This window comes from Miniopterus natalensis, chromosome 2, assembly GCF_054644295.1.
Source record: "Miniopterus natalensis isolate mMinNat1 chromosome 2, mMinNat1.hap1, whole genome shotgun sequence".
Classification (NCBI taxonomy): Eukaryota; Metazoa; Chordata; class Mammalia; order Chiroptera; family Miniopteridae; genus Miniopterus; species Miniopterus natalensis.
This window is the reverse complement of record NC_142082.1, coordinates 165,952,747-166,024,363: the sequence shown is the minus strand read 5'-3', so window position 1 is coordinate 166,024,363 and position 71,617 is coordinate 165,952,747. Positions and strand designations below refer to the sequence as shown.

At 38.2% G+C, this 71,617-nt stretch overlaps 5 protein-coding genes across 12 annotated transcripts in view; 2 read left to right on the top strand and 3 right to left on the bottom strand.

Annotated features, from left to right (window-relative positions):
* The window catches only part of CLEC12B (C-type lectin domain family 12 member B), a 6,306-nt gene extending 3,499 nt beyond the window's left edge, over positions 1-2,807 (bottom strand). For both annotated transcript variants that reach the window (XM_016221768.2, XM_087813956.1), the window contains exons 1-2: positions 2,717-2,807; positions 548-646 (exon numbers count right to left, since the gene is read on the bottom strand). In XM_016221768.2, coding sequence (XP_016077254.2) covers positions 548-646; positions 2,717-2,807 — 190 coding nt within the window. The remainder of the gene's footprint in view (positions 1-547; positions 647-2,716) is intronic.
* Positions 2,808-10,520: 7,713 nt separating this feature from the next.
* CLEC1B (C-type lectin domain family 1 member B) lies at positions 10,521-15,423 on the top strand. Its single transcript, XM_016221765.2, has 6 exons — positions 10,521-10,617; positions 11,234-11,332; positions 12,831-12,953; positions 13,129-13,280; positions 13,642-13,748; positions 15,279-15,423. The coding sequence occupies exons 1-6, from the start codon at positions 10,554-10,556 to the stop codon at positions 15,421-15,423; spliced, it is 690 nt and encodes a 229-aa protein (XP_016077251.1). The 5' UTR covers positions 10,521-10,553.
* A 4,057-nt stretch (positions 15,424-19,480) lies between these two features.
* CLEC9A (C-type lectin domain containing 9A) lies at positions 19,481-31,001 on the top strand. Its single transcript, XM_087814797.1, has 6 exons — positions 19,481-19,568; positions 20,989-21,069; positions 26,820-26,966; positions 28,709-28,860; positions 30,078-30,199; positions 30,869-31,001. Exons 1-6 carry the CDS (start codon positions 19,481-19,483, stop codon positions 30,999-31,001), a joined length of 723 nt encoding a protein of 240 aa, XP_087670923.1.
* A 588-nt stretch (positions 31,002-31,589) lies between these two features.
* CLEC1A (C-type lectin domain family 1 member A) lies at positions 31,590-52,956 on the bottom strand. Of its 3 annotated transcripts, none has more exons than XM_016221865.2 (7): positions 52,836-52,956; positions 41,758-41,856; positions 40,201-40,377; positions 38,287-38,438; positions 37,231-37,346; positions 36,573-36,690; positions 31,590-32,122 (listed from the first exon to the last, which is right to left on the bottom strand). In XM_016221865.2, the coding sequence occupies exons 1-7, from the start codon at positions 52,948-52,950 to the stop codon at positions 32,078-32,080; spliced, it is 822 nt and encodes a 273-aa protein (XP_016077351.2). In that variant the 5' UTR covers positions 52,951-52,956; the 3' UTR covers positions 31,590-32,077. The 3 variants fall into 3 exon arrangements, with proteins under 3 accessions (XP_016077351.2, XP_016077350.2, XP_087670922.1); XM_016221864.2 differs by having other exon boundaries at positions 31,597-32,122; positions 37,231-37,349; XM_087814796.1 differs by lacking the exon at positions 31,590-32,122 and having other exon boundaries at positions 35,572-36,690; positions 37,231-37,349.
* Positions 52,957-65,161: 12,205 nt separating this feature from the next.
* CLEC7A (C-type lectin domain containing 7A) overlaps positions 65,162-71,617 on the bottom strand; it is an 8,471-nt gene continuing 2,015 nt past the window's right edge. For 2 of the 5 annotated variants that reach the window (XM_016221756.2, XM_087813955.1), the window contains 3 exons: positions 69,530-69,681; positions 67,817-67,935; positions 65,162-65,294 (listed from right to left, as the gene is read on the bottom strand). In XM_016221756.2, coding sequence (XP_016077242.2) covers positions 65,162-65,294; positions 67,817-67,935; positions 69,530-69,681 — 404 coding nt within the window. Of the gene's footprint in view, positions 65,295-67,816; positions 67,936-69,529; positions 69,682-70,946; positions 71,085-71,617 lie in introns of all 5 variants that reach the window. The other 3 variants (XM_016221755.2, XM_016221757.2, XM_016221758.2) reach the window with 3 other exon arrangements.

Here is a 71,617-nt window from a genome sequence, read left to right as displayed (position 1 = left end):
TTCCCTATCCTCTCCAGCCCTGACTGCCCAATGATGGGTCAGAATAGAGAGAATAGTCTTTTTTCACTATTGTGCTTGGAAATGGAGCTTCCATTGTTGGTGGTTCAACTTTTATCTACTGACTAAGGTATACCAGGCCACTCTTCCTCCTTGTTTGTATCTTTTCCATTTATACCAGTCAAGCTGTTGCTGCTGCTTAGAGTTTCTCTACTCTAGAAATGTCTTGGATGAGCAGATTAAGCCAGTCTTGTACAAAGTCTTAGAGGTAAATAAAATGGCATGCCCTTCCTTGAATCCACCTTCCTTGGCTTTCTGTTTTTCAACATTGGGATGTGTTTCTATGCGGAAAAGAGGCTCCTTATTCCAACCAACAACTGGAAAAGTATAAGCTGTCCTCATAGTCCAGTCTAGCTTATCATGAGAAAGACAGGAAGCAGCAGAAAGTATTCAGGATGTAGCACTTTCATACAATCCAACCTGAATTTACATAGTTTATATAAATGCATTCCCTAATCACCTTTCTTGAGTTTGATGCAAATATACTTACACATAATCCCCAAGGTCGCCAGCCCAATCAGCAGCAACAGACAAAGAGTTAGCAGAGTCAGGGCCGCCCAACGCCATGTGTGGGATGGAGCTGGATACCGTGAAGAAAGCCAACAGAGGAATGAGCAAACTGAGCTGCCTGATGGTTTACACATGGTTGTTCATTTTTCCCATGTAGGAAGAAGCTTTCCTAAGCTTCTTTAATGCCCCTACCTAGAAAGATACCTAAAACAATGTGCTCTAAGAGCCCCAGCATCAGTGCTCCTCCCTTCCTTCATTCCTTCCTTCCCTCCTTCCCTTTTCCTTCCTTCCTTCCTTCCTTCCTTCCTTCCTTCCTTCCTTCCTTCCTTCCTTCCTTCCTTCCTTCCTTCTTCCTTCCTTCCTCCCTCCCTCCCTCCCTCCCTCCCTCCCTCTCTCTCTCTCTCTCTCTCTCTCTCTTTCTTTCTTTCTTTCTTTCTTTCTTTCTTTCTTCCTTCCTTCCTTCCTTCCTTCCTTCCTTCCTTCCTTCCTTCCTTCCTTCCTTCCTTCCTTCCTTCCTTCCTTTTTTTTTCTTTTCCCTTCTAAGTGTCTCCTAAGCTTTAGGTTTCTGTTTTACACCATCACACACCTTTCTTCAAGTTTACCGAATTCATGAACAAGATGTGGAAAGTGGTTCTCTGGATGATCCTAACGATAGAAGAGGTCCTAAGGTTTTGAAATTACAAACTTCCACAAGACGAGTGTTATGATGGATTTTATTTTTACCTTTTACCCATTTTATTTATCACCTAGTAGATAATGAATGACTACTGAGAGAAAGAAGGAATGAATGTGCAATCTAACCTACAAACCACAGAAAAGCCCAGGAAGCCAGTGGCTAACTCTTCAAAATTAACATTCCTTATGCAGGGTGGGGCAAAAATATGTTTAGAGCTGTTCGTGCAGAAAATAATACAATAATAAATAATAATACAAGAATAAACTTTGTGTTTTGCATCCTCATAACTGTAAACCTCCTTTTGCCCGACCCCGTACATACCACAAGTGGTTCTCTTACTCACTTCACTTTCCCGTTCCTTAGTTCAGGACCTAACGGCATCGAGCCCCATATTTCGGAATGATTAATGTAACCTCCGGGGGCACTGTCACATACAGCACATCCACTGCTTCCTCTTTCCCAAGGATTAGAGTTAAACTTTTTCTAAAAAATAATCTATAACCATCTTTATTAGGCACATGCAAAGTCTGTTGTCGTCCTCTTTGTGTATCACCCCCTCTCAAACCACACACACACACACACACACTTAACCCAAACTAGAATTAAAGAGGAGAACATAGTCCATGTATTTTAGATGATTCAGGACAACACCCTGAACTGCCAATGGATTTTTGAAGGTGAGGGATGTAGTCTGATATATCAAATTGGATTCCTGACCACAAAAACCACTATTTCTTCAAGTTGGATATAAAGGAATGAGTGAAAGGCTAGATCTAACTAGACTCCACCACATAACAGTTGTATGAACTTGCTTAAATCATTTAAAGTTTTTCAGCCTTAGTTTTCTCAATACATTGGAAGAAGTACTAATATTATTTCACTTGCTTCGCAACTATATTTTAACAAAGACATGATACACTGCATATAAAATACTGAAAAAGATAGTGTTATTTTTGATTCAACACTACTAATTATACTGGAAATTTCAACTCTTTAATTTTGAAAAATACTGTAAAACAGAAACTATCTCTTGTCTATTTCTGACTCACCCATCCTCCAAATCTCCTCTTCACTTATTTATACCTTTGAAAAGAAAAATTTCTTCTACCTTCCCTACTTTAGAAGCCTCCAATCTGCCTTCTAAAAGAACTTTCCTCTGGTATCTCTCACAAGGTATAAATATCAAGAACTGCATTTATAAAAAGAAATCTTAGCCCCCAAGCCTAATCTCTGGCATGTCTAATGAACATTTTCCACTATAACACAGGGCTTCATGAAGCATAGTGATATCAAACAATTTTTCTTCAGTATTGGGAACACCCATTCTACTAATACATTGCACAACTTTGTCTCCACTTCAGAGCTTCCCCAGCACCCCTCTCTTTAGCATAGGTAGAAAGCCAGTACCTCAAAGCACTGACCACCTGTCCGTCCCCTACGGTCAATCAAGCCTTGCTGTCTCTGAATCCTTACCTTTTTTCCTTAGGTTATTTTTATCCCGGTTATTTCTCACTCCAACAGAATCCTGAAATGAGAGTGTCGCGTAGGTCACTTCTTCAGACATTGTAGAAGAAAGCACTGCTATCAATTGTGTAATTAATGTTTCAATATCTTCAGGCCTAAAACAAGATGTTCTTTTCAAGGCTTGGAGCTTTTATATAGACACTCAACTGACCCAAGACACATCCCACTGCAACGTATGTAAGGACAGAATGACAGTTTTTCTGCTAAGGGAGGGAAGTCAAACATTCTCCTTACAAATCAACATATTGTAGATTTCAAGCTGTTTCTTGCTATGAAGCAAAGAAGCGGTGCTTGGAGTCAGTGCAGGGATGATGGTTCCATACATGAAATCCCATGATTCTCAATGCTTCAATAATGGGTCAATAAGTCACATTGGATGTGACTTATACACACCTATATTAGATATCAAGCAGATACACATGGTAAGACAGGAAGAGGTGTGTAGTCACATGTACTGTAGTCACATGTACCACCCACACCTGGCTGCTGTTTTAAGAAATCCAAGTGTGTGGTGTGTGTATGTGAGGAGAGAGAGAGAGAGAGAGAGAGAGAGAGAGAGAGGGAGATGGGATGTGCAGTGTTGGCAATGGGGCACGGGGAAGAAATTGATAGCTATTAAAACAGTGTATGAATGGAGTTCCCTTCTAGCTTAGCTAAGTTCCTAATAGGATAATCTTCTGCAAATAACAACTAATATTCAGAACAAAATTTAAAAAACACACAACTACCTGAACTTTCAGGAGAATGAAAACAAGCAGGCAGATTCTGGAGAGAAAGACTGGCACACGGTAAGGTGCTTTTGTTTTGTTTTTAATTTGTTTGGTTGGTTGGTTTTGGCCTGAGAGCAGCCCACAGTCACTATTGCAAGGTGGCAAAAACTCCTGTAGGAAACACGTAGTCTTTCAGGTCTGAAAAACCAGGAGAGGGAGTTTGGGCCAACCACAGGCAGGAATAGGGCCGGATATTCATTCGGAACAGTGGATACAGGAGAATCTCTACAGTGTCTTTGTGCTTTGTTGTCTCTTTAAGCTACAATTTAGTTATATTTTATTAATAAATAGCTTGGTAAAATAACCAACCTCTATTCTCTATCTTAGGCCTAATAAGGCCCTGAAGAGATGTTTCCAATAAAACTGAAGTAAATTCACTGCACAAGGATTTACACTGTGATACTCAATGAGTTGACAATTTATAAAGAAAGTGTTCTGGCTCTTATTTGGAAGATTATAGGAAAAACATCACATTGCACGTGTGGTTGGTCATATAGTCACAATAGGCATCAGACTCCCGGAGTTCTTAAAGGACTGTGTTTATGTCTCACCACATGTTTCATAAAGTTTACTAATTTATATAAGAAAGTAAACTGTGGTTAAGAACCTATGGTAGGCAGAATAATAGCCCCCCAAAGATGTCCTAATCGTCAGAACCTCTGGATATGGTAGTTTATATGGCAGAAGGGACATTGCAGATGTGACTAAGATTATAGACCTGCATTATCTAGGTGGACCCAACTTAATCACATGAGTCCTTGGAAGAGAACCTTTCTCTGATATGCTGAGAGAGAGATGTAATGACACAGGATGGTCAGAGAGATACAGGGTTGCCAGCTGAAGATGGAGGAAGGGGTCCAGGAGCCAAGAAATGCAGCTAGAAGATGGAAAGTTAAGAAAATCCATTGTCCCATTGTGCCTCCAGAAGGTAACACAGCCCAGCCCACAGCTTTGAGTTAACCCCAATGAGACCCATGTCAGACTTGTAGCTACAGAGCTGTGAGACAATTAATGTGTGTTGTTTAAGCCTCTATATTTGTGCAATTTGCTACAGCAGCTATAGGAAGCTAACACAGAGCTTAAAAAAAAATATTGGGGGGCTATCCATGAACAAGGAAACTAAGGAATCTTTTCTAAAGGTTTCCTTTGGGGGAGGGGAGGAAGATTAGATAACTAGACTCAGGGGGACTACTTGGTGCGGATTTCTGCTTCCAGATGGTTGGGGAGTGAAAGCCTGCCCACAGCCCTGGCTGGTTTGGCTCAGTGGCTAGCGCATTGACCTGCGGACTGAAGGGTCTCGGGTTCGATTTCGGCGAAGGTTGCAGGCTCGATCCCTGGCCCTGGTCGGGAGGCAACCAATCCATGTGTCTCTCTCATATCAGTGTTTCTCTCCCCCTCTCTCTCTCTCTCCCTTCTACTCTCTCTGTAAAGCAATGGGGAAAATATCCTCAGGTAAGGATTCAAAAAAAAAAAAAAGAAAACCTGTCCACATCCACCTCCATGTGAAGATTATCTTACTCAAAGATCTTCAGAATGAGCCACATCCACCTCAGGGGTGGAAACAAATAGTGAGTTTCACAAAGGCAGTGTAATAATAATAACAACTCAGTAACATTTGGGCATGATCTCTAAATACATAATGTAATATATTTCTTGTTCATGCTCTCCCCCCCCTCCCACAATAATGACATGACCAATAAAAAAGAAAGATTTGGAGGCTCTGGGTCATGTGGAAATGAATGATAAATCTATGTATATGTTTACTACTCTAGGTAAATTAGGTAAAGGCAGAGACCGTTGGAATAAGGAAAAGTTAAATCAAATGGGTGATTATAGAAATGAGCGCTCAGGATATTTTTCAGTCTCTGTTCTGGTCTTTCACTTTCACCAAAGTTTGCAAAGACGGAGTTTTCATTTCCATTTCCCTGATTCTTTCATATACCTTAAAGTTCCCTAAGAAAGTATTTAACCTCTTACTATGTTATATGAAATACCACTTGGGTAAAACAATAATGAAGAATTTCACCTGGTTCCTAATCATCTCTCTGTGGAAGAAGATTGATCACACTTTCCACACACTGTCTACTATTGACTCTACACTTGCATACAAACAGCGGAATCTGATTGCATTAACTGGTCTTTTTAAAATATTTCAGTTAACTTCCCAGCACTCTTACTAATCAGGCTATCCTAGTAGCCTCCTAGAAGATGATTCCCAGTTTCTCTTCTTTTCTCAACTCTCAAATTTCTTTCCCTCCTCAAACTCAATGAGTTACCTGGTTCTCTATTATCTAGAAAAAAATAAAAACAATCAGAAGAGCATTTTCTTTGTTTCACTGGCCAAATATACCAAAACATTTACATCTGTACTCGTGGCGATATCATTTTCAACTATTTTCCATGGTTAAATCATATAAACTCTTTGAAATTCATCCCATCTACCTACTCAAAGATTTCTAACTTGTAATTTTCTCTCTCTTTCTGTCTCTGGAATCATTAATTTTTTTTCCTGCTGGTTCAGTCACCTTAACTTAAAAATAAGTGGTATAATATCTTTTATTTTAAAAAATAGGCAAAAAATATTTATATCTTCTTCATCCCCCTCACACACATACACTCTATCACCTCATCTCTCTAATTCTTTTAACAACAAAAGGGTTCAAAAAGCTGTCTGTGCCTGCTGTTTCTTCCTACTTTTCCTGAACCCACTATAGTCAGGCTTTCCCCCTCACTATTTCTATAAAAATGCTCCTGTCCAAGTCACCATTAACCTCCACAGTAACACATCCAAAGGCTATTTCTCAGGATTCATCTGAACCTACAAGCAGAATTTGACATAACTGATTCTTAAAACTTTTCTCCAAAAAAATTATTTACAAGAAAAGATGAAAAAAAGTGAAAATTAAATTTGGAGGTGAGACTAAAGAAAATAAAAAGAGAAAAGAAAAAAGTGGCCACAAGGAGGAGCCAGAGGATGAGTATAGAATGGAATTAAAAAAAAAAAAAGTATATTCATTTAATCAGGATAACAAAATATCATGATTAAAATAAAAGGCTATGAAGATAGACTGTTTAATTCAACTCCTAAATCAGCAGGATTTCATAACATGAAATCCTAGCTTTTTCAAAAAAATAAACAGTATTTAATTTGTGTAAGAGGTTAGTAAGTAAAAGGTGAACAACAATTTTAATGTAGAAGACAGGAAAGAGAATATCACCAATAAATACACCAAAGGACTAGCTTAAAGGTGATATACATTAAAAAGTCTATAAAAAGATATCAACAATTGCAAAATGCTCAATTCCTTTATATTTTTCAGTTGAGAGACACTATGATAGCATTCATAATAGTCAACATTATTTTCTTTTTGTCTTCTCTTATATACACCTACTAACCGTCTTCACATAGTGACCAGTCTTACCTGCAATGTTATGCATTCCACTAATTTCCTTTCTTATTGCATCTACAACTTGTCATTGCGGCGGCAGTGTCTTTTACTCGTTCAACTGTCAACATAGATAATGGAGTCTGGACAATGACTATATTTAAAAGACATCATACTGTAGTGGAAAGAACTTGGAGGTAGATGGTACTACTTTTAACAAGAAGTGTGATAATAGAAAAGTCCCAAGAGTCCTTAAACTTCTCTTTTTACCTGTAGAATGGATATTTCCACGGTACATGTATTCACTCATTCATTCACCAATATCTACTGGATGGTACCTGTATGTCAGTCACTATTTTAGAGCCATGGAATACACTCTTGGGGAGATAAATGACAAAAATTTAAATATCTAGGAAGACTCTGTGTGGGCCAGATAGTTATAAGTGCTACACAAAAGAGTGAAGCAAGGAAGAGGGGTGAGAATGGGGACTGGTGTGTGGTGAGAAAGGGGAAGTTGTTCTAAAGACTGAAAAACAACGGTTAAACAGCAAAAATCTTTTTACACTCCCTAAGAACTAGTGCCGTGACTTTCCCCATGAATATTCACCATCAATTTCAGTGTCTGAAACAAAATAAATATTACTTAAATACTTGCTTTAAAATAAAAGAGGCTACTTTTTCAGGTTTTTTGTTTGTTTGTTTTTTTCAGTTTCCTGAACTATGAAAAGAGGGAGCAATAAAATACTCAAGCAAAAATAAAATATGTCCCTAACATGCCTTGTAGTGTGATTAAAATATATCTAGCAATGCCCCTGGATTTTGGAAAAGGGGGGAAAAACGTTTGTTATATCTATTTGTTTGTCCTGCAGTTCTCTGATTAATTGCTGCTGGGTAACTCAGCTTGTGTTTATAGGATATGCAGAGGGATAAAGCAAAATTAAGACTAAATGTTATCAGGAGCTCCTTTGACCCCGAGAGTCTCTGTACTCAACTAGCGTATATTTAACAGTACAAAGCCATGCTTGGGGAATACAAATACAGGCAAATATATTTTTATGAAACATAAATCTAGATATAAGACCCTCAGTCTGTGGCTAGAATTATCAAAGACCCCAAAACCAATATGAATTACAATCCAGAGCTGAGATATAGCAAATGAGTATCATCTGAGGCTTAGTGTTATCTACTTCAGCTTCACCTACTTCTGGTTTTAAATGTACAGGTTTAATAACTCATGGATCAAGACACAATAGCAGCTCATTCCTGGTAGTTTACAAAAGGAATAAATAGAATATTTTTATAATTAAGCCAATTACCCAAGACCTAGCAAATATGGAAACCCCAACAAAGCAAGCTAATTGTTGTGTTTCATACCTTCTTAAAGTTTCTGTTCATTGAACAAGAAAATGTTTTCAATAATTATGTGTTTCCAAATGTCTGTGTATCTTTCATTTACATATTTGATTTAATTTAACCTTAAATTTTCTTTTTCTTTTTTTAAATATATCTTTATTGATTTCAGAGAGAGGGATGGAGAGGGAGAGAGAGAGATAGAAACATCAATGAGGAGAGAGTCGCTGACCGAGCCCCCAACCCGGGCATGTGTCCTGACTGGGAATCGAACCCCAATCGCCTGGATCCCAGGTTGAAGCTCAATCGCTGAGCCACGCCTGGCCGGGCTTAACCTTAAATTTTCAAAAGTTACCTACGTGGCTACTAAGAGTACAGAGGCAGGCTTTATTGAAAAGGTGTCATTTGAACCATAAGCCCCATACTCTTCTCTCTGTCACTTAAGCACAATTATTTTTCAATGTTTCTGTATATTTTAGAAAAAACAAACACTAAAGTAAGACAGTGTCAGAAAAAGAACAAAAAGAGGAGTTAGGTGAGAGGCAAACCTCAGGGGTGGGTACATGAGTAGATGTGGGCAGTGGAAGAGAGGGAGAGTCAAACTAATTCTGAGCTGGCAGGGTGAGGTGGCCAAGCACTTGGGAAGGGTGAAGAGTCCACTTTGGCGAAAGAGAAGTTACTCGAACAGAAGCAGTGATCTGGATTTACCCTGCTTATGATCAGGAGTCACTAAATATTGTAACTGAGAGAAGCAGCTCCGTGACAAAGTGGGTTTGGGAATTTTAAAATTTTGATTACTTAATTTTTAGCACATTATCAGATTTGACTATTATTTAAAGTAAGTGGGGGTTTTTATTAAGAATCGGTTTTTGGTGAAAATACTCAAATCATGCTAAGTTTGGGTTCTTTAACTTGGCAATGCCTTCCATGCTTGTTCTGTTTGCTCTTTACCCCCTTCTCAAAATGATTTGAGGTGAGTATGAGAAGAAATTTTAAAATAAAAGATTGTTGTAAGTGAATCAACAAAGAATTCAGAGTGAAGGAGCTAACAGGCAGAAAAAAAATATGTGTACAAGATGTGCTAATGGGAAAATGAGCGGACAAAATATCTGCCATGAGATCCTATGTAATTACTATATTGGAAAGAAAGCCTAACATTCTATTAACTGAAGAAAAAGTAGAAATAAAATCATTTAGAAGACAAGTGCCTAATAGATTCAGAAGAAGGGGAGCTTTTCTGGCCCTGAAGTTGTAACAAAAATATAGAAGAATTACCCTAATGACAAAGTAGATCATATCCTCACCATTATTTCTACAGTAAGTACAGCTGCCGGCTTTCTATGGCTGTCCTTATAAATACTTCTGATTGTTATGCAGCTAGCATAACAATTAAAATCCATTTCATAAAGTTAAATGTGTGGAATAAATATTATATTATGATGTAAAGTACACTAGGAAACCATTTCTTCTCCAAAAAATCACTCTTCAAGTATAGCACCGCTATACTTGAAATTACATGATTTTCACTGCATTAGGATTTTTCCATTCCTGGAAACTCACTTGAAAGTGCAAACATTACGGAAAGGTAATACAGCAAGTTATAACTCTGCATTATTTCACTTTATTTGATGCCTTCCTTAGATGCCTAAACCTAAGCAATATGAAGTCTGCCTCATGCGGAGTCCTTGAATTTCTGAAGAATTTGATTTGAGAAAGATGCAAGCATTTGGTTGAATTCTAGGTCTTTATTAGGAATGGTCCCTTCTAACATATGGCCATGAGACATCTCATTTAGCCTATATTAGATCAAATGATATTAGCTTTTTCTCTTCACAATGGGATAGACTATATATTTGCTGGTATTTTACCCCTGTTATCATCAGAAGTTAGATCATTTAAACAATATAATTTGGACTCTGTTAGGGTTAAGATGAAGCATGAACTTTTGTTCTTTGAAAGGATGCACATGATGGAATAGTCCTTTATTTACAGTTGGAGATAAGAAAAAAAGAAACAAATGCTATTATCTACTCCTTTCCACAAGTTATTATTATGTTTGTGTTTTTATGTTCACGGTTCATGTATCTGTAAGCAGCTAGGAAAGGGCTTCCTGGAAGGAAAACAATAGCAAAAACAGAAAAACCCCACATGCCCCAACTCATGGCTCCACCTTAGAGAGAGAGGAGGGCCACAAACTGACAGACACCGAGATAATAAAAGTGGACACTACATTTTGCAGAGTCATTGGACCCCTAGCTCCCTTGCAGTGCAAAGAAAGCCATGCAGGATGAAGATGGATACATCACCTTAAATATTAAAACTCGCAAGCCAGCTCTCAACTCAGGTAAGAACGCCCAGAGCCAGCAATTTGAAAATTAATTATATAAACAGGTCAACTCTAATTTCCTTTTTTTAAACTAATACAGCACATATAGCTTTATTTTCCTGAATGAGCTAGTTTTTCTATAGCATTTGAATAGTATCTACATAGGCTCAGATAGACTTGTTTAGAATACAAACAAGAAAAGATACAAGCAGGGAACATTACTTTAGGCATATAGAGTTTAATGCCATAGGACTAGAAACCATGGGGGTAAAGGGAAAGAATGTTTGAAAACCCCATTTTTTAAGATGTCAGAAAATGGGAGTGATTCTCTATGTCTTGCTTATTAAAGTCACTGTTTATGGGGATGACCACAAAACAAAACAAAAACAAACACACCAGATCTTGAAGTTAGATTTGGACTCAGAGAGAAGTGCCCTGAGGATGGGAATGGATGTGTGCAGTGGGCGTGGGTTGTGCTTGCTGTTGATGATCACCAGGGGAGCACTGGCATGATCTGCCAATGAAGGCTTTCACATTCCTCAGAAAAATCCTGAGAGGGCAGGGCCAGGAGTGTCGCTGCCCCTTAACTATGCCACATTGCCTGTTGCCTGACATCTTTATTGTGTGCCCGCAGTTGACCCTCCCTCCTCATCATTGTGGCGTGTGATGGCTTTGATTCTGCTGGTCTTGTGCATTGGGCTGGTTGTTGGGCTCGTGGCTCTGGGGCTTATATGTAAGTATTGACTTGTTGCCTAAGATTACATCTGAGAAAGGCAATACCTAAGGGTCCTGGTGTATGCCACTAAGCTTAATGTCACCATTTGTCTGTCACTACTCCAATCATCCTACACGTAGCTGCCAAGATATTCCCACTAAAGGGGAACTCTGACCCTTCCCTCCTGATTAAAATCATCTTTTTGGTCTTTTATTAATTAGAAATTATTTTCAGAATTTTAGACAGGTTAAGTTTCTCCTCAGCATATTTCCACACTATCTTTTTAAACTCTTTTTTCCATTACCCCTTATATCTTAAGATCCAGCCAACATGGAGTTTTCTCAGTTTCACAAATAAATCTTGTCCCTCTGCCTGAGATTTCGCTCATTCCATTCCCTCTTCCTCAAATGTCCTCTTATTTTGTTTAATTAATGTATTTATTTCCAAAGAGATCATTTATATTCCACCTAATTTATAAATATTTTTCCCTATAAATCTAAAAGCCCTCCAATGCCATATTATCATCTGTGTAGTTGTTGCTTGTTTGTGTTCCTATTTATTTTTTCATAAGATATTTTAGAATATTTCATTCACCATTTTTTATTTACCTGAATATCCCAGTACTTTCAGCATAAAAAAATCAATATGTTTTTGGTTTTTTTAATTTTATTTTATTGATTTCAGAGAGGAAGGGAGAGGGAGAGAGTTGAAACATCAGTGATGAGAGAGTCATTGATCAGCCGCCTTCTTACGCCCCCGACTGGGGATCGAGCCCACAACCCGGGCATGTGCCCTGACCGGGAATTGAACCCCAATCTCCTGGATCCTAGGTCGACGCTCAACCACTGAGCCACGCCTGGCTGGGCTCAATATGTATTTTTTAAATAAATGGATATTTTGGTGTTATTTGAAAAACAAAAACAGAGCTTATTCACCTATGTGAAATCCACTTAGAAATCTGTATTTAAAGAAACTTTCTAAGTAACAGCTATAGGAATGCCATTTGATCATGGCATTTTCTTTTTTATCTCCTTCAAATAATTCACTTATTCTTTTGGAAAACCCTCGGTTGTCAGTTTTGCTTAGTTCTTAATTTGTTCTTTATGCCCCTCTTTACCCTGTTCCCCTTTCAGCACCCATTTATTTGTGTGGATCTAGTACAGTGATTTTCAACTGATGTGCTGCAAGACTTTTTAAAACATGCAGTACCTGACTATGTAGTCACAGGCATGGGCCTCTTTTCCCTTAGATTGTCAAATTAAAAAATGAAAACAGCCAACACAATAATAGATGTCCAGTGTGAATGAATCAAAATTATACTCATTTTTTTTGGTCAGATAGGCTAAAAATATTTTTGTGTGCCTCAGAATTTTAGTAATTAGTTTATGTGTCCCATGGGATGAAAAAGGTTGAAAATTGCTGCTCTAGTAACCGCTTCATAGATTGATAATCCTAGTGAAATTAGTTTATTGAAAAGTCTTTGCATTACAAATTATTAACTAATTCTTAATTCTAGCTGTCATGCAGCAAAACTACCTACATATTGAGAATAAAAACCTCTCAGAAACTCTGCAGCAATTATTAGCAAACCAGTTCTGCCAAGATTTAATAAAACCATCAGAACAAAAGGACAGTTTCAGTAAGTATGATTTGGTAACCACATCTCACCTACTCCTGGAGTATTTCTGTGATGGTATCTGTGGGAAATCTTGAGATCTGTGGGAAATCTTGAGCTCTGTGGGAAACACTGAACTTAGAGGAAAAATAAGTCCTGTTTCAAATAAAAGGATTCCTATGCTTGACTTCTCCTTAAGGCCATAAGAGCAACCAATGTGACAAAAACTGGAGATATTTTGAAGGCAGTTGCTATGGATTCTTCAGGCACAACTTGACCTGGGAGGAGAGCAAGCAGTACTGCATCAAAGTGAATGCCACTCTCCTGAGGATTGCCAGCCAGAACGTTCTGGTAAGGGGATTCCCACGTCAAATACTTTGAAATCATAAGGAGAAAAATCTGAAGTGAAACATTTGACTTAAAAAAAAACCAAAAAACCTTTTCTCATGGCTTCCACTTTGTGCTAACCTGAGAACCTTAATAAGCTCAGTAAAAAATTACAGTATTTTTTTTACTGAGTACTTTTTATTGTAAAACAAGTGAACTTGGTATAAATCTAAATATCAAATATAATTAATTGATATTAATATAGACATATAATCTAACTTTTTTTTGTTTTTCGGTCCAGGGTGTTATAATGAAGCTTTTTCATTATGTCTTTAAAGAGCTGTGTGCATGTATTCTGACCATTACTTTTATCGTGTTTGCCCAGGAGTACATCAAATCCAGGACTGGGTTAATTCGTTGGGTTGGCTTGTCCCGCCAGAATTCCAATAAAGTCTGGAAGTGGGAAGATGGCTCAGTTCCCTCCAAAAATATGTAAGTCACTGGACACTCAGAATACAAGGCACAACTAGCAACTTTTATTCCTGAGATGCTCTAGCCTCTTGAGTGCACGTTACTTAAAAGTTGGGAGGTAGCTCTAGACCCTGCTGTGGGTTATGTGAGTAGAAGCTGAGTGAAGTACACCCTCGTCCTAACAAGAGAACACTGGTAGTAAGACAGTTCTACTTTTCATATACTCCCGTTCCTCTGCTCTTTCTCTAAACCACAACCCACCCCTATTCCCAGTATTCTTTTGCATTCATGTCTACTGACCACTTTACTATTGGAACATTTTATGTCTTTTTTTTTTTTTTTTTTAGCTTAATCTAATTCTTTTCAACAGATTTTTAGAACAAAATTATCCTTATTATTTTATGGTTGAAAGTTATTCACAGATTCTTTTGACTTTTTTGTAGCATTTACCTACTCTTCCATCCCAGGGGCCTCCAAGAATCAGGCATATCATCATTCACAAGGTGGTTCTGATGCCCATGTCATAAGGCTCTGTCTTTTTGCAAATAGTCCAGGCAAAGGAGCCAATTACGTTGGGTTATTTAATGCGGCTTTCCAATCTTCAGTCTCAACACCTTTTGTTCATCCTGTATATCAAAACCACAATGTCTCTCCTGCTAAAAGTTAAATTCATTAACCAAAATTTGTGCAATCTGATTATTACTTAATTTATTTACAAATATTTATTAAGTATTTACTACGAGTAGGAGACAAGGATACTTCAACTACAAGAGAGCCTTTTCATAGACCTCGGGCTTTATCTCCTACCACTTGCTGCCTCATTCACAGTATTGCAGGGAAACTGGTATTTCCTCTGTTCTTTCAACAAATCAGTATCCCCCAATAATGATGCAGGTTTCCCAGTAGAAAGGACTTTGTCTTTCTTAACCACTCTGTCATTGCCACAGAAAACAACTTTGGCACATAGTAGACATCCCATAGATATCTGGTAAATAAGTTAACAAATATACATTTTTGCCCTCTTTTCATAAGCAGTGTAGCAGAGAATATAAGTTAACAGGCAACTCAATGTAGTGTGCTGCCTTATATCTGCTACCTTATAACGCAAGCCTTTATTTAATCAATTTATTTTTCCATGAGCTCATTTCCATCCTATGCAGCTACTTGCCCTACGTGGCTCTTCTATCTCCTCTCTGCTCATCTAAATCCTACCCTCCCTTCGAGACAAAACAAAGGCATTATCTTCTATAGAAAGATAAAGTCTTTCCAATCACTTAAGATTCCCATGCATCTCTTCCTCCAGACTACTTTTGTACCTACTGTTCACTTGCTGCTTAATCTTATCCTATTTTAAATAATTATTGACCTATTCAGATGTGCATACTTTATACTCCCGAGCAGGTTGGCATTCTCTCAGTGATCTGAATGTTGTTTTCAACTTTCTATTCCCCATAATTTTGTCTCCACTTGATGTAACAAAATTGTTCACAGAATTTGATTGATGATTGTTTGGCTTTCAAAAGAACTCATGTCTACCTTTTTCATTCACAGGTTTGATCTTTCTGAAAATACAAGAGAAAATATGAATTGTGCTTATTTCCTTAATGGGAAAATTCACCCTACCTTCTGTAAGAACAAACATTATTTAATGTGTGAGAAAAAGGCAGGCATGGCAAAGGTGGACAATGTACTCTAATACGAAAAGATTGGCAGGTGTCACAGACAAATGCTTGATTATATAATAAAAGATCTGGATGAAAGAATCAGTAGCCATAAAATTGCTTATTTTTCCCTTTATTCCCCTTGGAGTCATCTTTATGTTATGTTTCCTACGAACACCTCTTATACATATGCCCTCTTTATATATCCCTTTATACTAAGGGATAACTTAGTCCTTTCTCTGTACATCCAGAAGCTGGTCTGTGAGTTAATCATTTGTTTCCCAATTGTTCTTTTTCTATTAATTTTCTTTCTTCTTGTCTCCCATTCCTAATGATCTCAACATCGTATGACTCACTGCATCTTCAGGCATGAACACATACATTCTAAATTGGAACAAGAAAGGTTAGCTCTTAGTTGACTGAAGCTGTACAAAATATCTAAGTTTGAAAACTGTATATTATATCTAACTTTGAAAGATAGCATAAGGTTGTGGAAAGAATATGAATCTTAGAATCAGTAAAATAACTTAGATGGTGTGATCACTTATCCAAAGTACAACCATGGGCCAGTCATGTAGTCTCTTTAACTTCCATTTTCTCATATTTAAAATAGGATAATACTTAGCTTATATACCTCACAGCTTCTATGCCCAGCACCAAGCATAGTTTCTGCCTCATAAGAAACAGAAAAACATATTGACTTCTCATTGTGTGAAATAGTTCATTACAAAGCACCACAATCAGTAAAGCGCTATACAAATATAATTTCTATTCTAAACCTACCTCCTATAAAACTCAACAGCAGTAATTTTCTGTGTAAAGACAGAAAATAAAGTTCACAAGAAACCTGATGGGGTTTAAAAATGAGTAAATGCCTCTTAACAAGGCCAAAGGCTGGGAGACAGACCAGCAAGTAAAAATACTTTATCTGGTTCTTTTCCTGACAGTTCTGTGCTTGGTGTTTTTGCTGAGTAACTCATGAAATATTTATAAACATGTGGAGAGGCACCCTTTAACAGGATAACAGGCAAAAAATGCATTTCCTTGCCACAGCTTCCCTGAAGGTATTTTCTCTTCTTACATTAGTGGCAATAAAATTATAAACATGATTCTCAAACATCTCAACTGAGATGCTTGTGAAAACACTAGATGTTCAAATGCAAATAGTCATCGTGCTCAGTTGAAAGGCTGAGGAGACAGTCCTGTGTTTTTAATAAGCTCCCCTACTTGATTCTAATACAAGTAGAATAGATTTCAAGAAATATTACTTTAGAACTTAGTCTCTATGTGGCTTTTGGTAAGTTACTTAGTCTCTTTCAAAGTCAGTTTTTTGGTCTATAAAATAAGTTTAATATTATTACCTTACTCATAAGGTAATTGTGAGGATTATTAATATAATTATATGAAGCATTGAGTAGAGTACCAAGCATGTGATGAACATTCAATAAATATGTATTACTTTTTCAGCTTTGGGTACTAACATTTAAAGACATTTAATCTTGTTTTATACTATCAATAAATAAGCAGAGTTGTTTTGTTTGTTTGTTTGTTTGTTTTTTATGGGGGAATAGCAGAAATACTTCAGATTCTGCTTCCACTTTAAATGTGTTGAGATCTTGGCATTTGGGGATTAGTATCATTATTTTTCTATTTTAACTTTCTCTGTTTAGAGAAACCAAATAGGAACTAATAATTCCAAAACCATTTAAAAATGAATCATCTCAAAAGTAAAAATAAAAATGAGTCATCTCTGGACTTTAATGTTTTATCTCCCCCAAGTGAAAAAAAACATGTATTATACATCACTATGGCACAATAAAATTTCAAAGAATAAAAATACAATTACGAATATAACCCATCAAACTGTACTTACAAAGATTCTTTTTTCTTTTCTTTCTGTTTTGGTGCTCATATCAAAAGCATTTTGTACAGTAAATCAGAATAGCACAAATTTTAATTGCACAGGTACTGCGATCAGACCACATGGTTTTAAATACTAACTCTTCCACTTACTACATACGTAAACTTCGGTAAATAACTTGACTTCTCTGTGCCTCAATTTACAATTAAGTTATGGTACACTCACAGTAATACCTACGTCATAGAGCTGTTGTGATCATCCAAGCCCTTCAAAACAGTACTTGGGATATAATGAGTAACTAGTAAGAGGTAGTATGATTAAAAACATCACAGAGAATATGATACGACAGGAGAAAAAAACAAAGCAAAAAATAAATGAACAAACAGCAAACATAGCAAATGTAATACAAGTAATATATCAGCCTCCTATTAGGAGAGCCCAGTGGTTTCCCAAAGAAATGTCTTAGAGAATATGCTGTACTTAGCAAAGCTAGAGCTTTCTGAGCCTGATATTCAGCGATGATACAATTTGAGAGAATCAGGAAATTAACAGCAATGCCTTGAACAGTGTTCTTGACATTAGTCTTAACGTGCGTTTGGTATGCTTATGGTTTCTTTCTTTTTTCTCCTGAAGATAGAAATCATTTCATTGATTCAGTCACGTTACTCTTCTGATCAGAATCTCAGGTCACAATAAAATCATATAAAATACTTGGAGAATTTTCTGGATATTCTTCGTTGGCCTCTTGAGACCTTCTCTGTGCCTTGGGAGGCAGATCTCAAATGCGCAGCAGCATCTCTGCAGGCTTGGCCTCCGACTTCCAGTTCATTCAGCTACAGGGAGGCGCTGGCCGTGACCAGAGGGTAACAGGAGTGGTCAGGGTGTTTGTGCCCCCGGTTCTCCCCCTACCATGCCTTGGCTTGACAAATGCTGCTGTTCTCTATCTTAGGCCATGGCCCCCGTCTGGTCACAAAGTTCCATTAAACACCCTTCCCTTGACCCTTCAGACATAAGGGCAGTGACAGCTCCCCAAAGCATATATCACCTCCCTATTTTGCTTCCTTCAGTCCTTCCCAAAACTTTATAAACAGCATCTTTACGAACTGCCCTTAGGTTACCCTGGAGTGCCATCTGTTTCCTTCTGTTGCAGAGGTCAGCGATCGATCCAGTGAAACAGTAAAACGAAAGAGAATGTTGCAACATTGCAGACTGATGGGGTTTGCAGACTGGAAATTACTGAGAAGTGACCTTTAGCCGTAAGGACAAGAGACCGATGATAATTAAAGTATCAAATTTCTCAGAACCAGTGCAATAGTCACAGGACGTGGCAGAAATGGCCATCTACCTACTAAATAATTCATGCTTCCCTTCTGGAGTGAAGTCATCACAGAAAATTTGGTAGCCAGGCAAAAGTTATATTTATCAGGCCCAACCTTTAGATCCATGCATGGGCGTTACCTTAGTGCATGTGCAGGGGATACTTTACTTCTAGCTTTCAAGAAGCAGATGTGGATTTTCTCTTTTCCTTTCCAATGGCTAGAAGTAGAGGACTTTTATGTCTCACAGAGAGAAGGCGCCTGGATTCCATTCGGATGAAAACTACCCGCTAACCAGAATTACTGGAGCTAGAATATTATGTGAGCAAGAAATAAACTTTTATTGTGTTAAACAACTGATATTTTGAGATTGGCTTGTCACAGCAACTGCATTAGCCTAACTAATACAGTGTGTATATTTATTTTAGGGATGCAATCCCTTCCTCTCTTTCTTACTTAAGGATACCCAGTGATCAGCAACTCCTTACACTCCGGGTTGCCCAACATGAGCTACCTTTGTGTCTTTGCTATCTCGGCCATTCCCATGCTTTGTGTCCTATAACAAATATAAGCGTATTTTTTTGTACCTCTTCCATTTTAACAGTAATCCAGTGCTATTACTGTCAACATCTGCTACATCTTAGAAACCAGACCAGTAACGTGTCCTATCATCAGCCACTTGAGTCCAGTTCCTTTCTCATTTCCTTCTTTAGCAAGTTGTGTTTTGGCTTCAACTTCATAAACTTCTACTTTCTGGATGAAGAGGCATTTAGTCTATTCCCTAAACCCTAACAAATTTTCCCACTGGTGTATAAAAATAGACAATTTCAGTTCTTTCATCAGATTGCTCCTGACTACAAAAGGGGTTATTAGTGTGGGCTCCGCACGGCCGCCTCGCGGGCCAGAGCGCGGGCCATGCAGGGCGAGGAGATCTACACCTCCCTGCGGTGGGACGTGCCGGGCCCGCACCCCCAGAAGCAGCTGCCCCCCGCCACGCGCTCAGGTAACCGTTCTCATCGCTTGGCCCAAGGCTTCGCAGTTTATGTCCGTCTCCTGTACTATATTGCACCCGGGTGATTTTTCTAATGATAATGTGGCGGGTACACTAACATGATAAAATAAAGGTAGGAGTAAGGAAAGATGAAAAGAAAAAGAGCAATGAACTTGATAAATGTGTAGCGCTCTCTCTCTTTCCCTCTCTCTCTGGAAAAAAAGAATTCCTGGATTTGGAAAGTAAGTGAAAGAAAATTATATTTTTTTATTATTTCAGTTTCTGCATAAAAGACTCCTTCACAAATTGATAAATATCAAAGAAAGAAAAACAGACGTCGAAACAGTGGCAAAATCTCATCAGCCTGGAGCTGTCCACTATAATAATCAGTTCTGTCTTTATTAAGTTTAATATTTGTATTAGTTTCCTATTGTTGAGATGACGAATTACCACAGACTCGGGGGCTTAGTACAACAATTTCTTACCTTCCAGGTCCAGAGACCGGGAGTCTGAGCCGGGTCTCAGCGGGCTGCATCCCCGCGAGCGGCGTCGGGGAGGGTCCATTCCCTGTGTCTTTCCCATTTTCCAGAGCTGCAGATTTTGTTTTCCGTGGCTCGTGGCTTCGCCCTCGATCTCCAGGGCCAGCAGCACCCTGCCTGCTTCCATCATCACGCTGCACTCTGACCTCTGACCCCTGCCCTCACTTTGAAGGGCCCGGAGCGCGGGCAGGATACTCTCCCCATCCTAAACCCTGAACTCAATTACACCTTCACAGCCTCTTTTGCCACATGAGGTGACATTTACAGGTTCCAGGGATTAAGATATGGGAATCTTGGGCAGGTACATTTTTCAGGTTACCATGTTATCCACAGATAAATTGTATCTATTTTTCTCTGGTTCATGTGAGAATACAACCAGTTATGCAATCTTCATTTTTCTTTCCTGAGCAGTTGCAAAATTACCTGGAAAAAGAAAACGTTCCTCACCCAAAACTATATGTTTGAAAAGAAGTGTCTTTGAACCAATCACGCTCAAGCGACACTGCAAAGAGATGAGGAAATGTAACGTAGTATTTTGCTTTCAAAAATCAAATAGTATTTTGTTGCCCCATTTGCCACGATCTCTGAAATATTTGGGAAAGAATACATATAACTCGTACATAGTAAGGCTGTGGCATCATCGTATAAGCGTAAGAGAAGTATGTCATTAAACCTGTTCAATTTGACATTTTTGCAATCAAATGTATTCCAAGTTATAACTTGCATTTCAAAGAGTGAGCTCTCTTTTGACTGTTACTGTTACATGGAGTCAACAATTCTGTGGTTGAAAGGCCCAAGGTTAATTCCTTCTTTCACTCAGTCTAGTCTTATCCTGGCCTCTCCCTTTCACCTACTTTTTCTAACTCAATTTTATGTCCCTATTTCTTGTTTAGGAACACAATGTGTCATGATCGTGATACTATGTGTTTTCTGCGTGGGCTCATTAACAGCTTCCATTTTCTTTGGTATTAAGTGTAAGTACAAAAAGATAGCTTAAAAAATCTGTATGTATTATGTATGACATGTCATTATACATGCAATTATGTATGTTTATCATAATAAATAAAACTTCATAATTTATAAATGGATAAATAAATCAATTACAAATATAAATGTCAAAAATAATAGCTTCCTGATATAATTTATGGAACATTGATTTGATATAACACTCTAAGCACTTGGATGCTGTTATAACTTTTAATATTCAGTTGCATGGTGTTTAACTCACATCTAATGCTATAAGTCTCTTTGGGAAAAATAATGTAAATAATTGCTTATGATTGAATTTGTGAATCGTGTTAGCATGTTAAAGCACACTGTGAAAAATTTCAGTAAATGCCCTACCTTTTCTAATATGCATTTATTCTAAACTTTACCTGTGCAGATTATTTTAATAAGTGTTTTCACTTTATATTAGACAAGTTACAATTTGATGTTTAACGCAAGCCTGAAAACTTTATTTGGGCCATATTTAATCACATTTATTTATTCCCTTTAGTCTAAATTTGAGATGTTTCCAAATTTGTGATTTTCTTATGAAATGTAATAGTTACAGAGCTGCAAGTTCCAGAAAAATGACTAAGAATTGTTATCACTCATGCTAACAAAGAAATATGCTGAGAAAGAGATGAAGGTTATTGTTGAGATAATTTTTCTTTCTTGCATGTTTGGCAAATCATTTCTCTATCTAGGAGGCATTAGCTGGTGACAAAGAATTGTAAGTTCTGAAATGAGGAAGAGAAGGGATCAGATTTGCTTCCACAAAGTACAGGAGACTTGACCTTGTCCATGGGAGCTATGAATTCATTTTCCTGCTGGTTCTGAGAGGGGTGCTTTAATAATTAGTAGGAGCTCAAAAAGCAATTGTTACCTTGCCCATCTCAAATAAAATTTCACAGCCTAGCATAAATATTAGAACTTCCAGAATGTTTTTCTTATTTTACCCTATTTTCCCTCTGTGCTTTATCAACTATATATATTTTTTATTATTTTTTTAAAGAAACTCACATTTAAATATCTTTATCAAAAAGATGTACCAGAAGCAGATTTGCAAGTTGAAAGACAACTAACAGATAAGCCAAATAACATTCAATGGTGTTTATAAACTACTGGGGTGAGAAGATGAAAGAAACTACAAAGAACACTTTCAATTTAAAAAAAAGATTAAATGAAGATGCAACATTTTCAAGCAATATTGTCAAGTCAACAGGCTATAGAATTTAATTTTTTATATAAAAATAAATTTATCATCTCCAATCAGCAATTATTATATAGCCAAAAACTATATAACACATACTAAAGATTCTAATAAAACATACTGCACACTTCCCATGTTCTCAAAAAACTTGCTGTCCTGTGGATGCTTAATTCTTTCTTCTTTGCGTAGTTCATGAAACCTGTTTAATTAACCAAGACAATCATGTTCTTAACAAATGCTGGGTTATCTTAAACAGCATTCATTGATTTTGATTCAGAAATCCCACTTCTGGAAATTTTTCTGTACATAAACCTGCATGTGTAGCAATAGGGAGGGGCAAAAGATTGGACAAAACTCAAATGCTCTCATTAAGGGGCCACTTAAATGCGTGATATGTACACACTGTGGACACCACCGAGCAAGGAGGAGGTGGCACAGGAGGAAGGGAGAGGTACATTTCAAGGGAAGCAGAAGCAATTTCTTGCTTCCATCTTACCATTTTGATTTTTCTGTTTTCTCCACCATCTTATTCATGTTAATTGACTTACTAATTTAAAAAACTCTGTTGTGCACATTGTCTAAAAAATCAGATTTTTTAATTTGTTTTTATTATTCTTTTTCATTTTCCTGATTCATCAATTAGGTAAAACATGTAACATCTTATAACAAGCACTTTTATTTTCCTTGTTAAAAATATGTTGTTTTGTCTGGCTGGGCGTGGCTCAGCGGCTGAGCCTCGACCTAGGATCCAGGCGATCGGGGTTCGATTCCCGGTCAGGGCACATGCCCGGGCTGCGGGCTCAATCCCCAGTAGGGGGCGTGCAGGAGGCAGCTGATCAGTGACCCTCTCTTATCATTGATGTTTCTTTCTCTAGCTCCCTCTCCCTTCCTCTCTCTGAAATCAATAAAAACATATTTAAAAAATATGTTGCTTCATATTTCCCCAGGTAATGATATCGCTCAATCTTTATTCTGCACTGGTTGCAAATTGATGATAACCCCAGCACATCCTTTCTCAGTTTTATTACAGTTTCATTTGGTACAAGCTCTTCGAGTAATAATAAAGCAACAATAACCTCAAAAATATAGTTAATCTAAGATATTCATCAAAATAAAACATTTTAGGCAATACTTCCAATTCCTACAAGGGAGATTATTTTTCATGGTTTAAACATGCAGGTGATTAATAGGAGAAAGTAAGTAACAGCACTGTCCTGCCCGCGCTGGTGAGATCCAGCCTGTGCTAAGAAGGAAAGGGAATCGCGGCGGCCTGGGCCCCCGGCCTGGGCGCCCTGCACCGCCCGCAGGGCAGGGCATTAGCACCTGCTCCCTCTAGCCCGGGGCCCTTGGTTTCTCACATTGCCTCTCAGTAGCAATGTTGGTGACTAAAACAGACCAGAATATACAGGTATGAAATTAAATATTCTATAATGATTGTTGACCAGTTAATCGGGAGGCAAACAACATGCAGATATAAATCGCTTTCTTTTATACACAAACTTCCCCTTCATGACAATGTTCTCTATTAGGAACACTGCAAAATTGCAGCCAAGTGGCCCTTTGAGGCAGAGCTAACTAGCATATGTACAAAAATAAACCCAAAAGTAGAAGACAGAGTTGGGCAAAAGTAATATTATTATAAGACTTATTGGATAAGTATGTTCCATAATTGATTAAAAGCATTAAGCCACCAGCTCAAGAAATTCTGTAAAAACCAAACAGGATTAAGGAAATCAATATCCATGTTTAGATAAATATTTAATAAAATAGGAATAGATAGACACTTTATAACCTGATTTTTAAAAAGGACTGGCTTAATAAGCTAGCCAGAATTGTAAGAAGATAACAACCAAAAATTAATATAAAAGTAATGTGAAAATAAGAGAAGGGATGGCCCTATTGGATATTACAATAAATTTAAACCTAAAATAACTAAGGCTGTGTGGTGCTGATATATGAAAAAATAAGTAGGTGAATTGAATATACTTAAAACAATGTAACTACTCTATAACCAAGTACTTCACTGGAAATTTACAGTAAGTTAAAGTTGGCAAATAAAGAGTATAGGGAGGAAAAATTCAATAAATGATATGAGACAGCTATGTAGCCATCGGTGGGGGAGGAAATATCAAAGTCATATCTTATAATTTACAACAACAAGAATTCCAGCAACATCAAAAAGTAAATGTAAAATATACATATAAATGTTTAATCTCAGGCATAAAACTTTTACTAAAAATGACCTAAAAATATCTGATCAATGTGGGGTAAACTTCCACAAGCAAAGGCAAAAGACAAACTGGAAAAATGTCACTGTATCATACAAAATGCTGACTTTTCCAAAATGTGAGTACACTAACAGAATCACTTACACAGGATTGGTTGCTACAGAAGACTTGTAGGGCAGTGAGCCCCGAAGTCACAGTGCTTACAGGTCTACAGTTTATTACAAGAGGCAAAATAAGCCGGGCAGAGAAAGACAAATATCACATGATCTCACTTATAAGTGGAATCTAAAGAACATAATAAACAGATGAACAAAATAGATTCTGGGACACAGAATCATGGAACAGATTGAGGGTGGGTGGGGAGAGATCAGCCTAAGAACTTACCTGCATATGTGCACAACCCATGGACACAGACCACAGTGTGGGGAAGGCCTGGGGTGGGGAGTGGGTGCGGGTTAGAAAGGATCAGTGGGGAAAAAAGGGGACATCTGTAATACTTTCAACAATAAAAGATAATTTTTTAAAAAATTAAAAAGAAAAAACAAGGATAATATATAGTTTAACGAAGCATTAAAGTAAGGATATGTGTTACAGAAGAGATCTGGGGAGGCCAGGGGCAGACAGGCGTCCTTTTCTCCCCTTGTAATGTCCTTTCGGAACACAATTTCTCTCTTGAATCAGGAACCAAAGACATGTACACAGAACATCTTGTTACCAGGGAGCCCCAAACGGAATCTTGCTGGGAATTTTTATATTTTGCTGATCACACAGTCATATTCTTGCAAGGTAAACAGCCTCAACAGTAGAGACTTCTCAGGGTCTCCTTGTAACCAGGGGTGAATCATCAATCATAAATCATCAAGAAACAATGCTGACAAGCTAGTATAACCTGGCCCAAAAAAATTCTCAGGCTGATGACTGCAAAGCTATAAAACTAGCATGTTTGATGCCTTGTCCAGGGATCGGCTCCATGCAGGAACTTTAGAAGCACTGCTCAGGCTGATTCCAGGCCTGCTCGAATTAGCTCTCATTGCACAGTAAAGACCTCATAAAAACAAAAGGAAAAGACTAGAAACCCAGTGAAAAAACCTGCAAAGGATATAATTACACTCTTCATAAAAAATGATATACAACTGACTTTTATTCACATGTAGACAAAAAGTTTCAACATCAAACAAAAGAGAAATGCAAATTCCAATGATACTGAGATACCATTTCATCAGCATAAATGGAGGGTAATTTGGAAGTATCTTATGTGGTTTAAATAAATGCACATAAACTGACCTAGCAACTTACTTTAAAAATATACTTACACATGTGAGAAATTATGTATGACTAAGGTTCTTTATTACAGTATTCATCAGCCTAAAAGTCAATAGAAAATTACTAAAATAAATCATGATACATTCATACATGATACATCCATAAAATAGAATCCTATACAGTTATAATGAAATAGTGAGAAAGCTCTTTATGTACTGATATAAAATTATGTCCAAAATATACTGTAAGTAATAAAAGGTGGAAAACATGTAAACAGGTTGCTACCACTTGTGTAAAGGTATGAAAGGGCAGTTTATATTCATTTGCATTTGCTGGTAAAATTCAAAATACCTCTAGGAGAGTAAGAAAGAAATTGGTAAGCCTGGTTGCTTTGGAGGAACAGAGCTGGGTGAATAAGAAGACAGGTTAGGCAAAGAGTCTTTTTGCTGTGTATCCATTTTAGTTTTTTATTCTCGAACAACATAAATTGTTTTTGTTTTCAATAAGTGTTAATTTTATTTTTTTTTAACATATTGAATACTTTTTTTTTCTTCTTTCTTTTTTTCTTTTTTCTTTTTAATATATCTTTATTGATTTCAGAGAGAGGAAAGGAGAGGGAGAGAGAGAGATAGAAACATCAATGATGAGAGAGTCATTGATCAAGCCCACAACCCGGGCATGTGCCCTGACCGGGAATCGAACCCTGATAGCCTGGATCCCAGGTCGACGCTCAACCGCTGAGCCACGCCCGGCCGGGCAGTATTAATTTTATTAACAAAACCTTTCCCCACATTTTCTTTAGATATATACTTTTAAAAAATTTTATTTTTCAATTACAGTTTAAGTTCAATATTATTTTGTATTAGTTTCAAGTGTACAGCATAGCATAGTAGATAATTCTTGAACAATGTAAATTTTAAACAAAAACTTAAAATAATGCAAATTAAAATCACAAAAATCATCAGTAATTGGTAGCTGTCTTTAGCCTGTTATAACTGATCAGGAATTTATTAGAAATTATTGTTATTGTTTGAAGTCTTTCAGGTGTCTGCTATTGCAAAGAAGCAGCAGGAAAAACTCATGCAACAGGACAGAGCACTGCTGAACTTCACACAGCAGAACGCAAAACTTGACCTCCAGATAAAACAGTGCCAAACCCAGAGGCAAAACTCTTTCAGATCAGGTAACTGATATAAAAATGTTTCACTTTGCAGACACAAATGTATGAATCAAATCCCCCCCAAAAAAAGTGACACTCATTTTATTCTCTGCAAAATTGCAGTCATCATTTTATAATAGAAGAGACATAATTTTGATTCACTCTCCAGTTCAATCTTATTTATGTATTTCAACAGCATGTAGAAAATACAGAGGTTCCAAGAGATGTACATAAAGACGACATTCACTCAAATGTTGAAGTGGAATGTGTGAAATTACTAGGTCATATGTTTTATCCAGTCAAATTTTTTAGTGTATCTTTAATTGTAGCTCCAAACTCCTCAATATACTTAGTTTAGATATTGCTTCAGATTCAAATTTAGATAACTTTCAGTAAAAAAATCATTTTGAAAATTAGAGTATTTACCATAGAATTATAACAATGCAGGATTCAGCTCTTTTCAAAAAATTCTATGAAGTTATTTCAGTTATATCTTTTACACCCTTTACAAGCATTTTAAATCTAAAACAGTCCATTTCTACCTGTTGTATAGTTTGTACAGTATTCTATGATTACTTAACATTTAATACTACTTATAATTTAGAGAATTAACTTCCCCGTAGTGGATACCATTCAAGTAATCACCAATGAGAGAGGTAAAAACCCACCATAAGTCCTTCTGATTGAATTTTGGTCAAGTGAATGTTTAAAGAATCACTGTGTGCCCAACAATGTTTTTAAATATAGTAGGCTGTTGCAAGCATGACTTAGGCCCACCTCTGAGCCATGGACCTTGAGTTGAAGACAATACCCATTTGGAGACTGACAAATCAGCATGTTCTCCAACCCTTCAATTGCCATTGTCAACACTATTTGTGCTATAACTTTAGCAATAATCAAGATCCTGATGAATATGGATTCCAAACAAAGGCTATTGAAGAGCCTTAAATAGCTCAGCATCTGGGCCATGGAGACTGGTAATGAACTATTTGTCACTTTCTCTAGAAACTTGAGTTCTGTAAGTTTCAGTGTCTTTTCCTCTATAAAACTGTGCCAGAAACACTTGGTCAAAATCTTGCAGTTTTATTCTGTTTTACACATGAGCATCCTTCTTTTGTGAATACATTCTTTCTTAAGGCAAACTCTGTAGAACTGGTTAAACATTGTAGCTCACTTCTTCCTTATAGCAAAGTCTTAAATTAAGTATCTTGGTCACTTCTGTGTTTTTGTTCAAGTTTCTGCACCTACATATTTTCAAATTACTCCTTAAGGTACATTGTTTGTTCTCTCCACTATACATGAAACATTTTCATGTTTAACTCTCAGATTTTAAGCCTCAACTTGAGGATTATTACTCAGCTTGCTTAATGGTCCAGGGCATTTCCAACTAGACTGGGCCAATAAGATCAACAGATAGGAAATGATAAGGAAACTAATGAAGACTATAAACGAGGTAAACTTAAAGAAGGGAGAGATTTATAAAAAGAGAATAATTGGATCAATTATTATAGAAGAAGAACAATGTGAAAAACTCCATTCCCAAGTTAATTTTATCTTAAATTCTTAGAGACCCATTGCAATTGGAAATGATTCTATAAATCTTACTATAGTGAGCCTCAAAGCTGAAATTGGTAAGCACTGCAACGTCTGAACCACTGGGTTAAAGTGTTCAGCTTCACCTGGGGCGACACATGGGTTTCTTTTGGGGAGATGTGCTTCTAATATTTTTACAATAACTTTAATAAAGTAAAATGTTTTATTCAAAGTTCCTAACTGCAGCCCTTGTCCAGAAAATTGGATTCAGAATGGGAAAAGTTGTTACCGTGTCTTTGAAACTTGGAATATTTGGCAAACCAGTCAAGAGTATTGTTTGAAGGAGAACTCTTATCTTCTACAAATAGAGAGCAAAGAAGAAATGGTAAACACTATTTTATGGCTTCATATCATTCTGAAAATACCATGTTACCCGTTAAAAGAAAGGACTAAGTGTAATAAGAGAGAATTGTTTAATATTTTATATTAGTAGTATATTTGTTGTAATAAAGGTTTAAAAGAGACAGTAGGAATTAGGATGGTTTGTGTTCCCTTTAATTAGAGAAACAAACAAAAAACAAGATGGATATCCCGAAATCAAGGGCTTCTGTTAGTTCTATGTCCTTTGTTAATCAAAAATTGGAAGGGGTAAAAGAAATACCATTTGTGACATGCTAATCTACTCCAAGGTATACATATATTATAATTGTATATGTTTTAAATTTATTATTTTTAATGCTGTGGGGGGGAGTATAATAACCTTTAACATTTTTTTCAATTATCAAGGAAAATCAAAAGTATAAAAAGTGAGGTGATGTCATGAAAGGGAAAGTTATATGAAAATAAGCCTTTGCTAAATGAATTGTTGAAAGGACATTAAACCCAATTTACTAACAATAAGAAGTTATTCTACCCTTATATATGTGAAATCACTCTACCCTTATATGTGTGAAGTAGAATGCATAGTTGCACATTTCTGACCTTATTATACATGTATGCTGCTATATTCAGTAATTAGTTGAAGTTCATTTTTACAAGAACAAAGGGCAGACAATTTGTTCATTTTTGCAGTAAAGCAAGGCAGCTTGAACTAACTTATTACAATTATGGGTGTTCACTATGTTTTCTGTGCAAATTTGGTAACAAACATTAGTAATGTTTCTTCTAATAAAATATGCCTACAGTTAAGCTGCTTCTGGAATCTTCTAAACTATTTTCCGTATTAGAGCATACTGCAAAAGAATGATCTTTGTGGTCTATAATGTCAAGGATATTTTACTTCTCCTGATAATGAGGTTTCATTGTAACACTTACCTTTTTTGGCATATATCTCTGCCAAACTCTAAATCTGTTGAAACTATTTTAATACCAGATGCTTATTTTTCCCATGGTCTTCAACACTACATTGATCATAAGGCAATAGAAAAAAAAGCCTATGAACTGTCTTTCTTCTTTTAAATACACCCCCTTCTTTCTTAGCTGTAAAGTTTCCATTAGTTTCTGTCTAGGAAAAATGGGACACTTTACGTTTCATGGTATTTTGTTGTTGGTTGTTTACTCCCTGCCCCCCTCCGTTCACCGCCTGGTTCTTATTTCTTATAGAACTTTGTCACTAGCAACCTGAGGAAGATCAAAAGTGCCCATGATTACTGGGTGGGACTGTCTCAGGATGGACCCAGCCAACCTTGGGTCTGGACCGATGGCTCTTCTCTTTCCCCTGACCTGTAAGTGTCTAAGGGAAAAATCACAAAATTACAAGAAGAAAATACATGAGGAAATTCAAATGTTCACTTCATGTTTTAACTTAGATTTCCTCCAGGAAACATAAGCAGCATTATAGTTTCATAGGCTTCAAATTGGAATCAAAGCTGAGTAATTTAAGAGTAGCTTCGTGGCCACTGAATCTTCCTCCTTTGCAGCCTCGCCGCACCTACCCACCCTCTAGAACATTTACATCAAGATCTGAGAGTCTGAAGGAACAATATAACCTAATTATCAAGTGCATTTCCTTTGTATAACTTAATGACTAGAGAGTACTAAGGGAAAGAGGTTACAGTAATTATTAAGGAATTTCCATACTAAGATTTTCAGATAGACCTAGGGAAATTGGTGAACAGAATCAGGTGCCTTAGTATTTTGAGAATTAAGAGTCAGGACAGATATTCTAATTTCCTGTCTTTGTGTTTTAATACAAAGTTGGTTCAAATTATATTAACATATTTTTGTTGAGAGAAAACAGCTCTGTTGTTGAAGGAGGAGGAATCTACTACAGGAGGGCGCCACAGTGAAACAAAATAGAACAAAACCCAAGCTACGCACCTCTCAGGAGCTGCCCACAAGAGCAGCTCTGTGAGCCCCTTTCCTAACCTCAGCCGCACCCACTTGCTCTCCAGGTTACCAACCCAGAGGCCCCAGTCGACTCACCCGCTCTGTGGCTACTTCAAAGACAAGTCCCTTTCTTCCACCAACTGCACCGCCTGGAAATATTTTATCTGTGAGAAGCACACGCTAAGATCCCCTGCCTGAAAGGAGCTGAGTTCGAAGAAACGCCCAAGGGCAAGTAAACCTGTGCGCGGGCTAAGCTGCTTGCCTGGGACTCGCAACCTACTTTTGCATGTTCACCGGGTGACACTCGTTAGCACTGCCCAGACATCCTCTGGCAGCGTTCAAATCACCAAGAATAAAACCGATTTAGCGCTCCCGAGGACAAAACCCAGAGGGCTGAGAACGAACTGAAGAAAAATCATTTTCATTTGTCATGGCTTTTTTGGTTTTTTTTTAGTCTAGAGTGCCTAGGAACTCCACACAGAAATCTGTAAGTCACCGGGGAGGTGATGCAGTTCTAGCTGACTACTTTTTTCAATAAATAAATAAATGTGGCCTTTTAAACTCACTGTCTGCCAGGCCTTTATGCATTTGCTAGGTTTCCCAGGCATCGGTATCAGACTGGCAGGATGGGACGCAGCCATGTGGATTTTCAAATCGGAAGGGAGGCAGGTACCTGCGGCCTGCGACACAACACCCCGCCCCGCTTAGAGCTGTAGATTCCTGCTGCAGAGAGAAAGCAGCAGCGCCCACACCAGCAGGGGCAGTCAGGGGGCCAGTGCCAGCCTGTCGCCCGCAAGGCCAGCGGGGCGCCTCCCTCCGCCCTCTCGTGACATCCCACCGCCCACAAGTCAAAGGGCGCACGGGCTGGCCCGCAAAGGGTAGCTCCCCAGCAGTTTTAACGGCATCCCTCTGTGCCTCAATTTCTTTATGGTAAAACAATAATAGAACTTATTTCAAAATATTTTTGAGGTTTAGATCATTCATATATGTAAGTTGCTGAGAACGGTACCTTGCATAGAGTTTGACACTGGATCAGTGCTTGCGATTATTATCTGGAGTAAATCACTTATCGCCAGGCATCCACCTTGTGTGTGTGCTCCAGGTAAAAATGACCCCTTTCCTTGCTCATGTTCCCGGAATATTGTGAAGATAAAGTTTATATGTAAAATGCCAGCAACCGTCTGGAGAGAATATCTCTTTTAAAGTGAATGAATTTCTTCAAATACATCTGTAGACGATCTGTGTCCTAGGTCTGCAGGCTCCTCGAACATGGATTAGCTTGATCCCAAGAGATAGTGGATATGAAAGTATCTTATGGCCTACAGGAAGGAAAATTGTACTAATTATTATTACATTACTCTGCCACCTCTTACCGTCCTTACAACTTACTATACAGTAGATTCTCATAAAATATTTGCTAATTCCAATATAATGTTATTAAATCTTTCATTTTGCACAAGGAGTAGCTGAGCTACACTGGATTCTCATCTTTCTCTCTTTATAATAAAGACACCACTTAAATAAATAAAGTAAAATAAAACCTAATTCACTGAAACAGTGCAAATCATTTAAACGAACCCAGAAGTCTATTGTAAAAGGCGACCTCTGAAGGGTAAGGTCCTTTAAGGAAGGGCAGGGCGTGTTTTTGTGTGTTTTTTCTTTACCCTCGGCCTGCAGTTTAAATGGTGGGGGTTTCAACATAAGGGACTTTTCTCTAGTTTTCTGCTGAAACCTGGAAAGAAAGAGAGCCAAGAAAACAGCATGTTTTTGTTTTCACAGCTAGCAGCTGGCAGCAGAATGTAATAACCTGGAATATAGAGGAACAATAGCAACTGTTAGTAGTGAAGGCGGTTTGTCTTCAAGATTCTTCAAAGTATTGTCATGAGCTATGTTTAGAGAAAGCATAGGAAGCATTTAATAATTCTTTCTGGAAAAAGTACAATGAAGCAAAAGGCAAACATCCTTCAGCTGATGTCACCCTGCCGGTTGTGATGCAGTATTTACAGGGCAGAATTTTATCTACAGTGCAGCTGGCAGAGCTCCTTCAAATTCCCTCAGTGGCAACACTGCTTCCACACAGGTATTACCAGTGGGAGATATTTTCCTGCAGGTTGCTTTTGGCCCAGAATATCAAAGCCGTTTTCAAGGCAGTCGTAAGAGACTGGGCCTTAGCTCTGGGCTAACCAGTTTTACACCTTAGTCCTACCAGTAGTGAACTGGGCATCTTAATGCATCTCATTGAGTTCCAAGTTAGCTTTTAAACAGGGGAAAGGGAAGGAAAGGAAACATAAAACTCTGTCCTATAAATGTAAAAAGGCTTTGTAATGTGGTATGGTTAAAGTACATGAAGTGAGTAAAAAGAAAAACATTAGTGTAGTAAGACTGAAAGAATAAGTATTGTTAGATTCGAATAGTCTATGCATATGACGAACCTTGTAAAAAACTTATGTACATCTTAAATCAGATTATGCCAACTTCCCTATTCTTCAAAAATGACAAGGATCCCTTTACAAAGTATTTGACTCCCAATATTCAGGCCAACCCTGAGGCAAACTACTTGACTATTTATTTCCTAATTTGTTTATATCCCCAAAGTAAAAGCTCCCATTACACTGCTCACACTTCCTGCTGTTACAGGGCTCATGACCTGTTTCCTGTTGATAAATTTTAAGAGCTGGTTCAATATCCTCAGGAAAAGAAATAGCTCATTGTGTACCCTGGGGAACTCGGGTCTACCAGGAAAGGCCACGTTCCTTGTTTGACTTTTCCTGCAATTGCTTCACAATTTACCTAAACACACGAGAGGCTGGACAAGTTCTTCTCTTGCTGAAAAACCAATTTAGGGGACGCTGCCCTCTCTCATTCTCAATGGAAAACTGATCTCAGCAAACCATATTTTCAAATTCATGTTATGATTGCTTTCATTTTTAAATTTTTAAAAAATTGTGGAAAGAATGTTGTGCCATACTCCTTTTCTGTTTTTTGAAATACTTGCTCATATTATGATCAGTATTGTGGGCTTTGTTATACAGGTGAAGGGATTGTTGAGGGCAAAGATGGAGAGAAATAAGCTCAAGAGTAGCCAAAAATGTCAAATAAATGTGTTTTGTTTCCTTCCTCACTGTTTAAGGTGACACTTTCCCTTAGGTTGCAGATTTGGAGAGAGAATCCTATTCAGCACCCACTCTCGAGGCAGCTAGACTCTTTAAAACTAATGTCATTTGAAGAGACACTTCTCGTCCAACCCTGAACACGGGGATCAAAACCTGTCTCTATTTTACTAGTCCACAAAGTCATTTGACTTTCTCACATTAACTGTATTTTCTTGCCGCAGTAGCAAGGCATAAATAACACTTAACTGCTTAACTAAAGGCCTAATCCACATTTCTTTTTATGTGATTATTGCAGTAACTGTGTGCATTAAATATCTGCACTCATCATGGAAAATATTTGCTAATATACACAGCTCCCCATGTAGGTGCCTCTCTATAATTTGTTCATTAATACATGTCTCCAAAGAAGGTTGTTTATGCTCATTTGTGCTTCCCTATATTTTAAAATAACCACTAAATTCCTTCTCCCCCTTTTTGAGTATTTTTAATATCTTAAATTTTATATTCCTATTTAGATTATGGAAGTATTTTCACATTTACCTCATTTCAGCTAACCATAATACTGTATGGAAATTATAAATATTTCCACTTTATACTTAATGAAATAAGCTTCTTGAAATAAAGTGATTTTGTAATAATAAATCAAAATAAAGGATTCTCATTTTATGATCAGAAATACAGTTCTCTTTGCACAACACAATAAGTCAACACAAAATGTGTTTAACACTGGAAGAAATTTCCTAGTCAATGGACATAAAATTGAAGGGAAAAATCTAAAGGAAGAAATTTGCAATTAGTAATTGATAAGTGACATAGTCTTATGAAAATGAATGCATAAGTGTTCTCTTGATCATATGTTTGCTAACTTCATGTCATTTCACCATAAGATAGAAGTTTACTGAAAATAAAACTGAAGGATTCCAGTTTCCATTGTTGAAAAATGAAGATTTAGCCTGGCCGGTGTGGCTCAGTGGTTGAGCATCAACTCATGAACCGAGAGGTCACCAGTTTGATTCCCCGTTAGGGCACATGCCCAGGTTGTGGGCTCGATCCCTAGAAGGGGGTGTGCAGGAGGCAGCTGACTAATGTTTCTCTCTCCCTCTCCCTTCCTCTCTCTAAAATCAATAAAAACTTTAAAAAATAAAGATTTATAATAAATTATCCTTTCTAGTGTTAAAGCCCTAAAGTGGATTTATCTATAAACAAACGAAGTCAGTGTTTATGATGGTGTTATTTGCAATGACCCCTGTATGGCTGTGCATATTGTCATCCCAAGGAAGGACGCCTCCACAGGGACCCAGCTGTGTATGTCACAGTCTCTCCCTTTCCATGACCTGATTGGATAACCTGCCCTACTGCAATTCCATTTACTAATCTTGAGCCACATGTTGATGACATACTCTTGCCTCAAAGGATTTCATTTTAGGAAAGTGTTAAAACCATCCTCTCGAAGACAGAATTCATCTCAAAGAATTCTTATTTTCCTTGGATAATAAAATAATTTGTACTCTTGCAGAGCCCATACAAAGTCTAAATAAGGCGCAAACAATCAAAACACTGACTTCTATCATCTTACGAAGAGCATTTTCACACTGAATTTTCCCCAAAATCACAAATCCATTCTAAAATAACACACACTTCACATTATTTACATTTATTATTATTAAATCTTCAGTACCTGAAAGGTATAAACATGGATCAAGTAGAAGAAAATAGGAACTGAAACCAATGCACATAACAGATCACATAAACAGACTGACTTTTGTTCTGGTCTTCAGACTCTCTGAAGGGAGCATCAGGAATAGTAATTCTGATATGGAACCAAATTGAAAATATTTCTATCCTAGAAGAAATTTCTAGGGGAAGGAGACAATCATTGGACCCTTAAATAGACATGGGGAGATACATTAGTAAGAAGTTAAGGTTCTAATAAAGAGAATTAGCCAGGTAGGAAGTAGGCCATAGACACAGCAGATGGGGGCTCTATGGAGAAATTGAGAAGGAAAACAATATGAACTTAAGCAAACAAAATGAATTAGTGTTGTATTTGGTAGCTCAGTGTAAGAAATTATTGCTAATGTTTCATGGACTAATTGACTATTGGAGCAAAGGATGTCGCACACATTTATTGCCTCTGTTTAAGTTTCCTACTCCTCCCACTGTCTAAGGAAGAAAGGGAAACAGAAAATGATATTAGATGCTGGGAGGGAAGAACACTAGAATGTTATCTCAAAATCAAGAAGGTGGGTTACAGCTTGATGGGTTTCTGGGGCCAGCTGGTGGCAGGTAAGCAGGGCTTCCTCTATGTGCATGAACCTCCAAGCTCAGAAGTGCTGGTGATCTAGAGCAGGAAATGAAAATCCTTCTTGTGCTGGTCAGAGGGATTGCTTTTCCATTTCCCTATGTCTCAAATATCCTTTGCATTGACTTTGCTTGGCTCAAACATTTTGTTGAATTGTTGTATAAACATGGATCAAATGAAAGAATAGTTTGAAACCAAACTATTACAAGTGCACATAAAGAGATTGACTTTTGTTCTGATCTTCAGTTTCTCAGAAGGCAGAGCAAAGTTGTAATCTGAGTGGGAGAGTCAATCACCTCCGTGTAATGGTTTTCAGAGAAGCTAAAGGAGGGTCTCCAGCTTGACTGTGCTCACCGCTTTTTCACATGCACACCGCCTCAACTCCCGGCAGTCCTTTGCGAAAATCATCCCATTGAAAATGGTCGCACAGTCCCTGTCTCTTAGAGTGGTGCCATCTGTTTTGATCTTAAACCTTAAAAAAAGAAAAAAAAAATGTTAATTATAGTTCATTTCTAGAAAGAAATACTAAATACTCAGAAAGTACATAGAAAATACTCCAAGCTTGATAAAAATTATAGACTAGATGCCCAGAATGAGTTTACTGGAAAGATGGAGTCACCAATCTCTTTCTTTTCAGCTCCACAATTTCCATAGTCATTCTTTGAAACATCAGGCCACCCAAAACAACAAAAACTATTTCTAACTAAAACTATGGTACATGTTATAATCCAACTTTAACATATACTTTTCAGCCATCTGAAAAATTATCTACTTTCTGTGTGTCTCAGTTTACTTAACTGTAAGCTAAAAATGATTCATTTGTATATGTCCTATTTCCTACAATTTTATTAACACTTTTATCTGTCTGCCTCAGGACATCCTCCTACAAACACAGTATCCAATACAAAGCAGATGTTCAATTAGTGCTTGTTGAACCAATTTGTTGAACTCTGTCACTCAAACAATACCTCTCTATTACATGCCTTTCACACAAAATATTACGAAGTCTTACAGTTCACAGGTGTAAGGTGCTCCGTCCACCCACTGCCAGGCCTGGCCACTGCCGTTGCGGGACAGTCCTATCCAGTAAGAGTAGAAAAACTCAGAGTAGCTCCGAGGCACGGCAAACTGCTGCAGAGGCCACAAGACAACGTTTAGCTTTTAGAGATACTATAATACATACACAGAGATGTGTAGTGCCAGCCAACGCTTTTAATATGAGAACAGCACATGACTCCTGCCTCATATGGATAAGAGTTCACTTAGAGAAAAGCATCTATGCTAAGGTCAGTTAACTTGTCCAAGTTAAAGAATTTCATTTGTCTTAATAAGCATGAGAGATACTGATATTCTGAAACAAAGAATCACATCAACCAAGATTTACAAGTGACCCATTATTTTCAAGTCACAGAGTAAACACTAAAATGGGTATATATACATATATATATATGGGAGGCAGATTTACAAAGAGATGTGAAGTGATTCTGGGAAATGGAAGAAAAAATGAAGCAGGAATGGGGGAAGTAACCTTTAGAAATACACGCAAAAGGGACTGACCAAGAAGGAGAAGAGAATAATGAAAAGATTTAATGTCAAAAGAGGTGAAAGAAGAATTTGGAAGGGTGATTTATATCTTAGACTAGGAAGGGGAGAAAGAGAAATGTCCATAGATACATTCCTTTAATCCTCATCTGAGGATTTTTAATGGATTTTAGAGAGAGGAAGGGAAAGAGAGAGAGAGAAACATTGGTGTGCGAGAGGGATGCCCATAGGTTGCCTCCCCTATGTTCCCTGACCAAGGATCAAACCCGCAACCCAGGAATGTGCCCCGACCGGGAATCAAACCCACAGCCGTTCAGTGTAGGGGCGGATGCTCTAACTAACTGAGCCACCAAGCCAGGACTCATACATATATTTTTAAATACCTATACATATATGTGTATAAATTGGTACATATCCCTGATTGAAATAAGTGGGAGAGTCTGTGGACCCTGACTCCTTAGATTCTTCTCTTTAAAGACACCTTTGTGAGGATACTTCAAACACTGACCGAAACTCAGGACCCTACCAGCACTTCTTGTGTGTTTGTCTTCAGCATGGTTGAGTTCTCAGCAATACAGAAGTAGTCACAGTCCTGCCAACTCTTGCTCTCTTTATAAAATTGGTAGCATTTGTCTCCATGCCAATTCCACTTTTCTGGACAAGGGCTACATCTGTGCTCTTGGAAAGAAACCAATTTTAATAAGTTATTTTCTATCTAGGTCTGTTTTCTCTCCTCTCTTGAAATTATGTAATATGTGATGACTCAGGCAATGATAACTACAAATGTTTACCTAGCACCCACTATATGCCAAGCATCGTAATTGGTCCTGAGCAGACAGTGGAAACTAAAACAGACTTTACCTGCTTTCATGGATATGGAATCTAGCAATGAGTGATTGGAACTTCCTTGCTCCCTGCCCTAGGCAATTCAGCACACAGAGGATGTTCAATGCATAAAGAACCTTTAATATGCTCAGAAGCTCTACATGCATTGTACTTAAGAAACAATTGAAGTTTTTATAATTTCTTCTCCAAAATCCTCTTATATAATAGCAGAATGATATTTTAAAATGCAATATATACCAATAGGATATGAACTCTTTTCTCATTCTAAACACAAGTGAATAACATTTTATGAAAAATATATAAATACTAAGCCAAGTGTGAGTTAGAATGGTAAATCTCCATGGTCAGAAATTAAGATGGACATAAAGTTAGAGAATTAAGTGCATAGGTCAGGGGTGAGATGGACTACTATAGGTAGTGATTGTAAATATAGGAACTAAGCCCTGACTACCACAGTTTTAATACCTCTGTGGGAACATGGCCTTGGGTCTTCGAGAGCTGGGAACCTATAATGAAGTTCCTTGTTGGTATATGGTAGGAGAGGAACTCAATAATTCCACAAAAATGTCTTTATTTTAAAAACAATCCAGTGTCAAAATGTAAACATATTAAAATCTGAGTGGTCCGTACAAATAGATATCCTATTACTGTTTGTATTTTTCTGTATATTTGAAATATGTCATAAGGTAAAACAAAATTCTAAACAAATAAATAAAGAGATTTCTTTGTAAGTCAGTTTATATCTCTGGCCTGGACCTTATCTTTTATATTCCAAACTGCCTATCCATATCCCCACTGGAAGACCTAAATTCTATTTCAAATTCAAACTGCCCTAAACAGCATTCCTGGTTTCTAACCTTCCCCTTCATAACCACAGAATTCTTCCTCATTTTACCTGATCACATCTCTATGCTTCCAGCTGCTTTGCTCAAAAACTCTGGAGATATCTTTGACCCTTGCTTTCTCACACAACCCATTTATTCCACCATGCACTCATCTCCACTGGCCATATCCTAGTTTGAGCACCATTATCTCTTACCTGGATGACTGCAATAGCCATCTCTTACATGATTTCTCTCTTTCTATCCTTCCTTCTTCCAGTGTATATTCAACATATTTGCAGAGTGAGCCTTTAAACGTTCATGTCAGGCATGAATTTTCTCTGCTCAAGATCCTGTAATGAATCCTCATTTTGCTCCAAATAGAAGTCAAATCCCTTGCAATGTCCCTTAATGCCATAAATAGTCTTTACCTCATCTTCTGTTAGTCTTCTGCTCACTCACTCTGGTCCAGGTGCACAGGCTCCTTATTATTTCTTAAATATGCAGATATATCACATCTTAGGCCTTTTGCATTGTCTAAAATGTCTGAATTTCAAAAATCCCTTCATGTGTTTTAACACAGATGTATTTGAGCTAAATGATCCCAATAACTGGACATAATCTGGATGTCCAAACTATTAAGTTTGCAGACAACTAGTTAAAAAATACAATTAGTTAATTAACACATTGGCTCCCATGTGCATTGATAGGAAATTCAGCCCTGTATAGCCAGATACTGTGAGGGTAGGGGGAGCTTAGTGATTAGGACTCACCTCCGGTTTTGTTATAGAGCTCACGACAGTATTTTTCAGCCACCCACTGCAGAGTCTCTGCAAGCTTCCTGTTCTCGGCTTGGAGAGTGTGCAGTTGTTGAGAGAGATTTCCCAATCTTTCTTCCAGTTTATTAATGCTGTCTTTCTGAGTATTGGAGAGCTGGTAGAACTGAAAAACTAACCCAAGTTACCAAGTCAGCCTAGACAGTTTATTTTTTCATTTCTATTTCTATTTTCTATATATGGGGAAGACGAAACAGATATTGTTGATGATCTCAGGCTCTGAGATCTCTTATTACCTATATTCAAGTTTGGACTGTAGTACATAATAAATTGTATTTCTATGGGCAAATTAATTTCTCTAAGTCTGTTTCCTTATCTGAAAATATGGAGTCACAGTAACAATTTTTAACTTCAGGAATAAATTCCTTACCCATATTTACTGTTTAATAAAAAAATTTATATATTCTCAAACCGTTACTCAAACTAAAACCAAAAATGTATTTATCCTTTGCCCATCATATTGAGTGTTGACAATGTGCCATACGTTATTTCATTCAGTCATTAAAATTGTCATATTATCACTTCTATATTTTTATACATTTGCAGTTTGGCTCAGTAAGAATAAGTTACTATCACTTGGTTAAAAAAATTCAACACTGAGATTTTAACTCAGGTTTCTAAATCTAAGTACAAAAATCCTTTATGAATCATGAAAGTTGTTTCATATCCCTAAAAAGAATGGTGGTTGCAAAACAGCAGTTAGTTATATCAAAATAAAGTAGAAATTTTGGGGTCAGGGTAGAAACTCTAATTTTTTTAATTTTAAAATTTAAGATGACAAAAGTTTGAAAATTTCCTGTAAAAATCAAATTTTTGACTTTAAAACCTGCTCTTCAATGTAACCTTTTATCTTGATCACCTTCTTTGACTGTTTCAGGGAACATTGCTGTCGTGTCTTGATCTGATGAAGCAAATGTGTCCACTTCCCTTTTTACATTTTTGAACTTGTCCTTACTAGTTTGAAATTTGAAGAATTTTATGCATGCATTTTTCCTTTTTTGATTTTCATAGGTTTTTGCAAAATGATTCTATAACTTCCTGGACCTTCTGAAAAATATTATAGTGATTAAAGACCTGGTCTTTCCTCCTTATATTGAGGGGGTGGAATATAAATGAAATATCTTCCTTTTGGATTAGCCCACTGAGCCAGGCACCTTAAGAGTGAAAACCATTGCCTCAAATCTTTTGTGGAATAGAAGAAGCTGAAGCATGCATTTATTAAAAATTGTTGATTTAAAATATCGGCACATAAACAAAGAGACAAAAACTTCTTATCTCAAACAGAATATAAAAGCCTAGCTGGCAAATGATTTCTGTATTTTAATGCTTCTTCCACTCCTCACTATTCAAGTAGGTACTTTCGAGTAAGGTAAATTGAATTATCCACAGGCTCTAGAGTTAAAGTAAAAAATATATATATTCCATAACAAATATTTCTTGTCCTAGAAAAACCTTGGAGCCAGGATCCTCCCCCAAGTCAGAGTGCCGACTTACACATAAACGCCAGTATTGCCAGGCCAATCAGCAGCACCAGGCACAAAATGATCAGGGTCAAGGCCACTGGTCGCCACACTGAAGACGGAGGTGAGTTCTCTGCAGGGAACAAAAGAAAAGGCAGGGTTTCACATTTTTTCCCTCTTGGATGTATGCCAACTGCAAGCAAGTAAGAGGAGTTGGTTCTGGGAAAGAACAAATCCCGCAGGACAACAGTAATCAGGGACTAGATAACATTCCTCTGTCCTCAGAAACATTGTTGTCATAAAGCTCCAGGCTGAGCCTCGCTTACCCTGGCTAGATTCTTCCACAAGCTCCACCCATTTCTACCCCCACATCCACCCAGTCCTACATTGCAGTGAATCAAGTTATGCATTACTATTCTCTTTATATGGTTGTTTGAATCACTTTATTTTTGTCAAAATTCGAGTTATAAAAGACTCTCATGTAAATGCCTTAATGAAGAACAATTTTTTACATCATCAGAGAAGAGAGGAAATTCATTCTTTGTCACTTTTGTAAACACCGCCCCTCCCAAATTCCATATATGCTTCTTCCGAAAAGCAAACCGCATTATCAGTAATGAGAAATGATCATTTTACTATTTCATTTTGGGGTTTCTTTGTTGAAAGCCCCTCTTTTGTAAAGATTTTGTTTGTTCACTCAATTTATATCTCTCCAAAAGTAGATTATAAAGAAACTTGAGTCCGGCTGGTATGGCTCAGTGGTTGAGCATCAACCTATGAACCAGGAGATCATGGTTCAACTCCCGGTCAGGGCACAGGCCCCGGTTGTGGGCTCCATCCCCAGTGGGGAGCGTGCAGGAGGCAGCTGATCAATGACTCTCTCTCATCATTGATGCTTCTATCTCTCCCTCTCCCATCCTCTCTCTGAAATCTATAAAAACATTTTTTAAAAGAGAAAAAAAAGAAAGAAACTTGACCACCACCTTGGCCGCTGCGGCTCAGCTAGTTGGGCCTCATCCCCATGTACCCGAATGTTGCCGGTTAGATCCCCAGCAAGGCGCATGCCCAGGTCATGGGCTCCATCCCAATCCACAGCAGAGGGCCTGCTGGAGGCAGCTGACCCGTGTTTCTCTCTCATTGATGTTTCTCTCCCTCTCCCTTCCTTTCTCTTTAAAAATTAATAAAAACATATTTTAATAAAAGAAAAAGAAACAAGATCATCAACTTCTCAAGGATAGATCCAAGGTATCTCAATTTTGAGCCAATTAAGTAATAAAAAACTATAGACAACATCCCTTGCCCACACCCCACAACTTTACCATGTAATTTTAGGGGCTCTGCTTAGTGGAAAGTAAACCCATCGCTTAGTGAGATCAGCTATCAATCTCAATGAACCTGCGATATCTGACAAGGAAGACCCCCCCCCTCCCCCTGATCAGGTGCAGATAGCATCTAGCATTGTGATTAAAATAAAACAAAGGAAAACAGAAACCCTTGAACAAACTGATCTCTTCATGACTTGTGAGTTCCACTTCATCTGGAATTCAAGTCAGGTTCTAAAACCAAAAGATTAAAGAAACATAAATTTATTCCCTCTTTAGAAATGTCCTCTACAGAATATATTCTAGGTACAGAGATTTGTACCAAACATTATTTCCAAATAGGGAACGATAAATGGTAAAGATGTATAGAAATAGAAAATATCATCACTGTCCTTTGGAACTTACAATCTAGTAGGGGAGTTAAGTAAAAATCATGGAGCAGACTGATATATTTATAAATGTGAATCTTAGCCCTGGCTGGTTTGACTCAGTGGTTAGAGTGTCGGCCCGCGGACTGAAGGGTCCCAGGTTCAACTAAGGCCAAGGGTATGTACCTCGGTTGCAGGCTTGATCTCCGACCCTGGTTGGGGTGCTTTCGGGAGGCAACCAGTCAATGTGTCTCTCTCACATCCATGTTTCTCTCTCTCCGCCTTCCACTCTCTCCGAAAAGCAATGGAAAAAATATCCTCAGATGAGTATTAAAAATGTGAATCTTAATTTCTCTTAATAATTATTTCCTTCATAAAAAACTTTCAATGGCTTGCATTACAACTGGAATAAAATCCAAATCACTTTTCATAAAAACTCAGATTGCTCTTTTTTTTTAAATGGAAATATGATTATGGTACTTCTGGATTTAAATACTTCCAATAGCTTTATTGCACTTAGAATGAAATTCTCTAAGAGCCCTTTTCATCTAGACCCTGCCCGGCTCTTTCATCTCTTTCTGCACTACTCTGCCTTCAGGCAAATGCTCTGCTTGCAGTCACCTCTGTTTATCCTTGAAACAAACAAGCTTGTCCCTGTCTCAGTGCCTTTGCCTTAGCTCTGCCTCTACCCCAGCGTTAATTAATCCTCAGATGGGTTTATTGGTGGGCTGCTTCCTGGTATTAAGCTTTCAGTTTAAAAGACACATCCTTAGGAGAGGTCCATGTGTCCATCTCTAGCACATTACCCCATTGTGCATGATTTTTAAAACTAAGACTATTAGGTATTATTTTCATAGTTTTTTTTGTTCTTCTCTATCTCCTCCCCCTTAAATGTACACTCCACTAAAAAGGTGATCTGCTCTATCTTGTTCACCCCTGTATTCCCAGAACTGAAAATAGTGCCTGGCACTTAGGGCTGAATACGTAGTTAATGAGTAAATGAATGAAGAATGGAATCGTAAAAATTGATATTATCTAAACTACATAATTTTTACAAAGGCACGGAGGGTTCTCTAAAGTTAAACCTTACAGATTGATTTTTTTTAATATATCTTTATGGGTTTCAGAGAGAGGGAGGGAGAGGAAGAGAGATAAAAACATCAGTGATGAGAGAGTCATTGATCGGCTGCCTCCTGCACGCCCCCGACTGGGGATCGAGCCCGCAAGCTGGGCCTGTGCCCTGACCGGGAATCGAACCACTTAGACACACCGGCTGGGCCAGATTGATTTTTTAAAATCTACTGACTTTTTGGCACTCTTTCTGTCAGCAGAGGGCAGACTCAGCTAAATCCATCTCCTGCCTGTACTGGTTTCTGTCCACTGGCATGTGAGCTTCCGAATCATGAACAGATCTGAGAGATCTGGTGTATGTCCTTTGATCTAAGTTTTCCTGGAAATTGCTGATTTCTCAAGGCATTGACCTTAAGAGTATCTCAGAGCAGCAGAGCATAAAGGAACAGGAGCCTAAACACCTCCCAAACCCTAAGTCTTTTTTTAAAGTTCTATATCACCAAAGAAAATTAACCGGGTGGATGTTTCTCGATTCCAGATTCACGTGTATATGTGGACCAACCACCATGGTAGCTTTACTCTTCTCCATATCTCTTGTTACCATCAGGTATAGATCTTATTTCTTTTGGTTTATATCTGTCTAACCTCAATAGAAAGTAAGCTCCTTCTTGGAAAAGATTGTTTGTTTAGCACATAGACATCAGTTGAAATAAGCTCGATTAATGTCCAATGAATGTATCTGTTATACCTAAACATCTCTTTTATATGCCTGTCTACTCCTGCTCAGACCTATTTATATTAATACACATGTAAATAGAATAATTTTTTTAAAATACTGTCCCTTTTTATGATTAATATTTATTTAGCTATTAGAAGTAATAAGAAGGTAAAGAGGAAGAACTATAAAACCAACCAAGTTATTTATTCTTTAAGAAAACTGCTTCCCTTATATAATATTAGGGGCAAGGGCACTATTGATTTTCTGTCCAGAGGATCAAAAAAGAGTGAACTTAAATCCTTACTGGGAAGTGAGGGCATGGATTTTAGGGATTAGAATATTATTTAATAATAATTACATCCATGTAAAGAATAAAGACACGATCCTTCCTAAGGCTGCCTCTAGGACAGAATAGGAAAGAAGTGTAGTATATCTTCTGCTAAAGAAAAAAGGTTTAAAATTTTCCTTTCTCAAGAATCATCTTTCCTTGATCACTTGGAAATTTTCCTACTCTGACTCCTCTCCCTGCCTATGTCTGTCTGTCTGTGGGTCCATCCCTTTCCTTCCCTCCCTCCTTCTTTTTTTCCTTTCTCCCTCCCACTCTTTCTCCCTCAGCATTTGAAATATCTTCCTGTTTTATCTAAAGGCCCAGAGAAACAAAACCCCAGGGAGTTTCTATACCAGGTATGGCCACTTCTAAGAAACCGACTTTCGTGATGGAGAAACGATGCAGTTCCAAGTTTCGCTCTTTCTTTTTCCCACCTCTAGGTGTTTTTCCTGTGGTTTTACTTTGCCTGAATTTTAATCCAAGTCTTCTGATTATCATGAGGTCCCTCTCTAGGGACCACCCCCACCCTAAAATAAGAAAAATGAGCCTGCTTGGGAGGTGCTTCAGTTTGGCTTGGCTTCATTGTGTCTATTTTTTGGAAGAGAAGCCCTAGGCTGTCTCCTGAGGCTTGCTTAGAAAAAGGTGTGGACAGGCCAAGGAATGATATAAACATCCCCAGGAATAAGAAGACAGCCCAAACCAGCCCTTTCCTGTATCCTCTTACCATAGCCACACTGTACGATAAAATGCGACGGCGCTCAGGGCATATTGTGAATACAAATTCCTTCGCAGTTATAGGAAACTTTGTGGATGAAGGAGTTGTCACGCCAAACAAGTTACTCCTCGCCAGGCATCAGGGAGGGAACCTGTATACACCTCCACTCCCCGGGCCTATGAGGACACCTCCACTCCCCGGGCCTATGAGGAATGAAGCGGACACTGCCAAATTAGCCTAATAGTGCGCCTCCAAAACGGAAAGGATCATAAAAGCTGGAAGAAACAAAGGGAATTTTAAAAATTTGCATAAAGCCACATTGCAACCCAGTGGCAGAGCCAGGATGAAAGTGTCTTGCTTGACACCACACTTTGCACATGTCCGTCCCTGGGAACCCAGACCCTCAGAGGAACGGGCTAAAGTGCTGGCAAGGCGCTGAATAGTTCAGAATATGCGCACCTCAGCCTTTAGATCACTGTTCTTCTAACAGTTTTCAGGTATTGCTAGCTCACATCTGATCTTTGAATATAGTTTTTAATTTTGTAATGTTTAAAAAATATTTTAAATTTTTTAATTTTTTAATTTTGTGTGTTTTAGCAACTTCTCCTTGTCTCCTTAATCTTCGCATGCGGCACATAGTAAACCCCTCACGGGAGAGCCTTGGAGGCTCTGTGAGTTGAGAGTATTTTGCAATGTTCAGAAGAATGCACGGTTCTTTTCTCTTATGAGTCTATTTCAAGTATTTCCTATTTTCCTTCTCTCTAAAAGCAAATAGGTATTATTCTTCCGATAATTTCAAAAGAATACACATCTGAAAACATCCATTTTTCCCCATAATATATCAAGTTTCCGATTTACGGCAATTAGAAACTCAATTATACTTTTCTCTTTTGAGTAAATTTTAGGTGAGTCGATTTTATATCCCAATCAAAGAGTTTCATTTCTGAAATCTGAGTGACTGAGATAAATGCCTTATGTGAATTGTTTCATCTATCCTTATGAACACCCTATGAGGGAGACACTATTGTAATGCCCATTTTACAGGTAGGCAATTGAGTCCTAGAAGGGGTTGGCTACCTTACCCAAGGGCACAGAGCTTCTGATAATTTTCACCAAGTGTGTTATATATGCTGTGGTATTTCATTTGTGTCTCCCAAAAACTATTCAAGAGGGCACTATTTTCGACCTTTATTTGGATAAGAAACCTGAAGTCCTGAGGAGTTACTGCATTTGCTTAGGGTTGAACAGCTCATAAGTGATGAAGCCAGAGTGTTATTTAATTACTCGCACTCCAGAGCTGAATGTTTTAAATCATTTTCTTATCTTCCCAGCAAACCTCACACTAACATTTGCCTTATAGAGTAGTTCCATATGGAATTATAGAAAGACTCTAGGGTTTTGTCTCTTGTAAATTTTCACATCTATATTGTGAAATATTCGCAGTAATAGCCACCTTAAATAATGCTTTCTTCACACTACCACCAAAGTGAATTTCATAAAGTATAAATGTAATCTCTTCCTTAAGGAACCTAAGTTTCTTAGCATACTGTATAAAGTCCTGCATAGTAGGATCTCACCCTATATCTTGCCTCATCTGCCCGAATCTCCCTCATACACCCCTCCCTTCGAAGACTAACATTCCTCATCCCAAACAGCCTACCTTGTCATCATGTTTCATGCTGCTGAAAATTCCCAAAGTGATCTTATCCTGATCTAAATTCCAATCCAAAACTAGCACTTCAACATTTCCCTCTGAACTCTTGTCATTCTTAATTTAATACACTGCACCCAGCTAGCTCCTTATGTCGCTGTGTTTATCCTTGCACATGTGGTCATTGCAAGGAAAAGGCCACCCGGTGCCTCATCTTGCTCTACCTGCAAAGCTTGGACTCAGCCTTACAGACCAGATCAAATGTCACCTCCTTCAAAAGTACACTCATGAACAAACGCAGTAAGTTATTCATGCCTAGCTGCTTTGTGACCTCCGACATGTATTCCATAGCACTGCGTAACTTTTTCTCATAATTAGTGATTCAGATTATTCCTCCCACTTCTCCAAGCACTTAAAAATAGGGCCTCCCCAGTGTCTACCATAAGGCTTGATACTTAGTAGGTAGGCACTACAGATTTATTGAATCGATTACATGTGATTTATTCCATTAGTTGTCAATGAAGGGTTTATGTTGTAAATGAAAAAATAAAGCTAAAAATCTGAGAAAAATTGAGAATATTGTAATTAAAATGAGTAAGGAAAAGTGGAACTTGAATTTATCAATAAAGTTTTCCCCCTTAAATCCAAAAAGATTTTCACATTCTTTTGATAAGATTACATTTAATCTTTAGCAGGAATTTTGACCCATCAGTTATTTCATTTTCTCTCTCTCCAGTATATTATTCCTGTGAAGTGTTCCCACTGTACTGCCTTCAAGCTACAATTGAGTTAGAATCTCCTAGGCCTTAAAAATAACTTTAAAAAGTACTCAAGCAGCCCCATAATACCTCAGCTCTAACAGTTTATGTTTTCTCTGTACAGCTAAGCTCCTCAAAAAAGAAGAGAAAAAGAAGAAAAAAAGAGAAAATGATAAATTATTTATTTTTCTACTTAACTATTCATTGCTTTCAAATCCACGCTATTAAAAAATACCAATAATCTAGTTTCCTTCTTATTGTCAAAGCAATAAATTGTTTTTCTTACTTGAACTTTTTGCAGCACTTATTATTTTTAAAATTTACGATCCACTACTAGTTGACTTTTTCATTTCTTTTGAAGTTACTGTCTCTTGGCTTCCTAGATGCTTCTCTCTCTTGCTCCACTTCTACCACTGTCTTCCATTCATTCTTAGTAGCTCTTATTGAAATCTCTAGCTCATTCTGCCCCTCAATATTGTAGTCCCTAAAATTATCTCGTTGGCACTCCTCTCTCTCTGTCTCTCTCTCTCTCCTTTGTCTGCTCATTTAACATTCTCTTCCTCAGTGATATCACTCATTCTCAGAACGTTTAATTCCTACCTAAATGCCAACAATTTTCACATAAATATGTAGCTCAGAATCTTTACCTGCAATACACATACTGTATATGCAAGAGTCTTTGGGCAAAACCAACTGTATGTCCCTTCTCATATAGGCATCTCAAACTCAAACTGAATTCATCATCTTTCCTATTCTTTCTGTAGTTTCCATCTCAGTTAATGGCAGCACCATCTACATACTGGCAGATGGAATCTAGTCAACTTAGGCTCTCTTTTTCCTTGTCAGGCCACTTGTAACTAGTGACCAATTATTTAAATTCCACCTCCTTGACCTCTTGCATATCTGATTGCTGCTCCTCAGTCCCATACTACCTCAGGTCAGGTTCCTCTAATTCCATGCTCATATTAGTGCAAAATCTGTATTAGCTCATCCAGTTTCATACTCCTTCAATCCATCCATCTCCTTGTAGTCTAGATGGTCTTCTAAAAACACAAGATCGATTATGTTACCACCTGTTTAGACCCTTCAGAGAACCCATTTTACCTACTGAATAGAATCGTTATACCTCGATATGACATAACAAGTTCTCCTTGCCTGTCCAGACTTAACCTCTGGTCAAGCTTCCTCCCTCCAACTCAACACCTCAGCCGTACCCTATTGCTTATAGTTCTCTGAAACACAAAGTTCCTGAGGACCTCCTTGGCTTTTCTCTCATGTGTCTCTTTGCCTGTAGGGCCCCCAGCCCCTTAAACCTTCCCATTTCTGTGTCCATATCATGAGGAACATCTTAAAGTAAACTCAACTCAATGGTCACTCCCTCTCTCAAAACTTTCTTGATTCCCTCTACCAGGTAGAAGTGACCAAGTTCTTCACTGTACCGCGTGCATGCTTTCATCATGGCACTTATCACACCTATTGCTGAGCTGAGAACTGTATTAGACTTTAAGTTTCCTCATAAACTGGGAACATATCATATTTGGCATTTTATCTTCAGTACTTTGCAACAGGCCTGGGGTAGCATGACCCCAAGCATAATTTGTGGAAAGAAGGCATGAAAGTATTACCTTTTATGTTTGCTTTCTAGCTTTCTAATTGTTTAGCTATTTAAAAAAAAAAATGCAAACATAACTTTATATTTAAAAAATGAAAATTTAGAAAATAAATGAATGTATATCATTTATTTTTATTAATTCTAAAATTTTTCAGTTGTAATTGTGCCACAATATTATGTGGAATCTGAATCTTCTGCATTAAAAAAAAAAAAAATTCCCAGAGTGATTTTTACTCTTTTTAACAGCAAAAGTATGTCAAGACTATTTTCCTAAGAAATAATTAGACTTCTGTAGTGACATTGCTCTAAAGATTTGCATTATCACAAGATAAAAACAAGACATCATACACGTAAGGTAAAATAACTATTTTCAGATGTTTTTCTGGAAGAAACTGCTTCGTAACCTCTACTCCTACTATTTCAATTTCCACTTCTTACAAAAAGGTTTCCAGATGTTTCAGTTAGTGTTTTATCCTGTTCCACCTCCCTCCCCACCCTCCAACCTCAACAGAACTTATTTGTACACCCTGTTCCTGATTATGCTGATCACTAATCCTTGTGAGAGTTCCCGGCTCTCGTCAAAGGCGAAAAATTAAGTTATACACAAGCCACTTATAACCACAGCCTAAGCACCATCTCGTCACAGGATTTGTTGGAGAAAAACATATCATAACCTGTTACCCATGTCTAATGGCTACAGAAACTGACATCCCAAAGTTGTCACTTTGTTTTACATCAAGGAGGCTAGAAATCCCCCAGTATTCCCTCACGGTTTATTCACAATCCCCCAGTATCCCCTCACATTTTGGGTGGCAGGGAACCACATCAGTGAATCTCAGGAGGCAGATCATTCAATAAATAGAAAGCAAATGGAAAATTTTAGCAAGGGAAAGGAATATAACCTAGATAAAGAAAAATGGAAGAAGACAGGGGAAAAGTGTGTGTACAGATTTCCAAAGGTGAAGAAAACCTGGGTATGGTCAAGAGAGGAAGGACAGGTTAAGATCCAGACATTGAGTGAGGATCTCTCTGATACAGACTGACACAAAAGTGTTAAACAGAACACTTTAGGAATTCTCGAGGAATGGGATATTGAAAAGAAACTCACATTTTTGGTATGTCTGCAATGTTCCAGGGACTTTGCATAACTTAGCAACCTTAGTACTCATAGCCACCTTATAAGAGAGGTTTTGTGCCTGGCCGGGCGTGGCTCAGCGGTTGAGCATCCACCTAGGATCCAGAAGATAGAAGTTCCAATTCCCGGTCAGGGCACACTCCCGGGTTGCGGGGTCTCCATCCCCAGTCAGGGGCGTGCAGGAGGCAGCTGATCAATGACTTTCTCATCATTGATGTTTCTCTCTCTCCCTCTCCCTTCCTCTCTCTGAAATCAATAAAGATATTTTAAAAAGAGAGGTTTTGTTACTTCTGTGTAACATTGGTTTAAGTTAATATGAATTAATATGTATGAAGTACTTAAAACAATGCCAGGCACATAGTAATCACTATATACATGTTTATCATCACTAGCATTTTATAAATGAAGAAACTGAAGCCCCAGAATACATAAGTAACAAGTCCAATATCACATAGTAAGTGGCTTACCTGGTATTAGAACCTAGTCTGCATGACAGTGTGAGGCCTTTTTACTAGACCTCAAGACACATTTCTGCCTTAGATTGGCTAAGTTGCCTGGGAAATAAGATCCTTCCCTATGTATGTGAATTATCTCTTCTATGGACTGAAAAATATATATTTTATTAATATGTCACAGGGTGAATTATTGGAAATAAAAGTATGAGATGGAAGCTAAATGTAACTAAAATTAAATATTTTATAATTTAATTTAATCATCTCCATAATATTCTGGAACTCAATAGCACAAAAGGAAAGGGAAGGAATAGGGTGTCATTGCACTGAAGGGCACCATTTAAATCACTGAATCACCGAATGTCAGAGCTGAAGTGACCTAGAAGGCATTTGCTTTAACTCCCCCATTTCACAGGGGATCAAACCAAACAGCTGATGTTGATAGGACTCTCCAAAGGCCTCACAACTTCACGATGCAGAACAATTAGAGCAAAATACCAGGTTTGATGTGTCTACATGGAAACCTCCTTCCAAAGCCATGAGTTCAAAACTCATCAAAAGGTAGCTTTTATAAATCTAAATTTCCAGATCAGATCACAGAGAGTAAATAAAATACCATTTGATTTGGCCTTCATGGGATGGCAGGAAGGAGAAGGGACAGGGACAATGCTTTACTTGAACACACACTCTCACCTTTGGATGCTGTACCTAGTTGGCGAAAACAACACACCCTCAACGGCAAAGCACTCTGCGAGCAAGAGAATCTTAGAAAAACAAACATCTGTGTATCTATTGAGTTTAATTTTTCAGATGTTCTTATAGGAAGTAGAACATAAGTGGTGGAGAGTGAACAGTTAACATGATTGTAAATCATGAAAACATTCATCTGTCTTTCCTCTGTTTTGTACATTCCTCGGAGAGGTAGCTTATCTCATGCATTTCTCAAGGGTCTGGCCAATTTGGACTCCCGGGGACAGAGTACCTGTGTGCCCAGGCTCCGGACGCTGGGGAGGAGTGGAGGCTCGAGAATGCAGGCTGAAGGTGGTGTTCCATTCATCATCCAGCATGCTGTTCGTGCTGAAGTATTTGGCCTGCATCAGGGCTCCTGCGGGGGTGAGGGTGAGCTGTGGTTGGATGGCCCCAAGCTGCCTGGCTTCCCCGGGGCAGTTCAGGCACCGCCGAGGCACTGAAAGGCATTCCTAGTGGTCTTCTCTCCCAGCTGGTGGCAGGGAAGCCTCTGCTTCCAGTTCCTGCCTGGAGAGGCCCAGCCCCTCTCCTGCAGACTTGTGCTCTGAACGCCAGATTGGTCAGGCCAAGGGGAAATAGCATGTGTTTTCTATTTGGGCGGTCTCTGTCTGAACAATTACTGAAGCTGTCCCGCTTCTCAGGTCTCTGCCTGCACTTTCTGTTTAACTGTGTAAGAGGCAAGACCTTACGATCCCAGAGAGGTCCCTTCAGACTCTGCAAAACACTACTCAGTCAGAGGGATATTTTACTTACTTTCTTACCCGTCATATACTCATTGAGGCACTTATATTAAGTTGGACTTCTCTGTGCCTCTGAAAAAACAGAAGAGACTGTAGGACTGGCCTCTTCTTTTCTCTGAGGTTGTAGTATAAAGCATCACATGCAAGGAATGTCAGCACAAGAGTCCTTTTGAGGATATCTAATTGATTCTGCTCTTTTATTTTACAAAAAGAGAGATTGAAGCCCAGCTAGGTGAGACATTGCTCTAGAGTCATGTAGCTGCTTAGTGACAGAATTAGCTTTAAAAACACTTTCTGACCCTGGCTGAGTGCTTCAGTTGGTTGGAGCATCATCTGTACACCAAGAGGTTGCCAATTTGCCCAGCTGGCATGGCTCAATGGTTGAGCACGTCCTATGAACCAGGAGGTCATGGTTGAATTCTCGGCAGGGTATATGCCCAGTTACTGATAGATGTTTCATTGTTACTCCTCTCTCTCTCTCTCTCTCTCTCTCTTTCTCTCTCTCTCTCTCCCTTCCTCTTTCTAAATATACCCTCGAGTGAGGATTAATAAAATAAAAAAGAAAGAAAAAAAAGTGCTTTCTGGTTGTCAATTCAATAATCTTTCCTCTTATAGTATTTGGGCTCAATTTAACATTTTATAGCACATTTGCTACATCATGATCATGAACACATTTCACTTGAAGTAAAGACTTTTAGAATTATTAATAATGACCTGTGACTTTAAGAAACTAGGTAACAATTTGTGCCTAAATTCCCTAAGATAAGAAGGAAATGAGAAGTTTGCTTTAGATAATGTCCAAAAATTCTTCCCAAATCAGTACAATAGAATGATATTATTCTACTCATATTTTTCTATGTTTGGGGTGATAGCTTGGCTAAATCAAGCATACTAAATATAGATATGGGAGAGGCTTGGATTAGGGCCATCAGCACCTATGACAGATGGATCAGGAAGTATCTATTGTAGATTCATCATGTGTCTCAAGCTATGTATTATTTATAAGGTTATTCTAAATAAAACAAATCTAAAGGGGACTTTCTTTTAAATAATGCCTTGTAAAAAGTAGGAAATCAAAAGTTACTTGGTCATTTTCATTGGGTTGATGTATTAGAAAAGGTTACAGAAGAGAAGGCAGGAAAAAAAATGGAAGTAAATGATAAGTGAAGCACACATGAGAATAAAGCAGGAAAATGGAATATTAGAAATCAACATTTAGGAGGTGCTAATAATTATGATTCTAATGACATAGTAATAGAACTATTTTCCAAACTTCAGTGATTCATGTAGATCCTTGACAATTTTTGCCAAACAACCTTCATTAACATTTTACTTCTTGTCCTTAAATAATTTTTTTTTAACAGTGATAAAAATACTTTTTGAACACCTACATTATTGCAGTACTATTCTCTGAGGCATATCAGAAAATAGTAGAGTTTATTAGACTATGATAAGAGTTATGAAAATGTATGGAGAATAAGGGAGATTAAGAATGTACAGGAAGGAGGGTTGCTAATTTTATTTTATTTTATTCTATTTTTAAAATTTTTTTTAATTTTTAAATTTATGTTTATTGTTGAGAGTAATACAGGTATACCATTCCCCCCCCCCGAACTGATCCCCTCCACTTCCCTCCCACCCCCTTCCCAGGCCTTCACCCTTGTTATTAACTGTGTCCATGGGTTATACATATAACTTCTTTGGTTAATTGCTTCCCACCCTCCACCCCCTTCCCTCTTTCCTCTGAAATATGATCGTCTGTTACATGCATCAGTGTCTCTGGATCTATTTAGTTCGTCAGATTCTTTTGTTCATTAGCTTCTTCTTAAAGAAGACCCTTCAACATTTCCTGCAGTGCTGGTTTGGTGGTGGTGAACTCCTTTAGCTTTTCCTTGTCTGAGAAGCTCTTTATCTGATCTTCAATTCTAAATGATAGCTTTGCTGGGTAGAGCAATCTTGGTTGTAGTTCCATGTTTTTCATCACTTTGAATATTTCTTGCCACTCCCTTATGGTCTGCAAAGTTTCTGTTGAGAAATCAGCTGACAATCGCATGGGTGCTCCCTTATAGGTAACTAACTGCTTTTCTCTTGCTGCTTTTAAGATTCTCTCTTTGTCTTTAACCTTTGGCATTTTCATTATGATGTGTTTTGCTGTGGGCCTCTTTGGGTTCCTCTTGTTTGGGACCCTCTGTGCTTCCTGGACTTGTAAGTCTATTTCTTTCCCCAGGTAGGGGAAGTTTTCTGTAATTATTTTTTCAAATAGGTTTTCAATTCCTTGGTCTCTTTCTTCCCCTTCTGGCACCCCAATAATACGAATGTGGGGCCTCTTGAAGTTGTCCCAGAGGCTCCTTATCCTATTTTCATATTTCTGGATTCTTTTTGCTATTCTGGTTGGGTGTTTTTTGTTTTCTCATGTTCCAAATTGCTGATTTCATTCTCAGCCTCCTCTACTCTGCTGTTGATTCCTTGTAAATTATTCTTCATTTCAGTTCCTGTAGCCTTCATTTCAAATTGGTACTTTATTATGTTATTGATTTTCTCAGTAATTTCCCTAACAGTCTGCTTAAAGATCCTTATAATCAAAATTCTGAACTCTCTATCTGTTAGCTTGCTTGGCTCTATTTCATTTAGTTCCTTTTCTAGAGATTTCTTCTGTTCTCTCCGTTGTGACATCTTTCTTTGCCTCCGCATTTTGTCTGCTTTCAGGTGTTTGTTTCTATGTAGTAGGCAGAGCTGCTATGTCTCCTGGAATTTGCAGTGTCTTTATGTAGTAGGTGTCCTCTAGGGTCCAGTGGCTCAGCCTCCCAGTCACCTGAGCTGGGCCTTCTAGGTGCTCCCCTGTGGGCTGTGTGCACTGTCCTGTTGTAGTTGAGCCTTGGTTGCTGTTGGCGTCCCTGGGAGGAACTGACCCCCTGATCAATCAGCTGTGAGGACCAGCTGCAACTACAGCCAAAGAGCTGCTGTGCTGAAGACACCCTTATAGATCAGGATTTACTTCAGTGGAGCTTTGGTGTTCACCAAGTGCGCCCCTTGAGTGTCACTGGTGGATGTGGTAGGGTTGTAATCCATCGTGGTCGAGTCTGACCACCAGGTGCACTGTCTCTGGGGCCTCTGGGGAGGTGCAAAGTCAGCCTGCGCCAGTGCCTTGCCCAGGGCCACCCAGCATGAGCTACACAGCAAACCGTAGGTGGCTGCTACTTGTGCTGGGCTTGGCGGTGTCCAGGAGAGGCCCAGCTATGAGCCAGTGCAGCTGCCGCTAGTGCCAGGCCTGGGGCCGCTTATCAAGCCGTATGGGGCGCGCTGCTGCTTGTTTGAGAGATTTTAGGAAAGTCCTAAGCATGAGGCTGGAGAGGCCACTTGCACAGAAAAGCCCCTGGAAATGGCCCAGATGAGCTGCAGGTGGGGAGGGGCGGGGCCTCCGGGAATCACGGGGCGGGGCCAAAGGTGCGAGTCAGGTGCTGGTGATTCAAATATGGAGCCTGCCTGCCGGCTGTGCGGGGAGGACTCGCCAAAGGAGCCATGGCCTCCGCCAGCCCTTCTGCCTGGGAGGAAGCCGCCCCTCCGCCTCTCGCCCGGATCTCAGGCAGGTTAGTTCCTCCCCGAGTGTCCCGGGTCCTTTCAGGCTGCTGCCCGGCGCTGGGCTCAGAGGGAGCGTCCGAGTGAGTCCGTGCCGGGCCCTTAGGAGGAGCTGCTGGGGCTCCCGCAGCCTCTGTGACCCTCAGGGACAGTCCCCGCTGGTTTCACAGCCCGGAGTTGTGGGGACATCTCTTCCCAGCCCTGGAGCCTGGGCTGGGGGCCTGCTGTGGGGCTGGGACCCCTCCCTCCTCGGGGAAACCCCCACCCACCGAGATTCCCTTCTGGGTTTCAACCGTGGCACCGGGTGTGGGCCCGTGGCCTGGTCTCTGGGATTCAGCCTGGATCCGCCCGCGTCTCCGCCCCTCCTCCCGGTCTCGGTGCTCCTTCAGCTCCCTGGTTGTGGGGCTTCTGTGCAGCCGGATCTCAGGAGGCTCAGAGTGATGGTGGTTCTGCATTTTAGTTGTAATTTTGATGTGTTTGCGGGAGGCGGCGGGTGCAGCTGTGACCTATGCCACCATCTTGTTTTCCAGAGGGTTGCTAATTTTAAATAAAAGAGGCAGGCCAGGCGTGGCTCAGTGGTTGAGCATCGACCTAGGATCCAGGAGTTGGAGGTTCGATTCCTGGTCAGGGCACATGCCCGGCTTGTGGGCTCCATCCTCAGTCAGGGGTGTGCAGGAGGCAGCCGATCAATGACCCTCTCATCATTGATGTTTCTCTCTCTCTCTCCCTCTCCCTTCCTCTCTCTGAAATCAATAAAGACATATTTTAAATAAATAAATAAATAGTCAGCCACATTAAGAAAGTGATATTTTTGCAGACTTGAGAGAGATGCAAGGGTAGGTCTTGAAAATTTCTGGGGTAAGAGTCAGTCAGATAAAGTGAACAGGCAGCTCAAAAGCTCTGAGGTGGAAGCATGCCAGCTATAGGTGAGAACAGAGAAACCAGTGTCCTAAATGGAATGAGTGAATAGAAGAGTAGATTAGCTCAAAGGAGGCTCAAATAAAGTAGGCCACGGGACTGTCAGATAGACAATTTAAAGGTCTTTTGCTTTTTGATTTTGATTTTTTTTTTTCCACTCTGAGATATATGAGAAATCATAAAGAGTTTTAGTAGAAGGCTGACATGATTTGCTTTAAATTTAATAGAATCATTGCTGTGTTTGAAAATAGACATAGAAGGCCAAGGTGAATGTTGGGAGACCACTTTAAAAATTATTGCAATAGCTCAGGCAAGAGAAGATGGTGTTTCCTCGTTACTCATCTTGAATTTACCCTTTAGACACAAGTTCAGCTAGCAGCTAGTTTCCCTTTCTGTCTCTTGGAAAAGTGTGGATGTTTTCTGTTCATTCCCATGTACATTTCCATGTAAGCTGTAGTATGAACATGTATTAACGTGTCAGGAATAGTATGCCCTAGACAGCCTAGAACGATCTCCCTTTACACCATCATTGTTGTCATATTCATGCTTTTATTTCTAAGGCATAGGTTATTGTTGCCTAGCCTGTCTGTTTTTGACAAGTACAGCTGGAAATTCAGCATCCAGAATTATTTTCCTGGATTATTATGATTCTTTCCAATCATCTACTTCCTCCTGGGGAATCAAGAAAAACCAATCAAACCAAAATCAAAATTCAAAGACGTGGCATCTCTTTGAAATTCCACCCTGTGACTTTTTTTTAAATTTTTTTTTATTTTTTATTTTTTTCCACTCCTTTTTTTTCTTTTTTAAAGCAATTAGGTGTTGTTGTTGTTTTAATGTTTTTATTGATTTAGAGAAAGAGAGGAAGAGAAAGCGAGCGAGAGAGAGAAACAATCAATGTGAGAAAGAAACATCAATCGGTTGTCTATCGCATGCTCCACGACCAGGGATCAAACCTGCAACCTGGGTATGGTGATCTGACTGGGAATTGAACCTGTGACCTTTCAGTGCACAGGACTATGCTCAACAACTGAGCCACATTGGCCAGGGCATCACCTTGTGTCTTAATTTAACTCTCAACCAGATTTATCTTTCCCCTTTCTTCATTTCTTTTCAGAGAGTGACGATAAAAGTTGGTATATTTAAAAACTTTAAATTCACCAAAAATCTCTATCTTCTTCTCTTAGATTTTTAAATATTTAAGATTCCAAATTTACTCTTCAATACACAACTACTCCAACCAGCTCTTCTCCAGTGCTAAATTCATCACTTTGGGGGAGATAGAAAATTGTGACAGTATTTATTATTCACAGCACAAAATTTGGAGGCCAACGTTTGTTTGATTGCCTTTTTTATTAAAGTGAAATTTGTATTACATGAAATTAACCATTTAAAAGTAAAAATCCAGTGAATTTGAAACAATTTCTGTTCACATATTAGTAAACATGGGAAGGCAATAAATGCCTCTCCAATAATCTGGAAATCCCCACTGGAAATAAAAATAGCACCAGTGGGAAAGTTTAAAAGAAAATAAGAAAGAAACAAATCACCCTATGAGAAAATATAGTTATGTTCCAATAATATCTTTTTATAACAATTACTAAGGAATTGCTAAGAACTGCAACACAGTAATTATAAAAAGTAATAAAATGTATTTTGCATTCAAAAACGTTAATAACTCCGTCAACCGAATTGGTTACTTTTTGATATTCATTACCAGATCTTTTTTGATTGATATTATTTAAAAAGGAGAAAGTAAAAATGTGTCATCAAAAGGTTTCGGTAAAAATGGCAGAGTAGGTAGATGCTGTGTTCACCTCCTCCTATGACCGCTTCAAAATTAGAACTAAATTATAGAACAGTCAACCTGGAGAGCCATCTGAGGAGTAGCTATAACTAAGAAATTCTATAACTAAGAATATAAAGAAGAAACTACTTCAAGACTGGTAAAAGAGACAAAGATGAGAAATGTGCTGGCCCCACACCCATTGTGTCAGTTTCTAATCAGGAAGGATATCTCAGCTGAAGAGGTTCCCCCCTGAGGAGATAAGGGTCCCAGCCCTATACTGGGCTCCCTAGACCATAACACCAGCACCAGGAAGAGGACCCCACAAAACACCCATCCCTCCAGGTGAGATCAAAGGCTGCTAGTAACCCAGGCATTCTCTTAAAGGACCACACACAGACTCACTCTCGCAGGCACTCACCCTGGGTTCTGGAAGAGGGACTGCAGCTCAGAGTCAGCAGAAGCATATGGGGAGAAACTGAATTGTGTGGCTTCAGTAGGGGGACTGGTGGGATGGCCACTATTGTTCCTGTGTTGAGCCCTCCTCTAATATAGCTAGCTGGCAGGCACCATCTTTCCTGTGTTGAGCTCTCCCCCACATGGCCAAGTCAAAATCTGCATTAGCCTGATGAACTCTACTTGCTCCACCCTCACTACTCCCTGAGACTCCACCCCACCCAACTCCCAATCCATCCCAGTCTCTTTTAGAGGCAGGCAGCCAGCCTTGGCCTATAACAGTCTTAAAAAGCTCTAGAGGAGTTCCAGTCAAGCTTGGAGGGCACCAGAGACATATGGGGAGAAACCCATTTGTGTGGCTTTAGGGTAAAGGCCACCATTGTCCCTGTGTTGAGCCCTCCTAGCAAATGACCAAATCTGAATCTGCATTAGCCTTGTGAACTCACTTGATCTACCCTGATGACTCCCTGAGACTCCAATCCACCAGAAAGGTCGTAGGCTCAGGCAGGTGGTGACTGGTCTTAGTGTACACTGTGACTTTTGATGAGTTGCCTCGGGCTCCACACTAGCACCAAGTCTGAATCTAGATTAACCTGACTAACTCCACCCAACTTGCATACCACCCCAGGCTTTTTCATAGGTTGAGCCTTACAGGCAACAGGCAGGCAACAGCAGGTCTCAGGGTGCCTTGTGACTTTTGCTGACCTGCCCCAGGCCCAGCACTGGTGGCAGCTGCCTTCTTTTCACAGCATGAACTTTCCCATGTGCATCCAGGTCCAGCAGAGGCAGCTACCAAGTGCAGATCATTTAGTAGCTCCTAACAGGTAGACCCAGGCCAGTCCCAGGCAGCATCTGACATTGGCCTGCACCAGAGACTCTCCCAAGAGGCCTCAGAACCAATACTCCCAATGGCCAGCTTCAAACCACATCAGAGCACCACCTGATTAGTGTGACAAATGGCACATCCAAAGGGTGGTCTAAGCAGGCACCACACACTACAGGGGCAAATCCTGCTCTGTCAGGTAAACTCCCACACAGCAACTCGTATGCTGTAGTCATGGCTAATACTCACAGCCAGTCATCCTGAGGATCAATCCCACTCACTGACTTGCCAACAGTAATCAAGGCTCAACTACAGCAGGAGGGTACACACAACCCACACAAGGGACTCTCCTAAAGCACCCAGCTCAGATGATCAGGGAGTGTGCACCACAGGGCAAGACAGGGTACCTACTACATAAGGCCACACTGTGAAGGCAGAAAGACTTAGTAGGTCTAACTAATAGAGAAACAAACACAGAGAGGAAACCAAAATGAGGAGACAAAGAAACATATTCCAAATGAAACAACAAAAGAAATCTCCAGAAAAATAACAAAATAAAATGGAGAAAAGCAACCTACCAGATACATAATTCAAAACACTGGTTACAAGAATGCTCAAGAAACTTAGAACTTCAACAGAGAGAGTAAGCATAAAAAAGGACACAGAAACCATAAAAAGGACCACTCAGAAATGAAGACTACAATAACTGAAATGAAGAGTATACTAGAAAAAAATCAACAGCAGATTAGATGAAGCAGAAGATCAATTCAGTGATTTGGAAGACAAGGTAGCAGAAAACATTCAATCAGAGCAGCAAAAAGAAAAAAGAATTTAAAAAATAAAAATAGTTTAAGAGACCTCTGATACAACATCAAGCATAACAACATTTGCATCATAGGGAAAACAGGAGGGGAAGAGAGCAGGGATTGAAATACTATTTGAAGAAATAATAACTGAAAACTTCCCTATCCTCGCAAAATAAAAGAACACATGAGTTCAAGAAGCACAGAGTCCCAAACAAGATGAACCCAAAGAGGCCCACAGCAAGACACATCATAATGAAAATGCCAAAGGTTAAAGACAAAGAGAGAATCTTAAAAGCAGCAAGACAAAAGCAATTAGTTACCTACAAGGGAGCACCCATATGACTGTCAGCTGATTTCTCAACAGAAACCTTCCAGGCCAGAAGGAAGTGCCTAGAAATATTCAAAGTGATGAAAAACAAGAGCCTGCAACCAAGATTGCTCTACCCAGCAAAGCTATCATTTATAATTGAAGGTCAGATAAAGAGCTTCTCAGATAAGGAAAAGCTAAAGGAGTTCATCACCACTAGACCAGCACTACAGGAAATGTTGAAGGGTCTTCTTTAAGAAGAAGCTAATGAACAAAAGAACCTGACGAACTAAATAGATCCAGAGACACTGATGCATGTAACAGATGATCATATTTCAGAGGAAAGAGGGAAGGGGGTGGAGGGTGGGAAGAGATTAACCAAAGAAGTTATAGGCATATATGCATAACCCATGGACACAGACAATAACAGGGTGAAGGCCTGGGGAGCAGGTGGGAGCAAGGTGGAGGAGGTCAATTGGGGGGACAAATTGGACACCTGTAATACTTTCAACAATAAAAATAAATTAAAAAATAATAATACCATATACAATTACATAAAATAAAATTTAAAAAACTTGGCAATGAATTTAACCAAGGAGGTAAAAGACCTGTACTCAAAAAACTATAAGACATCGAAGAAAGAAATTGAAAAAGATACAAATAAATGGAAGCATATACCATGGTCAAGGATAGGAAGAATTAACATCATTAAAATATTTATACTATTCAAAGCAATCTATAGATTTAATGCAATCTCTATCAAAATAGCAATGGCATTTTTCACAGAACTAGAAGAAATAATTCTAACATTTACATGGAACCACAAAAAAGTCCTGAATAGCCAAGGCAATCTTAAGAAGAACAAAGTTTTAGATATCATGCTACCTGACAGCAAACTGTACTACAAAGCTATACTAATCAGAGCAGCATGATACTGGCATAAAAACAGACATAGAGATTGATGGAACAGAATAGAGAGTCCAGAAATAAACTCATGCCTATGTGGTCAATGACAGAGGATAAAAATATACACTGGACTAAAGATGGTTTATTCAATAAATAGTGTTGAGAAAATTGGACAGATACATGGAAAAAAAAAAAAAAGAAATTAGATCACATTCTTACAACACAGAAGAATAAACTCATAATGGATTAAAGACTTAAATGTAAGCCCCCAAACAATAAAACTCCTAGAAAAAACATAGGCAGTAAACTGTCTAACATTGCTCTTAGAAATATATTTTCTGATACATCTCCACAAGCAAGGGAAACAAACAAAAAGGAATAAACAAATAGGACTACATTAAACTAAAAAAGTTTTGCACAGGAAAAAGAAAAAAAAAATCCAGAAAACAAGAAGACAACTTATTAATCAGAAGAAGATATTTGCCAGTGATACATCTGATAAGGGGTTAATATCCAAAATTTATAAAGAACTCATACAACTGAATAAAAAGACAAACAATGCAAAAAAAAGTGGGCAGAGGACCTGAATACACATTTCCCCAAAGATGACATACAGATGGCTAATAGACATATGAAAAGATGCTCAAAATCACTAACCATCAGAGAAATGCAAATTAAAACCACCATGAGATATCACCTCACACCTGTCAGAATGGCTATCATCAATAATCAATAAACAACAAGCATTGGCCAGGATGTGGAGGAAAGGGAACCTTCGCTCACTGTTGGTAGGAATACAATTGGTGCAGCCACTATGGAAAACAGTATGGAGGGTCCTCAAAAAATCAAAAATAAAACTACCTTATGACCCAGCTATTCTACTTCTGGTTATTTATCCAAAGAAATTCAAAACGCTAATTCAGAAAGATATATATATATATTCCTTATGTTCATTGCAGCATTATTTACAATAGTCAAGATATGGAAGCAACCTAAGTGCCCATTAATAGGTGATTGGTTGAAGAAGAGGTAGTACATATACAATGGAATATTACTTGCCATAAAAAATGAAATCTTACAATTTGAGACAACATGGATGGACCCTAAGGATATTATGTTAAGTGAAATAAATCAGACAGAGAAAGACAAATATTGCATTATTTTATTTGTATGTGTAATCAAAAGAACAAAACAAAGAAACAAACACACAAAAAAAACAGAAACAGGCTCATAGATACAAAGACTAGACTGATGGTTCCTATAAGGAAGGGGGAGATGGAGGGCTGGGTGAAAAGGTGAAGGATTAATAAGTACAAATTGATAACTAAAAAATAGTCCTGGAGATGTAAAATACAGCATAGGGAATATAGTCAATAGTATTGTAATAACTATGTGTGGTTCAAGGTGGGTACTAGGATAATCAGTGGGATCACTTTGTAAACTATATAAATACTTAACCACTATGGTGTAGACCTGAAACTAATATAAAATAATATTCAATGTCAACTATAACTGAAAGATAAAAATATTAAATTTAAAAATGTGACTAAACAGCAAAAAAATGAGAAAGCTTTCTTTTAAGAGCAGTTTCCCTACAATTCCACATGATAGATCAGATTAGTCAGAGATGTGGCAGACATGTTTTCTGGGCTATTTAATTGAGAAGATGAAAAAGATGGAATTCCTGCTTTTTATGGTGGTTTTGATCACAATCATGACCAGATTGATGAACAAAATAAAACATATCTCTGATTATAGTGAAACTGTTTTTATTTTTTTATTTAGCTGTTCAGAATTATATTGTGCCTTCTCTGTATCTGATGATGTACTGTTAAAAGTGGAGGAACAAATCATGGACACACACCAGGTGTACTCCAGCAGCACTTTTTAAGTACAAGAATGACTCTGGTACAGCCAGAAATTAAGATCTCCTTGAATCACCAAGGAATTCTGGTTAATTCCAGTTAAATGCCAAACCATTTATAGAATAAAAATTCAAGTTCTGCTATTAGAACATAGCAGAACAAGCTCCATTAGAACATAATATCGGACTATCAATAGAGTTAACCTGCAGAAATCAGTCTTTCCATCCTGTTTTTCAGCTAAGATTCAAGTTGGCTGAGCTCTTTTGATATCTCCAGCATTTATTTTGACCTCAGATACCTCTCGTTTACGTTTTGTTTTCTGCCCTCCTTACTATCCGATATACTTCACTCTGCTCCTCCATGTCAACACCCCCATCATTATACTGACAGCTTCTTCTCACATATACTGTATGCGGGCACACTGCAAAGCTGGTCATAAATTACTGACATGTGGATCCATACACAATTGTGAGATGAGGTTTCCTGGGTAACTGTGCTTCTGATTTGAAACCTGTTAAAATAAAATACAATGAGGTAAGTAGAACAAACATAAGGAATACTATCTACTGTTCACACAATGCTGAAATAAGTTGGTGACGATATTGGTGAAAAGTTTCTGAACTGTCTACATTATTGGAAAAGGAGACTTGAATTTAGATCGTATTAGTTCTCAAATTAACATATCCCTTATTATTAATAAATGACTGAAAAATGTTTTTTTATTAAATTTATTGGGGTGACATTGGTTAATAAAACCATACAGGTTTCAAGCGTACAACCCTAAAAACCATCTGCATACTGCACTGTGCACTCACCATCCAAAGTCAAGCCTCCTTCCTCCACCATTTCCCCCTTTTCCCTCTTCTCCTCCCATCCCCCTTTCCCTCTGGCAATCATCATACTGGTGTCTGTGTCTGTTTTGGGAGGGTTTGTTTTGTTTTTTTGCTTAATCCCTTCACTTTTTTCACCCAGCTCCCCTATGACAGTTGTCAGTCTCTTCTCTGTATCTATGAGTCTGTTCTATTTTGCTTGTTAGTTTATTTTCTTCATTACATTCCACATACAAGTGAAATCATATGGTATTTGCCTTTTTCTGACTGGCTTATTTCACTTAGCGTAATGCTCTCCAGGTCCATCCATACTGTTACAAATGGTAAGATTTCCTTCTTTTTTATGGCCGAGTAGTATTCTATTGTGTCAGTGTACCACAGCTTTCTGATCCCTTCATCCACTGATGGGCACTTGGGCTGCTTATGTTTTTAAGAAATACTACTAGTTGCATAAAATTAAAGCTTCTGACAAAAGAAATATTCTATAGACAGCTCTTTGCTTATCTCTCAAACTCTTACTTAGAAGTATAATTATCAAATAAAACAACAGTTTAGTGAAGTTATTATTGGATATATTAGTGAGTAGACCAAGAAGAGTTATTGCTGGCCAGCTTGTGAGGTTCAGTGGTTGAGCATCGACCTATGAACCAGGAGGTCATGGTTTGATTCCCGGTCAAAACACATGCCCTGGTTGAGGGCTCGATCCCCAGTAAGGAGCATGCAGGAGGCAGCCAATCAATGACTCTCTCATCATTGATGTTTCTATCTCTCTCTCTCCCTCTCCCTTCCTCTCTCTGAAATCAATAAAAACATATTTAAAAAAATTATAGCCTTAAATGTACATATTTGAGAAAAAGGGTGAATTACAAGAGTTAAGCATCCATTAAAAAAAACCTGTTGCCCACACACACACACACACACACACACACACACACACCCCAATAATAGAAACATAAAAGGAGAATATAATTTCATATTGTGCAGATATTAAGAAAAAAACAAATGACAATTGCAGTAAGGAAGATTTTAACACTTAGTGATGGTTAATTTAATATGTCAGCTTGACTGGTCACACCCATATTCAACATTATCTTTGATTGTCTATGAGGATGTTTCTGGATGAAATTAGTGTTTGAATCAGTGAACTCAGTAGAGCACTTTGCCCTCTCCAATGTGGGTGGGCCTCATCCAATCTGTTGAGTGCCTAGATAGAACAAAAAGGCGAAGGAAGAAAGAAACTATGCCTTTCTTCTCGCTTCACTGTGTGAGCTAAGACATCTCAGCTCAGCTCAGCTTTTCTTGCCGTACCACTGGGTTTTATACCACCCGCTCCTCTGGTGCTCAGCCCTTTATATTTGGAGTGAATCATACCAAATTCCTGGGTCTCCAGCTTTCAGAGGGCAAGTCATGGGACTTTTCAGTCTCCATAATCATGTGAGTCAGTTCCTCATATTAAATCTCCATATGTGAATTCTTCCTCATTGTGTGTGTATTAAGGATCGCCACAGAAGATCTATATAGATCTCCTATTGGTTCTGTTTCCCTGAAAAACCCTGATTGATACCCATGCAATGGGGAAGAATTTGTAACCATGCAAGTGTGAAATGTTTAAAAGAACTTTATAAAATATGCAATGCAGTTGCTTTTATAATGAATGATAATAGTATGTATTACATGTTTACTCTGTGCAAGACACTGTGCTGAGTGATTTTACTTTTATTTCCTTTATCTCAAAATCCTAAGAGGTAGCTACTATTTTTATTCTTATTAACAGATGATGAAAAAGAGGCCCTGGTAGGTTTAAGCAACTCATCCAATTTCACATGTGAGTGGGCTGATTATTGATTCAAGCTGAGACATAACTCTGAAGCCCATGCTACTAACCACAGTTTCACACTAACCAACAGTGACTGCTCCTTACTGAACAACATCAAACAGGTGGCAGATGCTCTCCTGGTGAAAAAGCTGAGGGAATAATTGTGTCAATAGCACTAGATGGCAGCTCAGTTCTTTTCAACTATAGAGTCCTCTACCACCCTCTTCTTTTCTTTTTTTCCCCAGCTTACTTTTCTTTCTCCCCATTGCTATTCATGGTTGTCTTTCTCTTTCTTATATATGGTCAAAAAATTCAGATTCTTAACTGCTTGACATGCTCTTCCCTTTCTGAGAAAGGGTATGAGACTTTGTCTCTCTAGATACTTACAAGTTAGAAGAGAACTCTGAGCCATCCTCCCAGAGCCATGGTCCTGCAGTCTGAAGGCGGGAGAGCCCTATCCAAAATGAATTATCAGGTTGGGAAGACATTTGCTTTTGTATAAATTCCTGTAGGGAAACATAAATACAAATACATGTCAAGAAGAGAGAGAGACAAACAGAGATGATAGAGATGGAGTGACAAAGACAGAGAAGAGACAGAGAGATGCTCTTATAGACACTGGGACAGAGACAACATATTGAATCACCTTTATGAAGGATGCATGCATACACTGGCATCAGCCTTGAGAGAAGTGCCAATTCTTGAATGCCACTAAGTGTCTCAAAAGGCATATTTCATTTCTTCAGAGTCATTATTGTTTAATTTTCCACAAAGAATTTATCTATGTCAAAATTGTACTGCCTCCATTCAATCTACCTGACAAATTCCAAGGACAACAGGTCCCCTAGGCAATTTTCATGGATGATTGGTCACTATCATTTGCTCAAATTGAAAATATAAATTTATAAGACCTTTGTCAAGAAATGCTTCTCAGAGTTAGATGACAACTTAAAAATAATTTAGTCTAACTGCATGTTTTATGAACAAGTAATCTGGGGTTTAATGATGATATTTGAATTGTTGACAAATATAGTACATATTGTGGCAATTACAAGAAGGTCTAAAAGCCAGGCAGACTTCCAGCTCCTTTCTTTTTCTTTGCCATACATGTACTTTCATTAATTCCCATGTGAACTACAACTGTTGAGTAAGATAAGACAGAAACAAAAAAATTGAGAGTAGTGAAAATTAATGTAGGAATTATAAATTGTTTAGATTTATACTGTAGAATGTTTCCTGACTACTAACCCTTCTTATAGCCCATCTACATTAGCGCTTTCATTCATGATGCATTGTAAGTCCCAACTTTTCTGTAAAACTTTTTATGTCCACAGGGCTCTCTCTGAATTCCTATTACATTTGTTGCCAATATCAAATATTTAACTTTTTAAAAAAATCTTCACCTGCGGATATGTTTTTGTTGATTTTAAAGAGATGAAGGGGAGGAACATCGATGTGAGAGAAACATCCATCAGTTGCCTCCCCTTTGCACCCTGACCAGGGATCAAAACCACAACCTAGGTATGTGCCCTGACCAGGAATTGAACCTGCAACCTTTTTGGTGATGATGCTCCAACCAACTGAGCCACCTGGCCAAGGCCCAAATATGTAAATTTTAACAGCTGTTGTTTCTTTTTTCTTACAAATTATATGAGCATTGCAATATCAAGTTTACTTTTTAAACCCCTTTGCCTTTTCCAGTATCTTGTAAGGAGTAAATGATGTGTAAATGTATATTATCATTGCAGCTATTTTTCTTAATAATTATGATGGCCCTGGGGAAAATGTTCTATCACTGAATTTTAAAATTTATATCCAAACCCACAAAAGTGAGTAGTGGCCTGATTATTATAGCCATGAAAACTTGTAGTGTATTCAAAAGGATTTGTTTTAAAATATATTATGCTTACTTTTTAATTAACTAATTAAAATGAAAAGCATAAATTATAAACATGACCCACTTGTTGCATGCTGTTATTATAATTATGGAAAATAATAAAAATTACTTTTTCTTAGGGAAGATTATCATTACCTGGAATCTACCTCTATTTTTCTGCTTAATATAGACCACAGACAATTATAACTGAAATCTACACTTACCAATTCTTTTGAACTATCTATTTTCAGGAGATTAGAACCCAGTTGAGAGCATTGTGTTTTACTTCTATTCCAAGAATCCACTTTTGTGACAAATAGATAACAGCTATTCTCATGTGTAATCCAGTTAGGGGGACAAGAGCTGGAAAACACTCCTGGAAATAGAAGATAAATATGATGAGGTTCATATACCATTTTACTCTTTCAGTGCAAGCATCATCCATCATGAGGACACAATAAATAATTAATAAATTGCCATTAAAATATTCCATTTTCTATTCAAACTATAAGAATATGACTTTAGCCTGGCCAGTGTGGCTCAGCAGTTGAACATCGACCTATGATCCAGGAGATCACGGTTTGATTCCCAGTCAAGGCACATGCCCGGGTTGCAGGCTTCATCCCCAGTATGGGGTGTGCAGGAGGCAGCCGATCAATGACTCTCTCACTGTTGATGTTTCTATCTCAGTCTTTCCCTCTCCTTTCCTCTCTCTGAAATCAATAAAGACATATTTTTTAAAAAATGAGTAAGACTTTACAAAAAAGGCCATATTAAAATGCCCCCATTTATTTAAAGCTTAAAAATGAATTAATTATAAAAGTGTTTTAGACAGTCAACCTTCCTTTCTTTCTTGTCTATCATTCCTTCAAATTCAGCCCAGAACTCCCTTTCTTCAAAACTCTTAAAATAAATTAACTCAAAATCAATCATTGAGTTATACAGTAATTTCATGTTAACTTATTTTACAGGTGTGAGATCCATTTCAGAAGGCAATTTTCCAAATGAGAAAAGAATAAGAACAATTATTCACATTACAAAGTATTTCTGTTTTGTATTATTAGCTACTTGATACAAATCAGGAGGCAGGATGTATTCAAAGATGGAAAATTGAAGTCAAAATGTTGTCATAGTCAATTATGATGCAATTAGAAGTAAAGATCAAGTGTATGTAAAATTATAGTGAAATTACATGATGAAAGAAAAATAAATTTAACCAGAGTTTTCTATTAGGTCTGTCTCTTCTACATGTGTGTAATTTAGCCTCTTAATTCTCACCAACATTTTTCTTTCATTCTTATATCACTTTAAAATGTCAGTTCCCCAAGGGCAGAGAGTATATTTAAAACTATATGATCTCCTATAGGCCTAAACACATAGACAGGGATAAATTAGTTACTGCTTTGAGAAAAAAAAAAAAAATCTAGCTTAGAACTGTTCAGTCAAGTGCATGGGTATTTATGATAAAACTTTATTGTATATATGACAGAGGCATATTAGACTGAGATAATACTGATGTGTGCTTTCTTTGAATGTAAAATCACTGCATGTAAAAGTGCTTCCCCCCCCTTCCATGTCATAACAATAATAATTAACCCTCCTGGATCTAGAATTCCATTAATCATTTAACTTTGCCCTTGCCTGTGGTTGTGAGAGTCTTGGGAGAAGTCACACTCTGTTGTAAAGATGATTGTGTGGGTCGACTGTGATTCTCTTTATTTCTTGATGGAACATTGTCATTCTTCAATGGGTTGCTTCCTGAATTGGATCTCCAAATACCTTCACATACCAACAACAATAGTGACAAAAGGGTCATTCTATGTTTGAAAATTTAAATTCCAAAATCTATATTTTTGTTGTAATGTAAAGACTAATTCAAGATAGTATATGCACTCCATGTTCACTGCAGTCTTATTAACAATAGTCAAGATATGGAGCAACCCAAGTAACCATCAATAGACAAAAAACGTGGTACATATATACAATGAAATATTACTTGGCCATAAAAAGAATGAAATCTTAGAGGGTATTACCCGGCCGGGCATAGCTCAGCGGTTGAGCATCAACCTAGGATCTAGGAGATCGTGGTTTGATTCCTGGTCAGGGCACATGCCAGGGTTGCGGACTCAATCCCCAGTTGGGGGCGCGGGAGGCAGCCGATCAATGACTCTCATCACTGATGTTTCTCTCTCTCTCTCTCTCTCTCCGCCCCCTCCCTTCCTCTCTCTGAAATCAAGATATATATATATTTTTTTAATGAAAATTAATAGCACCAATTCAATAGGGTTAATACACAGACTAAATTAGATTAT

Bases quoted from the DNA above. Each gene is read 5' to 3' on its own strand.
- CLEC1B (XM_016221765.2), top strand. From the start codon at position 10,554: ATGCAGGATGAAGATGGATACATCACCTTAAATATTAAAACTCGCAAG. The intron at 12,954-13,128 runs GTAAGTATGATT...CTTCTCCTTAAG, and splicing joins AGAACAAAAGGACAGTTTCA to GCCATAAGAGCAACCAATGT. The intron at 13,749-15,278 runs GTAAGTCACTGG...TTTCATTCACAG, and splicing joins TCAGTTCCCTCCAAAAATAT to GTTTGATCTTTCTGAAAATA.
- CLEC9A (XM_087814797.1), top strand. From the start codon at position 19,481: ATGCAGGGCGAGGAGATCTACACCTCCCTGCGGTGGGACGTGCCGGGC. The intron at 21,070-26,819 runs GTAAGTACAAAA...TATTGTTTGAAG, and splicing joins CATTTTCTTTGGTATTAAGT to TCTTTCAGGTGTCTGCTATT. The intron at 28,861-30,077 runs GTAAACACTATT...TATTTCTTATAG, and splicing joins TAGAGAGCAAAGAAGAAATG to AACTTTGTCACTAGCAACCT.
- CLEC1A (XM_016221864.2), bottom strand. From the start codon at position 52,950: ATGCAGGCCAAATACTTCAGCACGAACAGCATGCTGGATGATGAATGG. The intron at 37,350-38,286 runs GTAGGGTCCTGA...TGGCCTCTGCAG, and splicing joins CAAACACACAAGAAGTGCTG to CAGTTTGCCGTGCCTCGGAG. The intron at 32,123-36,572 runs GTGAGCACAGTC...TCCTTCCTGTAG, and splicing joins GGTGTGCATGTGAAAAAGCG to GCCATAAGATACTTTCATAT.